The sequence below is a fragment of the Anoplopoma fimbria genome, unplaced genomic scaffold (genome assembly GCF_027596085.1).
Source record: "Anoplopoma fimbria isolate UVic2021 breed Golden Eagle Sablefish unplaced genomic scaffold, Afim_UVic_2022 Un_contig_9269_pilon_pilon, whole genome shotgun sequence".
In the NCBI taxonomy this organism is placed as follows: domain Eukaryota; kingdom Metazoa; phylum Chordata; class Actinopteri; order Perciformes; family Anoplopomatidae; genus Anoplopoma; species Anoplopoma fimbria.
The window spans coordinates 1-64,844 of NW_026553892.1; the positions used below are offsets into that span (position 1 = coordinate 1).

At 40.3% G+C, this 64,844-nt stretch overlaps 2 protein-coding genes and 3 long non-coding RNA genes across 5 annotated transcripts; 1 reads left to right on the top strand and 4 right to left on the bottom strand.

Moving 5' to 3' along the window:
• The first annotated feature begins 2,458 nt into the window (after window positions 1-2,458).
• LOC129116890 (uncharacterized) lies at window positions 2,459-4,812 on the top strand. Its single transcript, XR_008533729.1, has 3 exons — window positions 2,459-2,516; window positions 2,622-2,681; window positions 4,753-4,812. It is a non-coding gene; the product is annotated as an uncharacterized LOC129116890 (long non-coding RNA).
• Window positions 4,813-8,866: 4,054 nt separating this feature from the next.
• Window positions 8,867-14,454, bottom strand: LOC129116891 (nuclear GTPase SLIP-GC-like). Its single transcript, XM_054627554.1, is given in 14 exon segments — window positions 8,867-9,144; window positions 9,275-9,356; window positions 9,587-9,720; window positions 9,847-9,955; window positions 10,470-10,575; window positions 10,777-10,916; window positions 11,002-11,054; window positions 11,057-11,174; window positions 11,492-11,613; window positions 11,700-11,784; window positions 11,873-11,966; window positions 12,419-12,594; window positions 12,713-12,919; window positions 14,320-14,454. Coding segments are annotated over 14 exon segments (1,638 nt in total). The 3' UTR covers window positions 8,867-9,067.
• A 233-nt stretch (window positions 14,455-14,687) lies between these two features.
• LOC129116893 (uncharacterized) lies at window positions 14,688-16,101 on the bottom strand. Its single transcript, XR_008533730.1, has 3 exons — window positions 16,014-16,101; window positions 15,503-15,593; window positions 14,688-14,899 (listed from the first exon to the last, which is right to left on the bottom strand). It is a non-coding gene; the product is annotated as an uncharacterized LOC129116893 (long non-coding RNA).
• Window positions 16,102-36,029: 19,928 nt separating this feature from the next.
• LOC129116892 (nuclear GTPase SLIP-GC-like) lies at window positions 36,030-41,931 on the bottom strand. The gene is made up of 15 exons (XM_054627555.1): window positions 41,926-41,931; window positions 41,585-41,812; window positions 40,730-40,927; window positions 40,436-40,611; window positions 39,840-39,933; window positions 39,664-39,751; window positions 39,455-39,576; window positions 38,964-39,137; window positions 38,727-38,860; window positions 38,408-38,525; window positions 37,803-37,911; window positions 37,545-37,678; window positions 37,227-37,308; window positions 36,771-36,850; window positions 36,030-36,685 (listed from the first exon to the last, which is right to left on the bottom strand). The coding sequence occupies exons 1-15, from the start codon at window positions 41,929-41,931 to the stop codon at window positions 36,614-36,616; spliced, it is 1,815 nt and encodes a 604-aa protein (XP_054483530.1). The 3' UTR covers window positions 36,030-36,613.
• A 16,204-nt stretch (window positions 41,932-58,135) lies between these two features.
• LOC129116894 (uncharacterized) lies at window positions 58,136-59,562 on the bottom strand. The gene is made up of 3 exons (XR_008533731.1): window positions 59,480-59,562; window positions 59,272-59,350; window positions 58,136-59,186 (listed from the first exon to the last, which is right to left on the bottom strand). It is a non-coding gene; the product is annotated as an uncharacterized LOC129116894 (long non-coding RNA).
• Window positions 59,563-64,844: the final 5,282 nt, after the last annotated feature.

Below are 64,844 nucleotides of genomic sequence, written 5' to 3' on the forward strand. Positions count from 1 at the left end.
CAGTGCTTGTGAAAAACAGTCAGGCAAGTATTTTGGAACTGAAAAAGTTTAAAGGTCTAGGTAAAGTCGAATGTCAAATTAGTTTTTAGTGATGAACTAAAACTTAAAATAAAGGATTTTTCTGCAGACTATTTTTTGACTATTCAAATTTTATCCTGGTAGTTTTTATATTGTTTTCCCTTCTTTTAGATTCTAAAATATGTATTACTCTCCTGCCCTCTGCAGCCCTTTAAATTATTACAGTGCCCAAACTAAAACTTAAAGTATCCACTAAAGTTAAGCAATTATATTTTGTAACATTAACATAATCAAAAAATAACGTTTCAAGAGACAGGTTTCTTCACAAAGTAGCCTTCCTAATGACCCGTCTACAGGCTGCAAGTCATTTACACAATGGAGGAGTGTTCAAAAAACGACATGTGTGAATGGGTTGTTAAAATACCTGCTCCAGCCTACAGGATCAGTGCTGAGTATGGAATTAAACACTCACACACCTTCAAGTCCCCACTTGGCTAAAATTATAAAGAATATACCAGAGGGTTTTAGACATGATTTTAGCTTGATTTAAGGCATGACTATCAGGGGAATTTCCCCTGTGCAGGTCATTCCCCTGTTAGTAACTGGTTTACGACGCCCAAGTCCACTGTCCAAGTGTTATTGTACTATTCCACATTTATCAAAAACAACAAAAACACACTATGACCTATCTCTCCCCCGACAATAGCCTCTTAGTTGAGATCGCTTCATAGCAATCCTCTCTCGGCGTGTGTTCATCCGTCTTACGTTCGGCAGAGTTATCAACCAATGACAGGGGACTGTTACACGAACTGTCGGCAGGTTAAGCAGCTGATCCTCGTATGGCAGCAGGTGTACCTGAAAAATCTTCAGGTGATTTAAGAGAGCTTGGGGCAAAGAGGTTATCATTTGCACTTTAATGATCCAAGTGTCTGTTGCTCACCCAGCAAAGTAAGGACTTTTACCGAGGTTTTTTCTGGTTCCAAAGTTTTGACCTGCTTAAGCAACGCGAGTCGCAGTGGAGGGAGTGTGCCTATGTTTGTAGCCATAGTGACGACCTGGTCATGTCACAGGGACTCCCTGGGGTTCCCGTGGGACTCATCCAATAAGTTGTGCACCACACTAGGATGGATATATCTTTCTCAAACCCTCTCCGTGTTTCTATCTTCACCTTCCATTCTACTTGTATCTTCTTGTTGACCAGGTGATGACAGCAGAGCAGCAGAGTGCCTTCTGTCGAATTGGCGCCATCATTCGTGGCTTCCTCACTCGCAGACTGCTGAAAACAGAGAAGGTCAAACACCTGCGGCAGACCATCATGGTGAGATTACACATTTAACACAAACAACACACGCTGATAATGTGCACTACCGATAGGAAAAAACAATGTGAATTTCATAAGAGTTCATTAATAAATGAATCATTGTGTTAGTGAGTGGGAAGAACTCTATGTTTAGGAGTGTGTTCTGTATATATGTGTGCTTAGGATACACAGGAGTTCATCCGTTCGTTCCAGACAGAAGCTCCACAGAAGAGAAGCCCCTGCTCAGCACAAGATCGCTCCCTCCAAGAGAGAGTTAGAGCCCAGGTATGATGGTAGTTACTGACTATAGACAGCAGAGGTCCATCTTACCTTGTGCTTATGTGTGCATCTTTTGTCCCTCAGTTACGTGCAGCCCTTTATGACATCCATGATATCTTCTTTGAAATGCCTCTCTGGGACCGATTAGCATTGCTGCAGCAGGACAGGGAGCTCCAAGCAGAGAGGAAGCTGTGAGACATGGTAACCTGTCAACCAATCAATCACATATCCATATTTGATCAGAAGAAGGTGACATTTGCAGTCCTCTTTTAAAGGGAGTAGTGAAAGTTCAGAAATCTTTTCACTCTCAATATGAACTTGAAAACTAACTTGAGTTTGTCCTCATGCTCGTCGAGCAGTTAACCATTTGTCTGGACAATTTGTGTAATGTTGCAAAGCATAAATCAAGACAGTCATGGCTTATTATTGTAGCTACATCTGTTAAGATCATTTATAATTGGTCTATCTGCTGAAAGCTGGTAGTACTAGTGGTAAGATAATCATGATGAGCTGTATTTATATTGCACCTTGATTACCACACTTACAAAGTGACTTACAGGGAAGAAACAGTATAGTGGCAACCTGCCTTGTCTTATACAGTCAGAGTCAGTGCTTTAATCAGAAACCATGTTCCTTACTGACTCTGTCAAAAGGAGAAAGCCAAGGGCCCCAAGGAGAGAGTGGTTCTGTCTGCTGCCACACAGAGGTCTCTGGACAGGAAAAAGAGGTACAATGGGAAAGAGGAACACAGCCTTACATTGCAGATGAGATCTGGTTTTAAATGTTTATGTTTTTGATGATGCGATCCAGAGATCAGCAGTGGTTTTATTGTACGTGTTTGGTACTCCTCCAGGGTCGGTGAATCCCCAGCAATGCCTAGAAAGAAGCAGCAGAAGCCAAAGAGCCCCACTACTAACAGGTGCTCCATACTATCTGGTTTTGAACATTATAGTGTACTACAATTTCCTCTGTTTAATGTCCCCAGAAAATGTGTTCCCTAAATACATCCTTTCTTCATTCCCAGAGTCCTGAAGCCAAGCCAAGGCCAAAATTCTCCCGTGTCAGGCCAGCTAAACCGCCAGGGGTGAGACTTGTTTCACCATTCTGGCAAAGTGCCTTATCTCGCTATTATAAATCACATAAACTGCCAAATGTAATTTCTTTAGAGATATGTCACTCCGCCTCATTCCACTGCTGAAATTTTTTGTTGATTGTCTTTTTGGGTTGCTAGTGTCCTTATTAACAATTCAATTCAATTCAGTCTATTTTGTATAGCCCAAAATCACAAATTACAAATTTGCCTCAGAGGGCTTTACAATCTGTACACATGCGACATCATCTGTCCCAGAACCCTCACATCGGCATCGGAAAAACTCTCCTTAAAAAAACCTTTAACGGGGAGAAAAAAGGAAGAAACCTATGGGAGAGCGACAGAGGAGGGATCCTTCTCCCAGGATGGACAGAACGCAATAGATATCATGTGTACAGAATTAACAACATGACAGAGTTACAACACATTCAATGTATATGACATAAATTATTCATATAATCACAGTAGTTAGCAGAGTAATGAAGGAGAAAATTAAGATTACTTATAATAACAATAATAAAAGCAGCAATGACTAGTATAATTAAAATAATGATATAGGGAATAGTATTAGTAATGTGACTAATAATAATAATAATCGAAGTAACAGTGGGTGTCAGCCAGGTCCCAGCAGGAGGCACAACCACGGTCCAGGTACTACTATGATTCATGGAAACCTGCGAGGCAAGAAAGCACAAAGACTCCGGGGAAGAAGCAAAGTCAGTAATATGCATTAATAGGAGATTAATACATAAAGATGGAGGGAGAGAACAGGAGAGAGGAGCTCAGTGTATCCTAGGTAGTCCCCCGGCTGTCTAGGCATATAGCAGCATATCTAGGGCTGGACCAAGGTGAACCTGAACCAGCCCTAACTATAAGCGCTATCAAAAAGGAAGGTCTTAAGCCTGCTCTTAAAAGTGGTGAGTGTGTCTCCCCCCGGACTGAAACTGGAACCTGGTACCACAGAAGAGGAGCCTGATAACTGAAGGCTCTGGCTCCCATCCTACTTTTATAAACTCTAGGAACCACAAGTAACCCTGCATTGATGGAGCTCAGCTCTCTAGTTGGGTAATATGGAACTATAAGTTCCTTAAGATAAGACGGTGCCTGGCCAGTTAGAGCTTTGTAGGTGAGTAGAAGAATTTTAAATTCTATTCTTGATTTAACTGGGAGCCAGTGCAGAGAAGCTAATACCGGAGTAATATGATCTCTTTTCTTAGTTTTTGTTAGAACACGTGCTGCAGCATTCTGGATCAACTGTAGAGATTTAACCCTCCTGTTATGTTCATTTGTCAGGAACAGCAATGATGTACATAATTACCAACTCCATAACTAACAATTCAATCACTATTTATTGGAATGGAGTTATCCATCCCCCACAGATCATAGTTCCATTAGGATAACTCACTCGTTTTCATGAAAAATACATGTTCAAACAATTTTTAGGTACTTGGAGGAATAGGAATAAAAATGCAATTTAAAAAAAAAAGTTGCAAATATATGTTATGAACCATTTTTATTTTTAATGTTGATTACACTAATTAAGGCAAGTAGAAGAAGTTTCATAATGAAAAAGTACTTTAAAATATTTTTTCTAGATTTTCAAACTTTGAAACAGGTCAATTTGACTGGCAATATAACAGGAGGGTTAAGAGACTTATTAGAGCAGCCTGATAATAACGAATTGCAGTTTTTGTGCATCGCTTTGAGACAAACATTACACTTTTGACTTTTTCTGTCTCTGATGAAGACACACTTGGCTTCAGAACGTTAGTCTTCTGATAAAGTTTATTGCCTTAAATCCGTTTGCTGAAGTATACTTTTGACCTAAAGTCTCTCCTGATTGCACTTTTCATATTTCATATGCTGACCTAATGTATTTCCCCTATCAGCAAATAATCCAGAAGTGGATGTCATGCTTTGCTAAGCAGTGTTGTTAGCAAACTGTTATTCCAATACTTTATTTTCTTAAGTTGCAAAAGGCAACAGTGTACATAAATATATCAATGTAATATTTTCCAGAATACTTTAAACTTAGCATAGTATGAAAGTGGCTTTTTCTTCTCAGGAGCTGGTACAGAAAGACACCAGAGGAGAGAGTGAGGCGCTCAGACAGCCTGAAGAAGCAGCACTCTCTGGGTTAACAGCTGACTCAACTTCCCCGACCTGTGAACTTGAATTTGTAGTCTTTGAATACAAACCTTTGCTCCACTGAAAGTTTGGTCTGTGCTGCTAATATGATTGTACCTTCTGAAACTCAAGTGATTGTATTCACTACCATACTTGAGCTCATTGGTATACATCATCACAATGTCATTGTTTTTTTACTGTTGTAGTTTGCTGAAGAAGTTTTAATTGACAACAACTGAACTGAACACAACACTCACATGGAGCTTAATAATGTCTAGTAGGCACATTTTACACTTTAAAGAAGAAAAAATACAAAAGTAAGTCTATTTAAATGTAAGCTAGAAGAAGGTAAGAGATAATGGGGAAATAATTTGTATCTTGCTGAAGAGCATTGCCTTTGCGTCACATGTTATCATGCATATCTTTACCAGGTGCATTCATAAACGTCTAGTGCTTATAGCTGTAAGAGACATTTTAAAATCGCTTTTATGCTGACAGTCGTGTGAAAGTATTTAAGTGAGTATAATACATTAATTACAAGTGTTTTGTTCAAGGGCTTTGAGTACCTGTTTGTGCTTTGTTTCTTTATTAAATGGTGCTGAGTTTACATTACCACTGAGGCATTTCAGCGTGTTTCAACATTTGTGATATATTTGTTAACACACTGGAGCACTGTTACATTAATGTAGCTTCACATAATAGGAGATGTACAGCAGACACTGAGAAAAACTGAATTATTGAGACCATGTCAAATGCATGCCAAATTCTCTGTACCACTGCCCAAGTCAACACTAAGGGTCAGACTCTAAATAAAAGAATATTCATGTGAATATATTATTGTTAAGGAATTGGTACACCCACTATAGTTCACTGTGATACATAATTCCTGCGTCATTAGTATTCAGTGTCTTGATGTTGTTTGCTGACATTGCTGTACTCTCTTTACTCTTTTTTGCTTTTTTAAAAATGCCAAATCGTCATGTTTTTTATGACCACAATACATTTTGAAATTGTTTGAATTTTCTGGACTCTGATTCCTAAAATAAAAATGTAATAAAAAAATATTTACAGTGAATTTGGCTTGAACCAACAAGCAACGCTGGGGAGTTAATGACAGTTACATATCTCATGATGCAGTGCTGTCGATAGTTTAATGTAATTTAATCTCAGTTTTGGGACTTTATAGAACATTAACCAGCTAATATTCTGCTATATGCTTACAATTGATTTCATGATAATAGAACCCCATTTCTGGCCATGTGGTTTCAAATAGGGATTCTGTTTAAGATATTTGGACCATGACTGGAATCCATTGTAACCACCATGGATTAAAGGAGGACTTCATGTGGTGCCCATGTGACAAAGCACCCTAAAAGCTTTTTGCAACCACATTTCAATCAGAGAGACTTTAATCACAATGTTGTATATGCAACAGGATACCTACTGCAATTACAAGAAGAATTTGCACGGTAGGCCCTTTTTTTTACTAGCTCATATCTTTCTGTTTTATAACCATTCTCAGTGTATTTAAACTCCAAAAGACTGGCACACATTTGAGGATCATAAAGGGAAGGCCACCTCAGCCCATTAGGAAATTAATTTTGTGTAAGTGGACTTACTAGATCAGTAGCTTCCTCAGATGAAGGAATGTAAGATTGTGTTTGACCAAGGTGACTAAATATCTTTCACAGCTACGTATACATTGTATGCTTCTTTCACTTTTGTTTCACAATAGACTCGTAATCGTCAAGTGTCACGTATCTGGTTATTTTTAATTGCGGCCTTAGGCGTAGAAGGCAGGATTCCATTTGTGAAATCTCTTTGTCCTACATACCAATGTATCATTGAGTTGACTGGGTCCACCCACAGAGACATAACTAGCTGGGACACACCCAGTAGAACAGAGTGCATGTACTTGGATACAAATAAATAAAAAAGTCAAACAGGGGAAGTATGTAAAGCAACTTATTTCTCTTCAGCAATGCTGTTTGTGTGTTGACATTTAAATTTGTATTACTTGTTGGTGCATGATACAAACAGCACAAAAACGGACAGAGCATGATAAATGCAAACCATTTATCCCAAAGAGAAACTGACATTAAGGCATACAAGTAGCTCCAAGTAGACCTGAATGCAAGTTCTCTTGACAAAAGAGCACTTGCAAATTACATTAAAACACTAACGTTAGAGAATAGTATATAATATAATGTGTAAGCATGTATGTGGCAGAATTGAGGTTTTTCTTCTATTGTATTTCATTAATCATCCCACAACCTAAAACTGTATAAAACATGTAACAAATAATGAACGGTAAATATATACATCAAATTCTCAATAAATAAAAAAAGGAGATTAATACACTAATGTGGTTCTACCCATTTTAATAATGAACTTGGTTATCATATATCCATATAAATAACCACCCTAATGTTTATACAGTATAGCTAAAGAAGTAAAGCTGTTTTAGTGCTGAAATTGTTACTATCACATGTACACATCTTTTATAACTCCCTGGTATCAAGAGCAGCTTACTCACCAATACACACACCCAAAACAAACAAACAAACTCATGCAGACCGTTTATTGTTGAGATAAACTAACTTAGGGCATACAAGGTCAGCCACTTGTTAAAAGAACAAGGTTTACTTGTGGCCTGATATTATGCCACTGATGTTATTGTCTCTGTGATCCCTCTTTTATTTCCATTATTTCAAGTTCACATAGTGAGTTTTCTTGGTCAGTAATAAGAAAAGAAGTGACAATAGTGTTGATAAACCCTGGACCAAAAAGCAGTATTAAACATAGTGCAAATGGTGCCTGTCCCTTTTTATGGCCCATCTGTGTGTCCGCATGTTCCATTTTCTTGCATCACTAAGTGGCACTTTGAAGCCACAACAATCATGACACATGCCATTAACATGAATCCTAAATGAATAACAACACACCTTTACTAAACCTGTTCAAGAAAAACCTGTACTAGACGAGCAATCATCATCAGGACAAACTGACAAATGGTTGGGAAATTAACAGAATCTAGATCGTGTGGATCTTTTTTTTTCTACATCTAAAATTATGTCTTAAATTTGGTCCAAAAATAACATGGCTTTTATATGACAATATTAATGTCATATCAGTTCATAGACATAAACCTCATAGATGCTGAGTAAATGCAACAAACATGCATATCCACAAATCTTTACACATTGACACGTTGAACACACCGACTAACAGGTCTGACCTACTATGTTAAAATGCATCATACATTTATAATATGTATAGTATTTGTGGTGTGTTACTAAAAGTGTTTGGGAACTGTAATGTAGATTGGTGTCAGGAAATTTAATTTAAGACAAGGTTCATGAGAGGTTTTAAAAATAAATTGACAAGAAAAAAGTTGGAAAATCATTTGCTTATATATCAATAGAAACTGATGTTTAGACAAAGAAGACAAAGTATTTTGAACATGATCTTTATTGGACAATATACCATGACAAAACATGTGAAGATTAAAACAAAATAATTGTTCAGTAAATAATGAGAAACCAGATGGGCTGGTTTATTAATATCATCTAGTTCTATTTCTCCCTGTGTCAGCGTGGGTTCTCTCCGGGTTCTCCAAATATTTTCTCCCACAGTCCAAAGACATGCACCTTAGGTTAATGATGACTCTAAATTGCCCATAGGTGTGGATGTGAACGTGAATGGTTGTTTGTCTATATATGTCGGCCCTGTGATAGACTGGCAAACCTACAGTATGTCCAGGTTCAGGTGTTTAACACCATAAAATCATTGCCATTAGCCCAATGACAGCTTAAAAATATATTAAAGAAGAAGAAAAAAAAGAGTTCATTAAATCATTAAAAACAAAATGTATCTGAGATATCATTAACTGTGATAAGAAGCGGTTATGGGAACTGGGGATGAATGAATGAATTTTCTGTCTGCATCTTTTATCAATTAAAAGCAAAAATTCAAATATAGAAAAATTTTAAATCTCTATGCATTTAATTCACTACAAGCTAATTCAAACAACATATCAAAACAAATCTCAAAAAGAACATGGATTAAATGGCCTGACAAAAATGGTTGAGATCAATCCAGAGGCCTCCCGGCTCTAATCAGCGAGCCCTCGGGACTCTTCAGTTGGTAATCAGCTGTGCAGCACTAGTGTAATTAAAAACATTGTTAGCATTATTCAGAACAGCTCCATCCTGAGGAATTATGTAGATATTTTAACAACAGTTTTTACCAGATTAGTGGTTTTCTTCATCTGGGCTTCCCATCAGTTCTTTATGGTGGTTCCTCACCATCTCAAGCTCCACTGTAACGTCTAATAAAACCAAAAACATGATGTTCGCTATTAATTACACTATCGGAAATAAGTTGACTTAATCAGTTGAATCAGATATTTCAAGTATTTTAAGTGATTATCATGGTTTTTTTTGCTAAATTGCCTTCACCTGGGATTGAGACACCATCAGTCTTGAGTGACAGCTCGATTGATTCCAGCATTGTTTTTTCCAGGTCCTTCAGGATGTCATCCTAAATGAACATAAAAATCTTTATCACTCACAGCCAGAATATACCTAAAACTAATAACAAAAGCTGAATGTGTGTGAAAGTGCCTGCAGTGTTTTAGTAGAAAAAGCAGCAATCAAAAAGAAAATTCCACTTGATTATATATACGATGACTGAAATTGTAGATAAAGATAAGCACCAACACATGTTTTACTATATCCTCATTGTACAACGTATTATAAAATGTTACAAACCATCAAGTGAGTCAGCTGGTTTAACATAACATCTTTAGCTTCCTGAAACATGACGTCCTTTGACTCATCTACGTGCTTCATAATAGTGTCCCTCATCTTTTTCAGCATCCCTGTTCCACTAATTTGTTTTGCATCTGCAACAAAAGAGAAAACTTTAGTCAGTTAAATTTTTTATCATAATTACATTCTGCACGATCAAAATGAATAATGTGCATTTTTATAGTATCAGGTTTTATATATATCATGATCTTTTATCATACCATTGTAGCATTTCTGCATGGCTGTCTGAATCGTTTCCGTCAGACTGCTGTAAATCGTTTTCTTACGATCGCGGATGATTTTGTTGAGTTTCGTCTTCATCTTTTCTTCCTACGAGAGGGAATATGAAGCATGTATCAACATATTTTAAATAAAATCAAGGTAATATAGAAATAAGGTTGATCTTTTCTCTTTCTTCCTCCAGATTTCACCTGATTATCACCTGAATAAATACAATATTTAAACAGATTTTCGCACCCAAGACCTGCTTTCCACCAGGTGAGGGTGCACATATATTTTTTTCCCCACTGATGTCAGACTACCTCAAAAACTTCAGTTTCTTGTCATGAATATGGGCAGGATCAGCAGCTTTGCAGAAGCATTTCATTTTTTAAAGGGCATCTCCAGTTTTAACTGACAACATTTACTGTATTGATATACTTCTTCATATACAGAGTATATGTGTTAACAGCTCAAAACATCTATATTTAATTTATTGTCTCAGGTTTAGTCTTCATTTCAGTCCTCAGTCAAAAACTTTTTTTTGCTCACCCTTCTGCTTAAGCTCCTCTGACCTGGCATTATTGCTTGATAATGAACTAATAACACTATTCTCATCTCTTACCTCTGTATGGAGAAATATCAGTTGCAGCTCGACATCTTTGTTCACTGTCTTCTCTCTCCTCTGTGAAAACGAATTCAGGACGCCATTGAATGGTTTTCCTTCATTTCTGAAACATGTTATCAAGTTGAAATGTTTAATGAACGCAGAATTGTCAAGTTCGTATTTTAATAATACAATTTCTATGTATGTATTACATTGCATAGTTTGTATTACTGTATAATGTAGAATTAGTTAATTCTACACATTGTCCATAGTTTGTAAAATTAGCCAGCACAGGGTTTTATGTCTTTATTAAGTCATTTCTTACGGGAAGGTCTTCTTGAATTTCTCATCAATGCTCTCAGTCAGGCATGCAGATAACTTCATATTGAGGTTTGTGTCTTTGAAGATGCCATCGTGCTGTACTATACACTTCAGGGTACTGTGGAAACCACTGCCTGACTTTCTCTAAAAAAAAAAAAAAACATTTTTAAGACATTCATATGAAGTGCAAAATCTGTTGTAATGAAGTAGTTATAATTCAAATACGTACAGGATGTATGACCGACTTCAAGACTTTTTCACATGAACTTTTTGATTTTTCAACCCCTCACTGAGGCATTTTTCGAAAGCCTGATAAGTCTCTTCCATGGGTTTCCTGATTTTATCAAGTTCATGCCTCATCTTTTGTTTAAGGTCTGTGCAAACAGCTGCCTTTATGTCAGCCTGAAATCAACAACAACACATTCAGTGTTTAAAGCAATGAAACTATACTGCTATTTGACTGGGCTTTTTTAATTTATTCACATATAAACAAAATTCAGTAGATTTTGGGTTAGACCACCCTTTAATTAAGGTCATTATGCAGCCTCTCTGAAGAAAAAGAAATTCAGGAAAACAACTAAATTGATTGCTCAAACGTATGTATGGGTGACATTACATGTAAGAAGTGTGTCTTTGACTTTAGCATGTTTTCACATTATTTTCTGTTAATATAAATGATGATTTAAGACAAAGAAAGAGATTTTATTACTTGATCTTACCCCTTCTCTACGGCTGGCCCCTTGAATCAGAGAGAGAATCCCAAGAGCTCCAGACACATAGTTTAACGTCTCTGAGTGACTGTCATTGAGATTCTGCAGAAATTCCTGAAGTTTGGGTATTTCTGTAAAAAATGCATCTCTTACATAGCATCTTACATAGTTACACAACATATTTAATAATGTGCTCTCATATTGAGACTTCACCTACCAGTGTCATCTTGATCTAGAAGTCCATTTTTAGAAACTTTGGAGCTCACTGTGAACACTTTGAAACTTTCATCACTGAAATGTTTCTGAAAAGAAAAACGTTTTGATTTTAAGGCATGCTTGCATTTGTAGACAATCTTTGTGTTAAACTTTCTGTCAGTCTCTAAAACTCACCTTAACTGTGTGTAGTTTGCTGAATTCTTTTCTCACTTCTTTCTTTGCTTGATCGTTTGTTTTCAATATGACAGCACGAACATCATCTGCTGAACTTTTTTTTTGCATCCAGAATTTTTTTTTTGAAAAAGATCTTTGTTAGACTTATACCTTTAACTATTGAATCCACCATTTATATTGAAACATACAACACTTTATTTTACAGGTCCGTGATCTGCTAGGAAGTTTTCTGGAAAGAACTTTGTCATTTTGAAACCTTAGAGACAAAGTTACAGACTACTATTTTAATTTAGTTAGTTGTGTAGAGTTTATAAGCAGTTATTGAGTTCTAAAGTAAATTCCTTGAATAGAACTGACTAAAGCCAATGACAGCATTTAAAATGACTTTAAAAATAGACAATCTACTCGCTGGTGGTCTTATTTTCTTATGTACGTCATGTAGAGGAATCAGTATTGTTATTGAGACTGTTTCATAACCACTTAAAAGTTCCTCACAGTAACTTTAATGTATAGGTATTTTTACTTTTGGCATCTTAAATCACTTACCGATCTTCTGAATCTTCAATATGATCAGACTTGGTGCAGATAAAGTGAATATGCCGACACTCGCCAGCATTTCCCATGAAGCTACTGGCACTTTCCAGGATCTCCCAGGCTTCTGGCTCTGACGCAGCTCGATTTATGTCAGTCACGATCCACACAGTGGAACAACTTCCAACGACCTGAAGGGACGAGACAGCAAGTTATTATGATGATTATCCGTACTTTGTAATAACATGATGTCACAGTTTGCAGATATCACAGAATAAACAATAAACAGCATTGCATGTGATAAATTACCTGTTGCCACATCTTGTCTCTGCTCTTGTTACGGTCCCCATTTCCAGGAAGATCAACAATTGTGACATGCTTAAGAAGATCATTATTTGGCACCCTGATAGTGACACACTTCACTAGTGGCCAATACCACCTCTTCACTTCTTGACCTTCTCCATCTTTTTGGCCGCTTGTTGTGTATTTGACTAATTTCGCAGATAGCTCTTCAGCCTGCAACAAATAATTAAATGAGATTAAACTAGGGTGGGCGATTTTGGAGAAAACAGACGTTGAGATTCCGTCGCGTGCTCTCTGGCCTCTCCCTGCCACGCTACCTGCTGTAGCTCCTCCCACCGAACGTCAGTTATCCCTGAAACAACAAAAGCGCCATGTGAATTCAGTTACATTGATAGGAAGACGAAACACGCAGGGACGCACCAACGTCGTTGCCAAGGTGACCGGACAGTCCCACAGCCAAAAGAACGGAGAATCGGAGCCTCGTCTGATTGGTCAAAGTGTACATGAGCGGTGGCTGTTTTTTTGTTGGTGCGGCCCACAGAGGCAGTGGGAGAGCAAAGTTATGAGCAGATATTCTCAGAGCACTTCACCTACATATAGCTGACTGGCTATTAGGACAGTTTTGCCAAATATTACAGTAAAGAAATTACCCACCCTAGCTTTAATACAACAGATGGGGATTTCATTTATATGCACAGACTGCTTATTCGAACTGCTTTACAAATTGCACAAACAATTTCAAACAGGAAAATATAAAAAAGAAGAGCGATTAAGAAACCCTATCACTGAAAAAACAAAAGCAAAAAGCTTAATTTGGATAAACAAATTTTAAATACTAAACCGGAAGTGTATACAAGACTGTTTAAGTTGATCATGATCAGATTTTGACAGCCTAAAATGATCTAGGTCATAGCATGTATGTTTATCATCGAAGGCCTGATGCATCTTCCCTGTTTTTCATGTTGACCCTTGACAGTCAGCAGACCCCAGTACCACAGCGTACCAGTGAAAGAGAAATGTAGATTTGAGCATTGTCAGCATTGAGTGTCCCTTTTTAGTTTCATGAATAAACTGAATAGAACGGGGGTCAAGTTCTAATCCTTGTGGTACTCCATGGTAAGGCTTACCTGCTGGGAAGTAATGATGCCCATTGAGATAAAATAATGACTTTTATTTAACCAGGGAGCTGAACACAGCTTTCTAGTGTAAACAAAAGCAGTATTGAGATTTAATAAACCATGATGTCATTTAATCTAAAAGCAAACTGTTTAAGCACAAAGATTGAGGAGAAAATCCTGGTTGGATTTTGTTAAAACAGTTATATACATTTATTTAGTTACTGGTATACAAACTTCTTTAACATTATTCTACAAAGGGTACATTTGATATGGGTTTGCAGTTATCGAAGACAGGTGGATCAAGGTCAATCTTTTTTCAATTAGAAAATTTCACATAGTGATTTTAATTTTACATTTGTTGATCTACCGTTGAACTAAACCAACCTGGAATGGCTAGACAGTATGCACATTACAAAAACTTCAATAACATTTCACTCTGTCAGACAGACAAGAGGGCTTCTTATTAAGTGATATAAGATTTTTACTCTCACTTACTGTTTCGCATGTCAAAATCTTTTTCTTGTGAAGTCGAAATTCTGGGATCTCTTTGAAATATTTGCCATCCATGAGGTCTTCACAAGAGTTTTTTTCCCAGTCTTCTCCATACAGTGCTGACAGCTTTTCAACCATGCCCGGACGATCATCGTCATCTTTCTGATTACTTTCCTGATCTGCATTATCCCGGAGGAAGTTTTTCAAGAACAACACCTCATTGGTCCACTCCTAAATAAAATAAAATAAATACCTTTAACTCCGTTAAATTAAATGGCATGCTATGTAATCAACAATGTATTTTTTCAGCCACATCAAACATTTTAAAACAGCTTAAAATAAACAAACATATTCAGCTCATTTTACCTCTACTGTAATGAACTCAATGTCTGCCTCATACTTTGAGTTCTGCATGTTAGCCTCCACTTTAATCATGACTGAGGTACATGCTCTGACTCTTCCAGAGGGCAAGAGATTCTTCACTCCAATGACGGCATTTATCAAAGAGCTCTTTCCAGCCCCGGTTTTGCCAAAGACACCGACCATCTCCCTCTTGTCTGTCTCCAAACCACTGATTTCTTTCCTGTTGTACAAAAGTTTAAGTATGGGTTAGTTTGTTAATTTCAAAAACATAAAACACCTAAAGAATGTGTCAAAATCAGAAAGAGATCTGTCTATAAATAGCCCTCTTCAGCATATTGTACTCCTCAGTAGAAGTAATTTGCTGTAACTTTTGGTTAAATTACTAACTATTTTTAAACAAAACAAGAATTTCCGCCTCACGACTGTATGCCTCAGACAAAGAGTCAAGTCATGGTTTACATCCATGTCTGTCCAAAATGACATCACGTCTTTATTTTATCGTATAAGACATTTGTGTGAAATTGTCATTATTAGCATAATTCTTGATTTATGATCAAAAACGTATTTTGTCACATCACAGTTGATCTGTGACCACCAAATCATAATCAGTTCATCTTTGAGTTCAAACGAATGTTTGTGCCGAAATTGAAGAAATTCCTTCAAGTTGTTGTTGAGAAATGGATATACATACGGACGGCGGGACGAACCCATGATGGCTGGCTAAACACTACCAGTCTTAATCTGTTAATGAAACTGGCCCCTGGTCAGGAACCAGGCCTGTATAACATATTAATATGGAAAATGTAATAAAAGTAATACTTACCTCAGGAAATTGTTTAGCTTGTTGTCTTGGCTAGGTATTTTCTTTTTGACACCTTCCATGATCTTTTTCACATCAGACAGTATGATTTCTTCTGCCATAGTGAAAGTAAAGAGCTATTCAGCAAGAACCATGAACCAGTGTATCAAGTAATGCACAATAAGGGGACAAATAATCAGAGGAGAAGAAGGTAAAGCCTGAGAGGAACTTTCTCTGCCAGGTCCATTTAGGATGCTTCAGAGTGTATCATCAGGCTTATACTAGCAAAGGATACATCATACAGTTAAAGGCCACAGTGAAGTTATTTACTTTGAAGCATACCCATTGTTGCTATGGATACTTGAATGTATGCCGTTGACTGTCTGGGGTTGTCTGATAAGACTACAAATGGCAGCAAACGAGAAAGTATTTTCTGTGGCCAAAATATAGAAACAGACATTTGCTATGTAAGTAAGCTAAGTAACAATGTTATTATATAAAAATGTTGCCATTGTTTGGAAAGTATTATAAGTACCTGAGTATGATCCTGGTTTTGTGTGAAGTCGTTGTTTTTTAGTTGGTGATTGGCTAGACTCGCCCTGAAGATCCAACCTTCTCTTTCCTTATTGGACATGTTTTGTTAAAAAAAAGAAGCAAAAAGAAATGTTTGTTGCATTTGCCTTTCACAAAACTAAAACATGGTCTCGAAATATAGTCGGTTAGTAAAAGCAAGATATTAAGGCCTTAAAAACTTAAATGAACACTACATGTAATCAATAAGAAAGTGTATCTCACCTTTATCACTTGTGCCGCTGGTGGACGGACAAACCTGAGGGTGAACATGAACATCTGTGTCTTAAATCAATACTAAGTGGCCATGTAGAAGTTTGAGCAGAGATTGGAAATATGATCTGTATGAATATAATAAATGCCTTATGATACCTGAGTGCTTGCAACTTTATTCAACTTACTTGAGTAGACGAATCAACTGTTTCTGGCTTTACTGTGTTTTGTTCCTTGTAGTGACGAAAGAAATTAGATGCAAATCCATAATATTAAATGCATGTTAATATTCTATCACATGCTATTAATAGATATGAGATAGTATTATCAATAATGTGTCATGTAAACAGAAGTCTGTGCTCCTGTAAATCATAAATACAGTATTTGTGTAAATTGTGTTCACAGTACACAACATTACCTTTAACAACTTGAGTCTCATCTTGAACTTTGACCTTGGTCCCACTATTGGGATCAAGGCGTCGATATCGTGTTCATTGAGACAATAAAGACTCTCCTTGTCAACATCTTGGTCTGCAATAAAAAAAATACGGAGTTGAATCTCAGTCATGCAAGAATTAATTTCAAACTGCTGCAGAAATCTATCATAAAATGACTGAAATAGGTGTTGGTTCAGCTGCTAAATTTTAAGTATTGAGTATTACAGCCTGAACACAGCGTTAATGTATATTGATTGTATTTTAATTATTTGTCAATCTTTAGTCTTGATCTCTCTCATGTATTTCAAACATATGTCAGCATTGTACTTCAGTATCAGTAGATCATATAAACAATGTATAACATCTGTGCCCAAAAAAGAGGCACGTTAATACTTTACCTTTAAATCTTTCTATCCACTCGCTGAGACCCCATTCATTTAATTTGTTAAGGACAAAATCATCCATGACCACGAACGGCAACTGGAAAGTAAACAAATTAACATGTTTTAAATTAAACACCAAGATGTTGTAATACTTATTTAAAAAAAGAAAGAATACAAAGTAGCCATTGGTTACAGAAACTTTGGGCTTACAGGCTATGCGAAACAGAGGAGGGACTCATTACCGTAAAAAAAGAAAAAAGAGCTAAAAAAAACACCGTGATACCGCAGGTGAAAATAGAGGCGTCTAATGACATGTTCGGCTTTCCATACCTATAACACTGTTATAAACAGAACTAACTTTTCATCAAGTCGAGACAAGAGCACTTCATCAATCATTTTCTTAATTCCAGCCTGTGATCTTGCAGCCTATCGTTTGCTCCTTATTCTTCGTGACGGTCTTCATGCTTTCAAACGGGGAATAAGAGTCCCTCACAATATCAATACATCATTCCAACGGTTACCTGCAGCGTGTAGGTTATAGATCAATGCCGGTCCTCAGCTTTAAAGCGGGCGTAGTCCCTTGTTTCAATAGTTGTCTGATCCCACACAATAAACGAAACCGAAAGAGTGTTTGCTTACTGGTTCTGATACTTGTCTGACAAAGGTGCACGAAACTCCTCCCTTCCTAAACCTCCCTTTTTCATTTTTTATTTATCTTATTCATACTTTTATAAATTGTCTAAAATGATATGAAGAGATTATTCTTCACAAATTGCACACATGTATTTGTATGTACTGTTCTCTTATCATGCTGGTGTCTATATTTTAACTTGTTGGGCCTCAAATTGTGTTAAAGAAAATATATTTAGAATTGAAATGTCTCTGTGGTTGTAGCAACAACTCCTAGAAATCTGAAACCTTTCAAGGGAGGAACTGTTTTGTGAGGGGGCACAAGCCCAACATTGAAACCACTGGTTTAATCTCGAACAACACATTTAAGAGTTGATTATATTTTATAATATATAATCTCAAAGTCTGAAAAGTGATTAACAGCAGCTGTCAGTGGGCTGGAGTAAGAAGTATAGTATTCCCCTATGAAATGTAGAGGAGATGAAGTAAAAATTATCCTAAGAAGGAAGTAGTGCCTCAAATCTAAAACTAAATCTAAACAGGTTAGACATGGTTCATATGAGGTTAAATGGTAAATAGAATTTTATTTGTATTGTTGCCACCTGCCCATAATCGATCACACCCATTCATCACATTAATTTGTTTACTGTTAGGTGTCTTGCCCAAGGACACAACGACAACCTCTAATCTTCTGATTGAAAGACAACCTGCTCTTCCCCTGAGCCACAGGGTTAGAAATGGTTAAAAGTAAAAGTCAGCACTTAATACAAAATTTGCAAGCACATAATCCACATCTATGATTACAGTTTTTTCTAAACACACTAAAATGACACATAAAGCACAATTACCGAGACCAACACTCGGAGAGCAAAACCTAAGCTCACTTTCTGCTTTGCATCTCATTTGCAATTCAACCTGATACTTTTTGCAACACTCTGCACATTGTTCTCTATATGAGACACAGGACTCTGACATGAAGTCACTTGTCATTTCAATAGGCTGCCAATCAAAATGCCACAGCCATGGACCAACTGGCCAATACATGTGCCCATAATTCGAGGTGACAGTCTTCATGCTTTCAAACGGGGAATAAGAGTCCCTCACAATATCAATACATAATTCCAACGGTTACCTGCAGCGTGTAGGTTATAGATCAATGCCGGTCCTCCAGGTTTCAAGCGTGAGCAGGAGTTTCTTGTTCTCAATAACTGTCTGATCCCACACAATAAACAAATCCTAACAGGTGTTTGCTTCCTGGTACTGATACTTGTCTGACAATGGTGCACGAAACTCCTCCCTTCCTAAACCTCCCTTTTTAATTTTTAATTTATCTTATTCATACTTTTATAAATTGTCTACAAATGATATGAAGAGATTCTTCTTCACAAATTGCACACATGTATTTGTATGTACTGTGTTCTTATCATTCTGGTGTGTATATTTTACCTTGTTGGGCCTCAAATTGTGTTAAACAAAATATGTTTAGAATTGAAATGTCTCTTTGGTTGTAACAACAACTCCTAGTAATCTGAAACCTTACAAGGGAGGAACTGTTTTGTGAGGGGGCACAAACCCAACATGCTGGAAACTACTGGTTTAATCTTGAACATCACATTTAAGAGTTGATTATATTTTATAATATATAATCTCAAAGTCTGAAAAGTGATTAACTGCAGCTGTCAGTGTGCTGGTGTAAGAAGTATAGTATTCCCCTATGAAATGTAGAGGAGATGAAGTAAAAAGTACTGTAAGAAGGAAGTAGTGCCTCAAATCTAAAACTAAATCTAAACAGGTTAGACATGGTTCATATGAGGTTAAATGGTAAATGGAATTTTATTTGTATTGTTGCCACCTGCCCATAATCGTTCACACCCATTCATCACATTAATTTGTTTAGTGTTAGGTGTCTTGCCCAAGTACACATCGACAACCTCAAATCTTCTGATTGAAAGACAACCTGCTCTTCCCCTGAGCCACAGGGTTAGAAATGGTTAAAAGTAAAAGTCAGTGCTTAAATTCAAAATGTGCAAGCGCATAATCCACATCTGTGATTACAGTTTTTTCTAAACACACTAAAATGACACATAAAGCACAATTACCGAGACTAATAGTCGGAGAGCAAAACCTAAGTTCTAGTCTCCAAAACTGAAAACACATTTTCTGCTTTGCATTCAATATGCAAGTCAACGTGACACTTTTTGCAACACTCTGCACATTGTTCTCTATATGAGACACAGGACTCTGACACAAAATCACGTGTCATTTAAAAACTGTGCGAATCAAAATGCCACAGCCATGGACCAACTGGCCCATACATGTGCCCGTCATTTGTGGTGACGGTCTTCTGGCTTTCAAACAGGGAATAAGAGTCCCTCACAATATCAATACATCATTCCAACGGTTACCTGCAGCGTGTAGGTTATAGATCAATGCCGCTCCTCAGGTTTAAAGCGGGCGTAGGAGTCCCTTGTTGTCAATAGTTGTCCGATCCCACACAATAAACGAAACCTAAAGGGTTTTTGCTTCCTGGTTCTGATACTTATCTGACAAAGGTGCACGAAACTCCTCCCTTCCTAAACCTCCCTTTTTTATTTTTTATTTATCTTATTCATACTTTTATAAATTGTCTACAAGTGTTGGAAGAGATTATTCTACACAAATTGCACACATGTATTTGTATGTACTGTTCTCTTATCATTCTGGTGTGTATATTTTACCTTGTTGGGCCTCAAATTGTGTTAAAGAAAATATATTTCGAATTGAAATGTCTCTGTGGTTGTAGCAACAACTCCTAGAAATCTGAAACCACTGGTTTAATCTTGAATTTGAAATTTTATGAGTTTATTATATTTTAAAATATATAATCTCAAAGTCTGAAAAGTGATTAACTGCAGCTGTCAGTGTGCTGGTGTAAGAAGTATAGTATTCCCCTATGAAATGTAGTGGAGGTGAAGTAAAAAGTACCGTAAGAAGGAAGTAGTGCCTCAAATCTAAAACTAAATCTAAACAGGTTAGACATGGTTCATATGAGGTTAAATGGTAAATGGAATTTTATTTGTATTGTTGCCACCTGCCCATAATCGATCACACCCATTCATCACATTAATTTGTTTAGTGTTAGGTGTCTTGCCCAAGTACACATCGACAACCTCTAATCTTCTGATTGAAAGACAACCCGCTCTTCCCCTGAGCCACAGGGTTAGAAATGGTTAAAAGTAAAAGTCAGCACTTAATACAAAATTTGCAAGCGCATAATCCACATCTGTGATTACAGTTTTTTCTAAACACACTAAAATGACACATAATGCACAATTAACGAGACTAACACTCGGAGAGCAAAACCTAAGCTCACTTTCTGCTTTGCATCTCATTTGCAATTCAACCTGAACCTTTTTGCAACACTCTGCACATTGTTCTCTATATGAGACACAGGACTCTGACATGAAGTCACCTGTCATTTCAATACGCTGCCAATCAAAATGCCACAGCCATGGACCAACTGGCCAATACATGTGCCCATAATTCGAGGTGACAGTCTTCATGCTTTCAAACGGGGAATAAGAGTCCCTCACAATATCAATACATAATTCCAACGGTTACCTGCAGCGTGTAGGTTATAGATCAATGCCGGTCCTCCAGGTTTCAAGCGTGAGCAGGAGTTTCTTGTTCTCAATAACTGTCTGATCCCACACAATAAACAAACCCTAACAGGTGTTTGCTTCCTGGTACTGATACTTGTCTGACAATGGTGCACGAAACTCCTCCCTTCCTAAACCTCCCTTTTTAATTTTTAATTTATCTTATTCATACTTTTATAAATTGTCTACAAATGATATGAAGAGATTCTTCTCCACAAATTGCACACATGTATTTGTATGTACTGTGTTCTTATCATTCTGGTGTGTATATTTTACCTTGTTGGTTCTCAAATTGTGTTAAACAAAATATGTTTAGAATTGAAATGTCTCTGTGGTTGTAGCAACAACTCCTAGAAATCTGAAACCTTTCAAGGGAGGAACTGTTTTGTGAGGGAGCACAAGCCCAACATGCTGGAAACCACTGGTTTAATCTCGAACATCACATTTTATGAGTTGATTATATTTATAATATATAATCTCAAAGTCTGAAAAGTGATTAACTGCAGTTGTCAGTGTGCTGGTGTAAGAAGTATAGTATTCACCTATGAAATGTAGAGGAGATGAAGTAAAAGTACCGTAAGAAAGAAGAAGTGCCTCAAATCCACATCTGTGATTACAGTTTCTTCTAAACACACTAAAATGACACATACAGCACAATTAACGAGACCAACACTCGGAGAGCAAATCCTAAACTTAAGTCTCCAAAACTGTAAACACATTTATTGCTTTACATCCAATTTGCAATTCAACCTGAAACTTTTTACAACACACTGCACATTGTTCTCTATATAAGACACAGGACTCTGACATAAAGTCACTTGACAATTGTTATTGTCCCTTACAATATCAATACATAATTCCAACTGTTACCTGCAGCGTGTAGGCTAAAGATCAGTGCCGGTCCTCCAGGTTTCAAGCGTGAGCAGGAGTTTCTTGTTCTCAATAACTGTCTGATCCCACACAATAAACAAACCCTAACAGGTGTTTGCTTCCTGGTTCTGATACTTGTCTGACAATGGTGCGCGAAACTCCTCCCTTCCTAAACCTCCCTTTTAAATTTTTTATTGATCTAATTCATACTTTTATAAATTGTCTACAAATGATAGAAAAGATTCTTCTACACATATTGCACACATGTATTTGTATGTACTGTTCTCTTATCATGCTGGTGTGTATATTTTAACTTGTTGGGCCTCAAATTGTGTTAAACAAAATATGTTTAGAATTGAAATGTCTCTTTGGTTGTAGAAACAACTCCTAGAAATCTGAAACCTTTCAAGGGAGGAACTGTTTTGTGAGGGGGCACAAGCCCAACATGCAGGAAACCACTGGTTTAATCTTGAACATCACATGTTATGAGTTTATTATATTTTATAATATATAATCTCAAAGTCTAAAAAGTGATTAACTGCAGCTGTCAGTGTGCTGTAAGAAGTATAATAAAGTGTTTTCTAATGGTAACACACTAAAATGACACATAAAGCACAATTACCGAGACTTACACTCGGAGAGAAAAACCTAAGCTCTTGTCTCCAAAACTGTGAACACATTTTCTGCTTTGCATCCAATTTGCAATTCAACGTGATACTTTTTGCAACACTCTGCACATTGTTCTCTCTATGAGACACAGGACTCTGACATAAAGTCACTTGTTCTTTCAAAACTCTGCCATTCAAAATGCCACAGCCATGGACCAACTGGCCAATACATGTACCACCTGGCCAAGCACCTAATTGCTTTATTGCTAAGTAATCAATCAAGATGTAAGGGCTATACAGTTTTTAAACTCGGTTTTGAAAAACGGGGCTCATTTAGTCAAAACACTACACACAATTCACACAAGCACACATACAGGAAGCGGAACACCTCAGATCAAACACTGTATTCAAGATTATACAGTCATTTATAAAAACACGATTTTGTCACCCTATGGCAGACACATGGTTCATGCGTTTCTATTCTCTTTGAACCAGTTACACACGTTTGCTGTTATCTAAGAAAATTTCAACTTTTCCAATGATATAGTCTGATTTTTCAGAGACGCTGTTAGAGTCAAGGACATGAATATTGACCAAACGTAACACACAAAAGCAGAGGCCTGTTTCAGGAAGCAGGATTTGGGGTTATCAAGGTACTTCAGGGTTTTCTGTTCCACGACGGAGGTTCACTTCTTACCGGGATAAATCACCATGGTTACTTATGCTGAACACTCAACCTGCTGAGCAGGTTATGTTGGAGATAAGAGGTCAACTCGTACAAAAGCACCGCCTGCTGACCAATCAAAGCTCATAAATGAATATTATACAAATATGAAGAGTTCAAGGTCATAATTCTGAGTAAAAGCAACACAGTGTCATCCGACACTTTCAAAAAAGACAGCTGGCAATAAATAAACCAATGTGTGAATGTGTAAATTAACAGATTTTATTTCCCCAGCTTCATCTAGGGCATGATAGATCATGATAGATCAAACTATATTTACATGTGTGTATTATGTTCAGTCAATGTTTTGCTTGGATGTATTCTTAATATTGCCATACACACAGTATGGCAATATTTATGTGGGGATAAATCGCACACACAAACACACACACACACACACACACACACACACACACACACACACACACACACACACACACACACACACACACACACACACACATATATATACGTACATATATATATTATTAACATAGATTAATAATAATAGGGCACCTCTCTGGGATCAGGGACCAATAACCTCAAAATGTCAATAGTTAATGTACTATTCCACATTTATAGAGTGAACAGTGAAGGGTTGAATCCAAGCACGGACCATAACAACCAGCTATTATCGCAACACATATGCACAAAATAATCTCAGAAATTGCCTTTTTAACCTATAACAGAGTTTATTTATCTTAACATCACTTATCAAAAATCAATAATATTATAAATCATCAAACATCATGTGTGGTCTGTTAAATACACAATAACAGGGTAACAGTGACTTTAAACTTAACTAACAAACAAGGTTACGAAAACACACTATGACCTATCTCTGCCCAGACAATAGCCTCTTGCTTGAGATCGCTTCGTAGCAATCCACTCTCGGCGTGTGTTCATCCGTCTTTCGTTCGGCAGAGTTATCCAACCAATGACAGGGGACTGTTACGCGAACTGTCGGCAGGTTAAGCAGCTGATCCTCATATGGCAGCAGGTGTACCTGAAAAATCTGGGATTACGTAATCTTCCTTCTTCAGGTGATTTAAGAGATCTTGGTGCACAGAGGTTATCATTCACACTTTAATGATCCAAGTGTGTAAACACAAAAACAGTCTGTTGCTCACCCAGCAAAGTAAGGACTTTTACCTAGGTTTCTTTCTGGTTTCAAAGTTTTGACCTGCTTAAGCAACGCGAGTCGCAGTGGAGGGAGTGTGACTATGTTTGTAGCCATAGTGACGACCTGGCCATGTCACAGGGACTCCCTGGGTTCCGTGGGACTCTTCCAATAAGGCACCAGTGTTGTGCATTAAACCAAATCTCACATTAAGATGGACATTTATCTCTCAAACCCTCTCCGTGTTTCTATCTTCACCTTCCATTCTACTTGTATCTTTTCGTTGACCAAGTTATGACAGCAGATCAGCAGAGAGCCTTCTGTCGAATTGGCGCCATCATTCGTGGCTTCCTCACTTGCAGACTGCTGAAAACAGAGAAGGTCAAACACCTGTGGCAGACCATCATGGTGAGATTACACATTTAACACAAACAACACACGCTGAAAATGTGCACTACCAATAGGAAAAAACAATGTGAATTTTATAAAAGTTAATTAATAAATGAATCATTGTGTTAGTGAGTGGGAAGAACTCTATGTTTAGGAGTGTGTTCTGTATATATGTGTGCTTAGGATACACAGGAGTTCATCCGTTCGTTCCAGAAAGAAGCTCCACAGAAGAGAAGCCCCTGCTCAGCACAAGATCGCTCCCTCCAAGAGAGAGTTAGAGCCCAGGTATGATGGGTAGTTACTGACTATAGACAGCAGAGGTCCATCTTACCTTGTGCTTATGTGTGCATCTTTTGTCCCTCAGCCCCACTACTAACAGGTGCTCCATACTATCTGGTTTTGATCATTATAGTGTACTACAATTTCCTCTGTTTAATGTCCCCAGAAAATGTGTTCCCTAAATACATCCTTTCTTCATTCCCAGAGTCCTGAAGCCAAGCCAAGGCCAAAATTCTCCCGTGTCAGGCCAACTAAACCGCCAGGGGTGAGACTTGTTTCACCATACTGGCAAAGTGCCTTATCTCGCTATTATAAATCACATAAACTGCCAAATGTCATTTCTTTAGAGATATGTCACTCCACCTCATTCTACTGCTGAAAGGGCGGCTGTGGCATAGTGGTGAGCAAGGTAGTTCGACACAGCTGGATTCAGAAGGTTCGCAGTGAGAGTCAGAGCTCGTCGGAATGTTGGAACAACTCGGTGAAGATGGGCGCATAGAGCTGCAATGTGGGTCTCATGTTGCGCGGCTGTCGAGTAAGCTGCCCCAGGCCACCTTCCACCGTTACCTATACCCTCGGAGGGACAGAGTCCCATCATTGATGGACTTTGCTGAGTGGCTCGAGTATGAGTTGGTAATCCAAGAAGGCGGAGACAGGCCCCAGAAGGAGTGGCCAAGAGACGGGCCGAAGAAGGAGTGGGAAAGAGACAAGAAAGCCGTAAGGAAGACTATGACTGTGCTGCACGGTACGACCCATGACACAGCCTCCCGGGCATGTCCGACTGAGATCCCAGCCCCCCAAGAGGCCCCGGATAAGCCCAAAGCATACTGCCCATACTGCCTCAATACTCAACACTTCCTGGATCATTGCTTAAACTTCAGGCAACTGACCAAGGAGCAGAAGACTGCCTGGGTGAAGTCCAACAACCGCTGCTGGCGCTGCGGACGGCACCATCAGGCCGCCCAGTGTCGGTTGAAAGTCCTATGCAAGATGTGCCAGGGAAAACACCTCGAGGCCTTACATGAAGTGAATCTTCGGACTGCAGACCACAAGACCACAGCAGTGCACGTCACCGGTGCAAAGGGGAAGTCATCAACGGATGTACTGTACCTGGACCGGCGTGCCGGCTGTAATCAGGTGCTCTTGAAGGTCATCAAGGTGCTACTGCGAAACGGTGAACACACCTTGGAAACGTACGCCATATTGGACGACGGCTCGGAGAGGACAATCCTCCTTCAGGATGCCACCCAGAAGCTGCAACTTCAGGGAACTGCAGAAAGTCTGACCCTAAGGACAGTACGTCAAGGCCTAAGGACACTACATGGCTCAGCAGTGACGTTCAAGATCTCCCCAGCGGGTCAGCCAACAAAGACATTCACCATCGAGAGGGCCTTCACTGCAGGTGAGCTAGGCTTAGCTGAACATTCCTACCCAGTGAAGGGACTTCAGCATAGATACAAGCACTTAAAAGGGGTCCCCCTGCAGCCGTTCATGAACGCACAGCCACTCCTCCTGATAGGGTCAGACTGTCCACACCTAGTCACGCCTACTGAACCCGTTCGTCTCGGCCCATCCGGGGGCCCAGCTGCAGTAAAGACCAGGCTCGGCTGGACACTGCAAGGACCAGTTAAGTCTTTCCAACAATGCAGCCGCCAACAGGAGTGCCTGTTCCTGGCCACCATCTCCCGGCTACTGAACTCTTCAATCAGGTCGAGAAGCTTTGGCAACTGGACACCTTACCATACAGAAGTGAGAAGCTGGTAACGAGGTCCCGGAGAGATGAAGAGGCCATTAAGCTTCTCGAGGTGAAGTCAATGAGAGTGGAGGTAGAGGGAGTATCTAGATATGCCACACCGCTGCTGCGTGTGTACAACAGGCCCACGCTCACGGCAGGGCCTGAAGCTGTCCTACCCAGTCTGCGCGGCACCGAGAAGTGCCTCAGCAGAGACCCAGTAAAGGCAGAGGCTTACCGAGCTGAGATCACAAAGCTGGAGAAGGCAGGCTATATCAGCAGAACTAATCTGGAGCAGGCGAAGGAGTCTTGGTTCATTCCCCACCACATGGTGACACACAACGGGAAGAACCGAGTTGTGTTCAACTGTTCTTTCACCTATAGGGACCAGAACCTGAACGAGCTACTATTGTCAGGCCCCAACCTAGGTGCCTCCCTTCTGGGTGTCCTGTTGCAGTTTAGAGAACACACCATTGCTGTCAGCAGTGACATAAAGGGAATGTTCCACCAGGTCAGACTGCTGCCTGAAGACCGGCCTCTGTTGCACTTTCTCTGGCGGGATCTGTAAAGGGACTCCCAACCCAGTGTGTACGAGTGGCAGGTCCTTCCCTTTGGGACTACTTGTTCACCATGCTGTGCAATATATGCTCTGCAGAGGCATGTGCACGATCACAGCTACCATGGGGACAAAGTCCGTGAGTCCATCGAGAAGCACTTCTACGTGGACAACTGGCTACAGAGTTTCCCTTCTCCGGACATGGCCAAGGAAGTCATCGACAAGCTAAGAGGTCTATTGTTGGAGGGAGGGTTCGAACTGCGCCAGTGGGCAAGCAGCGCACCAGATGTCATCAGCCACCTGCCTCAGAATATAAAGTCAGAGAGCACTGAACAGTTGCTAAACCACACAGATATGGACCCACAAGAACCTGCCCTGGGGCTACGATGGTTATGCCACTCAGACATGCTGCGCTACAAGTCAAGGATACTTAAGTGCTCCCCTCCCACCATGAGGAACATTTATAGTTAAGAGTACTGGCAAGTCAGTACGACCCCATAGGATTCCTCACGCCATTCACTACAAGGGCCAAAGTGATCGTTCAGCAGCTATGGGAGAAGAAGCGGGAGTGGGACGACCCCCTACTGCCGGGAGACCTGCAAGTTTGGGAAGATGAGCTGCAGCACCTGGACAACATCAGACTGCATCGCTGCTATGTGAGCTCGGCCCTGGACCACATAGCCAGTAAGCGGGAGGTGCACATCTTCTGCGACGCATCACAACATGCATATGGTAGTGTGGGATACCTGCGCACAGAAGATGCAGAAGGACACGTTGAAGTGGCCTTCCTGACAGCCCGGTCTAGAGTGGCTCCCAAGCGTCAGCTTTCCATTCCTCGGCTGGAGTTGTGCGCTGCCCTCACTGGCGCTCAGCTTGCGAACCTGCTGAGTAGAGAGCTCACGTTGGAGGTATCCAGAGTGGTCATGTGGACTGACTCCACTACTGTCCTTGCCTGGATCAAGTCTGAGTCCTGCCACTTTAAGGTGTTTGTGGGGACCCGCATCGCTGAAATTCAGGAGTTGACGGACAGCCAGGCTTGGCACTATGTGGAAACGTCAGAGAACCCAGCGGATGATCTTACTTGGGGGGAAAAACTGCAGGACCTTACTAGTGAGAATCATTGGGCCAATGGACCCCTGTTCCTGAAGCTGCCACCTGACCAATGGCCTGCTCATCCAGTCACGGAAAGTGAAGACATCGCTGAAGAGAGGCGCAAGCCCACAACCTGTCTCGCTGCTATGGTAACCGCCATAAACCACTCCCTACCTGATGCTCAGCAGTTTAACAGCTTCAGCGAACTTGTGAAAGCGACCGCAAAGTATCTTCTGGGGGCGCCTGTTAATGCTGGTAAGAGTCCAACAGCAGAGGACTTCAAGGAGGCGGAACTCACAGTCCTGAGGTCCGCCCAACAAGACAGCTTTCCCGACGAAGTCCAGTGCCTAGCATCTGGGAAAGCAGTCCCTTCAAACAGCTGCTTGATCACACTGGCTCCAGAGTATGATGCAACGCTTCAATTGATACGTGTGGGTGTGGGTGGCTGTCAGGATTTGGAGAACGATATGATCCACCCCATAGTCTTGGATCCACGTCATACTGTGACCAAGTTACTCATCCAACAGGTTGATAGTGACCTGAAACACCCAGGTGCAGAGCGGCTCTTTGCTGAGCTGAGAAGGAAATTCTGGATTCTCCGTGGATGTGAGGCTATAAGGAGAGAGCAGCGCTCATGCCCTGAATGTCAATGATGGAGAGCCCAACCAGTCAATCCCAAGATGGCGGACCTGCCCCCTGCTCGGCTCAGGCTTCAACAGCCAGCCTTTTACTCGACAGGGATTGATTGCTTCGGCCCTCTGCAGGTCAAAGTAGGACGTCGGAGTGAGAAACGCTGGGGCCTGCTCTTCAAATGTCTAACGACAAGAGCGGTCCACATTGAAGTGCTGTGTAGCATCAGCACAGACGCCTTCCTGATGGCGCTGAGGAGATTCATCTCCCGTCGTGGGAAACCGGCGGAGTTGCTTTCGGACCAAGGCACCAATTTCCGAGGTGGGGACAGGGAACTGCAAGAAGCTTTCAAAGCCCTGCATCCTTCACTACAAACTCAGCTGGCAGAGCACCAGATAAAGTTCTGCTTCAACCCACCAAGTGCTCCCCACTTCGGAGGCTCCTGGGAGCGTGAGATCAGGTCTATCAAGATTGCCCTGTCAGCCACCCTGGGCTCACAGGTCGTCAGTGGAGAAGTGCTGAACACTGTCCTGATTGAGATTGAGGGTATTCTCAACTCCAAGCCCTTAAGCTACGTGTCATCCGATGTAGCAGACCCAGATCCAGTAACCCCAATCTGTTGCTGATGGGGCGGCCAGACCCCTCGCTACCTCAGGCCGTGTACCATGACTCGGAGCTGCTTGGCCGTCGCCACTGGAGGGCCTGTCAAGTGCTGTCTGACCGCTTTTGGGCACAGTTCCTGCGTCACTACTTGCCAACACTGCAAACCCGGTCCAAGTGGCAGTCAGATACAGCCCCTCTTCAGCTGGGCACCGTGATGATGATCGTTGATCCTCAACTGCCTAGAGCATCGTGGCCCATTGGGAAAATTAGCAAGGTGTTCCCTGGGGCCGACGGCCTGATTCGCACAGTGGAGATTAAAGTCAGGGACCGTTCCTACATCCGACCTGTGAGTCGTCTCAACAGACTCCCAGCCGTTCCTGAAGAGGATACACAACGAAAGACTTGATACTGCAAATTTGCTTGGGGCAAATTTGGGGGCGGCTGTTTTAAAGGACACTATAGAACTGGCTATTTTAGGGCCCAGCCACTAGGGGCGCTGTCGCAGACTCGGCCGCTTAGGGTCTACTGTTCTCTATGGTAGTGAGTGAGAGCAGTATGAGTCAGACATAATTTCATCTGTTCAGGTTAGATGTTCCACACAGAGAGACAGTTTGCCCAAAGTTTACATTCCTGTGTGTGCGTCCAGAGAAATGTAAGACACGATGTTTATTTACCGGATGTATTGTTCTCTTTATGTTTCTGTTGTTATGGTGTTTATAAATAGCAGTAGAAGACGTAGTTTACCAGCGATTACCATATATGCCGGACAGTCTGTTACTTTCACTTTCGTTAGCTTGTAAATTTAGTTGCTAAAGCTAAATTGTAATCCACAGGATATGCAGCTATTTAATAGCATGATAAGTGAACTATTGTTAACACTGTATTGTTTGCCTTTCAGAACCACACACACACCCCAAACATACACACACACCCCAAACATACACACACACCCCAAACATACACACACACCCCAAACATACTAACACACATACACACATGCAAGTGTGTCTTGGATTAAAGAGCAGCAAACTGAACTTCTGTCTCCAGCATCATCATTCAGACCAAGAGTTGGGGGAAATAGGGAGAGCATTCTAACAGATGCACACTCCGCGATTGCAACCTTGAGTAACCAGCCTGTTATCATAGAGCCTCTGCAACAGCGACAGAGGAGGGATCCTTCTCCCAGGATGGACAGAATGCAATAGATATCATGTGTACAGAATGAACAACATGACAGAGTTATAACACATTCAATGTATATGACATAAATGATTAATATAATCACAGTAGTAAGCAGAGTAACGATGGAGAAAATTAAGATTACTTATAATAATAATAATAAAAGCAGCAATGACTAGTAGAATTAAAATAAGTCACAGCAGGAGGCACGACCATGGTCCAGGTACCACTACGATTCATGGAAACCTGCGAAGCGAGAAAGCAAAAAGGGCTTCAGGGTAGAAGCAAAGCCAATAAGCGTAATGGTACAGGGAATAGTAATAGTAATGTGACTAGTAGTAATAATGGTAGTAGCAGTGGGTGTCAGCAGGGCCACAGCAGGAGGCACGACCACAGTCCAGATATAACCCAGATTCATGGAAACCTACGAGGCGAGAAAGCACAAGGACTCCGGGGAAGAAGCAAAGTCAGTAATGTGCATTAATAAGAGATTAATACATAAAGATGGAGGGAGAGAAGAGGAGAGAGGAGCTCAATGTATCCTAGGTAGTCCCCCGGCTGTCTAGGCATACAGCAGCATATCTAGGGGCTGGACCAAGGCGAACCTGAACCAGCCCTAACTATAAGCGCTATCAAAAAGGAAGGTCTGAAGCCTACTCTTAAAGTGGTGAGTGTGTCTGCCCCCAGACTGAAACTGGAACCTGGTTCCACAGAAGAGGAGCCTGATAACTCAAGGCTCTGGCTCCCATCCTACTTTTATATACTCTAGGAACCACAAGTAACCCCGCATTGATGGAGCGAAGCTCTCTAGTTGGGTAATATGGTTAGAGCTTTGTAGGTGAGTAGAAGAATTTTAAATTCTATTCTTGATTTAACTGGGAGACAGTGCAGAGAAGCTAATACCGGAGTAATATGATCTATTTTCTTAGTTTTTGTTAGAACACGTGCTGCAGCATTCTGGATCAACTGTAGAGATTTAACCCTCCTGTTAAGTTCATTTGTCAGGAACAGCAATGATGTTCCCGGGTCAATGTGACCCGGTGCATGTTTATTCATCCAAAAGTTGTCAGAAACCAAAAAATCCTAATAAACATAGTTTGTACATCAATACCAACTTCATAACTAACAATTCAATCACTATTTAGTGGAATGGAGTTATCCACCCCTCACAGATCATAGTTCCATTAGGATAATTCACTCTTTTTCATGAAAAATACATGTTCAAACTATTTTTAGGTACATTGGACAAACCTAGATACAAATTGCATTAGTCTTCCATAATAGGTTTTTTTTATTTTTTAAATTGTACATTTCGAAACTTTCTTTTTTTCATGGGGTGATGTAGATAAATAGAGACCACAATGAACGAGGTGTGTGTATGTGTGTGTGTGTGTATCTGTGTCTACACAGCACACGAGTGACCTGTCGTCACGGTGTGCTTTGTGCAAATACATTTTGCACATGTTGCACATGTTGTGCTCGTCTTGATGCTCAGATCTGTTTTTTGAGTCACTGCCATCCTGGTGGGGCCTGGCAATGTCTTTATAATGTTTTCGGCAGACAGTCTTAACTGACGTATATATGGTGAGGATGACCACTGTATTTCACCTTTTTTGAATAGAAATATAAATGCAATATAAAAATAAAAGTTGCAAATATATGATATGAACCATTTTTATTTTTAACGTTGATTACACTAATTAAGGCAAGTAGAAGAAATTTCATACTGAAAAAGTACTTTAAAATATTTTTTTCTAGATTTTCAAACTTTGAAACGGGTCAATTTGACCGGCAACATAACAGGAGGGTTAAGAGACTTATTAGAGCAGCCTGATAATAACGAATTGCAGTAATCTAGTTTAGAGGTAACAAATGCATGAACTAGTTTTTCTGCATCGATTTGAGACAATCAATACTTTGAGACAAACATTATACTTTTTACTTTTTCTGACTCTGATGAAGACACACTTGGCTTCAGAACGTTAGTCTTCTGATAAAGTTTATTGCCTTAAATCCATTTGCTCAAGTATACTTTTGACCAAAGTGCTGAAGTCTCTCCTGATTGCACTTTTCATATTTCATATGCTGACCTAATGTATTTACCCGATCAGCAAATAATCCAGAAGTGGATGTCATGCTTTGCTAACCAGTGAACTGTTATTCCAATACTTTATTTTCTTAAGTTGCAGAAGGCAATAGTGTACATAAATATATGAATGTAAGATTTTACAGATTACTTTAAACTTAGCATAGTATGACAGTGGCTTTTTCTTCTCAGAGGAGAGAGTGAGGCTCTCAGACAGCCTGAAGAAGCAGCACTCTCTGGGTTAACAGTTGACTCAACTTCCCCGACCTGTGAACTTGAATTTGTAGTCTTTGAATACAAACCTTTGCTCCACTGAAAGTTTGGTCTGTGCTGCTAATATGATTGTACCTTCTGAAACTCAAGTGATTGTATTCACTACCATACTTGAGCTCATTGGTCATCACAATGTCATTGTGTTTTTACTGTTGTAGTTTGCTGAAGAAGTTTTAATTGACAACATCTGAACTGAACATAAAACTCACATGGAGCTTGATAATGTTTAGTAGGCACATTTTACACTTTAAAGAAGAAAAAATACTAAAGTAAGTCTATTTAAATGCAAGCTAGAAGAAGGTAAGAGATAATGGGGAAATAATTTGTATCTTGCTGAAGAGCATTGCCTTTGCGTCACATGTTACCATGCATATCTTTACCAGGTGCATTCATAAACGTCTAGTGCTTATAGCTGTAAGAGACATTTTAAAATCGCTTTCATGCTGACAGTCGTGTGAAAGTATTTAAGTGAGTATAATACATTAATTACAAGTGTTTTGTTCAAGGGCTTTGAGTACCTGTTTGTGCTTTGTTTCTTTATTAAATGGTGCTGAGTTTACATTACCACTGAGGCATTTCAGCGTGTTTCAACATTTGTGATATATTTGTTAACACACTGGAGCACTGTTACATTAATGTAGCTTCACATAATAGGAGATGTACAGCAGACACTGAGAAAAACTGAATTATTGAGACCATGTCGAATGCATGCCAAATTCTCATCCACTATAGTTCACTGTGATACATAATTTCTGCGTCAATAGTATTCAGTGTCTTGATGTTGTTTGCTAACATTGCTGTAACATTGTATTCTTTTTTGAAAATGCCAAATCGTCACTTTTTTATGACCAGAATACATTTGGATTCCTAAAAATATATTTAATAGAAAAAATATTTACAGTGAATTCGGCTTGAACCTACAAGCAACGCTAGGGAGTTAATGACAGTTACATATCTCATGATGCAGTGCATAACTAATTGGGACACAGCCAGTAGAACAGTCGGCATGTGCTTGGGTACACATCCAAAAACAATGTCAAACAAGGGAAGCAAACAAAGCAAGGACAACTCTTTCACTCCATATTATGACGTTACAGCCTGCGTTGCATTATGCTTAAGTATTTAATTTGATCTATAACTGCTTCATAGTTTTCTCCTCAACAATGCTGTTTGCATTGTAAATTTGTATTACTTGCTGGTGCATGGTACAAACAGCAGCTTACTCACCAATGCAGACACACAAAACGGACAGACTTGTGCCAAAAGAGCACTTGCAAATTGCATTAAAGAACTAACGTTAGATAATAGTCTAAATATGTGTAAAAAGTTATTTGTGGCAGATTTGAGGTTTTTCTTCTTTTGTATTTCATTAATCACCCCACAACCCAAAACTGTATAAAACATGTAACAAATAATGAATAGTTAACATATACAGCAAATTCTCAATAAATAAAAAAAGGAGATTAATTCTACCCATTTTAATAGTGAACTTGGTTATCATATATCCATATAAATAATCACCCTAATGTTTATACAGTATAGCTAAAGAAGTAAAGCTGTTTGTGTGCTGAAATTGTTACATGTACACATCTTTTATAACTCCCTGGTATCAAGAGCAGCTTCCTCACCAATGCACAAACCCAAAACAAACAAACAAACAAACTCATGCAGACCGTTTATTGTTGAGATAAACTAACTTAGGGCATACAAGGTCAGCCACTTGTTAAAAGAAGGTTTACTTGTGGCCTGATATTATGCCACTGATGTTATTGTCTCTGTGATCCCTCTTTTATTTCCATTATTTCAAGTTCACATAGTGAGTTTTCTTGGTCAGTAATAAGAAAGGAAGTGACAATAGTGTTGATAAACCCCTGGACCAAAAAGCAGTATTAAACATAGTGCAAATGGTGCCTGTCCCTATTTATGGCCCATCTGTGTGTCCGCATGTTCCATTTTCTTGAATCACTAAGTGGCATTTTGAAGCCGGAACAATCATGACACATTACATTACCATGAATCCTAAATGAATAACAACACACCTTTACTGAATCTGGTAGAACAAGACGTGCAATAAATATCAGGACAAACTGACAAATGGTTGGGAAATTAACAGAATCTAGATCGTGTGGATGTCTTAAATTTGGTGCAAAAACAACATGGCTTTTATATGACAATATTAATGTCATATCAGTTGAAAGACATAAACCTCATAGATGCTGAGTAAATGAGCAACAAAGACGCATATTTACAAATCATTACACATTGACACGTTGAACACACCGACTAACAGGTCTAACCTACTATGTTAGAATGTATCACACATTTATAATATGTATAGTATTTGTGGTGTGGGTTACTAAAAGTGTTTGGGAACTGTAATGTAGATTGGTGTCAGGAAACTTAATTTAAGGTAAGGTCTTTGAGAGGTTTTAAGAAGAAATTGACAAGAACAAAGTTGGAAAATAATTTGCTTATCTATCAATAGAAACTGATGTTTAGACAAAGAAGCCAAAGTACATGTGGAACTTTGAAAGTGATCTTTATTGGACTGTATACCATGACAAAACCTGTGAAGATTAAAACAAAACAATTGTTCAAATAATGAGAAACCAGATAGGCTGGTTTATTAATATCATCTAGTTCTATCAAATGTTTCATGAATGAATGAACACACTGCGAAAACACTAGCAAAAAACACACCAAGCTTATTTTAAACACCCGTAAAATCATTGGAATTTCAATTCCCGTCAACCAATATTAAACTAAGATAAAACAATTGACAGAAAACTTTAAGATATATTAAAGAAGAAGAAGAAAAAAAGTAATCATTAAAAATAAAATGTATCTGAGATATCATAGTGGACTGGTGACTAAAACCAGTACCGTGGAAACCCTAGCGTCCCTGGTTTGAATCCAACTAGGGACTTTCTTGCATGACAGCCCGCTCTAACCCCCCACACATTTTCTGTCTGCATCTTTTATCAATTAAAAGCAAAAATGCGCAACCAAATATTGAAAAACCTAAAATCTCTATGCATTGAATTCACAACAAGCTAATTCAAAGAACATATCAAAACAACACAGAGAACATGGATTAAATGGCCTGACAAAAATGGTTGAGATCAATCCAGAGGCCTACTGGCTCTAATCAGTGAGCCCGCGGGACTCTTCAGTTGGTAATCAGCTGTGCAGCACTAATGTAATTAAAAACATTGTTAGCATTATTCAGAACAGCTCCATCCTGAGGAATTATGTAGATATTTTAACAACAGTTTTTACCAGATTAGTGGTTTTCTTCATCTGGGCTTCCTTCAATCCTTTGAGGTGGTTCCTCACCATCTCAAGCTCCTTTGTAACGTCTAATAAAACCAAAAACATAATGTTTACATCAAGTTCGCTTTTAATTACACTATTACTATTATAATAATAATAATCAATCCTTTATTAGTCCCACAATGGGGAAATTATTTCTCTGCATTTAACCCATCCCGGAGGAGCAGTGGGCTGCAATGAAGCGCCCGGGGAGCAACTTGGGGTTAGGTGTCTGGCTCAAGGACACCTCGGCATGTTGCCGGTAGAGGGGTTTGAACCACCAACCTTGATGGTTACGGGACAAGCGCTCTACCTCATGTGCCACAGCCGCCCCATCGGAAATAAGTTGGCTTATTCAGTTGAATCAAATATTTTGAGTATTTTTTTGATTATCATGTTTTTATCCTGCTATGTTGCCTTCACCTGGGATTGAGACACCATCATTCTTGAGCGACAGCTCGATTGACTCCTGCATTGTTTTTTCCAGATCCTTCAAGATGTAGCTCTAAATTAACATAAAAATCTTTATCACTCACAGCCAAAATATGCCTAAAACTAATAACAAAAGCTGAATGTTTGTGAAAGTGCCTGCAGTGTTTTAGTAGAAAAAGCAGCATTCAAAAAGATGAAAATTCCACTTGATTATATATACGATGACTGAAATTGCAGATAAAGATAAGCAGCACCAACACATGTTTTACTATATCCTCATTGTACAACGTATTATAAAATGTTACAAACCATCAAGTCCCTCAGCTGGTTCAACATAACAACTTTAGCTTTCTGAAACATGACGTCCTTTGACCCATGTACGTGCTTCACAATAGTGGCCCTCATGTTTTGCAGCATCCCTGTTCCTCTAATTTGTTTTGCATCTACAAAAAAAGAGAAAACTTTAGTCAATTACATTTGATCATAATTACATTCTGCAGTATCACAATGAATAATGTGCATTTTTATAGTGTCAGGTTATATATATATCATGATCTTATATCATACCATTGTAGCATTCCTGCATGGCTGTCTGAATCGTTTCCGTCAGACTGCTGTAAATCGTTTTCTTACGATCGCGGATGATTTTGTTGAGTTTCGTTTTCATCTTTTCTTCCTATGAGAGAGAATATGAAGCATAAAGCAACATATTTTAACTAAAATCAAGGTAATACAGAAATAAGGTTCATCTTTTCCTTTTCTTCCCCCAGTTTTCACCTGATTATCACCTGAATAAATACAATATTTAAACAGATTTACACACCCAAGACCTGCTTTCCACCAGGTGAGGGGGCACATATATATTTTTTTCCACTGATGTCAGACTACCTCAAAAACTTCAGTATGTTGTCATGAATATGGGCAGGGTCATCAACTTTGACTGAACATGAGACAATAAATGAAATATATACATATTTATATAACATATATATAATATATCTTTATTATATATTTAGAGATATATTTCATTTATTGTCTCATGTTTAGTCTTCATTTCAGTCCTCAATCACAAACTTGATGTTTGGGTTGATTTGCTCACCCTTCTGCTTAAGCCCCTCTGACCTGGCATTATTGCTTGATAATGAACTAATTGCACTATTCTCATCTCTTACCTCTGTAATGAGAAATTTCAGTTGCAGCTCGACATCTTTGTACTCTGCCTTCTCGATCATCTTCTTCGTGCCAAGTGAAAACGAATTCAGGACGCCATTGAATGGTTTTCCTTCATTTCTGAAACATGTTATCAAGTTGAAATGTTTCATAAACGCAGAATTGTCAAGGTTCTATTTTAATAATTGAATTTCTATGTATGTATTACATTGCATAATTTGTATTACTGTATAATGTAGAATTTGTTAATTCTACACATTGTCCATAGTTTGTAAAATTAGCCAACACAGGTTTTTATGTCTTTATTAAGTCATTTCTTACGGGAAGGTCTTCTTGAATTTTTCATCAATGCTCTCAGTCAGGCATGCAGATAACTTCATATTGAGGTTTGTTTTTTTGTAGATCCCATTGTGCTGTACTATAGCCTTCAGGGTCCTGTGGAAACCAATATCTGACTTATTCTGAAAAAAGACACAAAAAAACGCCAACACATTTTTAAGACATTTATATGAAGTGCAAAATCTGTTGTAATGAAGTAGTTATAATTCAAATACGTACAGGATGTATGACCGACTTCAAGACTTTTTCCCATGAACTTTTTGATTTTTCAACCCCCTCACTGAGGCTTTTTTCGAAAGCCTGATAGGTCTCTTCCATGGGTTCCCTGATTTTACCAAGTTCATCCTTCATCTTTTGTTTAAGGACTGTGCAAACAGCTGTCTTTATGTCAGCCTGAAATCAACAACAACACATTCAGTATTTAAAGCAATGAAACTATACTGCTATTTGACTGGGCCTTCTTAATTTATTCATATATAAACAAAATTCAGTAGATTTTGGGTTAGACCACCCTTTAATTAAGGTCGTTATGCAGCCTCTCTGAAGAAAAAGAAATTCAGGAAAACAACTAAATTGATTGCTCAAACGTATGTATGGGTGACATTACATGTAAGAAGTGTGTCTTTGACTTTCGCATGTTTTCACATTATTTTCTGTCAATATAAATGATGATTTAAGACAAAGAAAGAGAATTTATTACTTGATCTTACCCCTTCTCTACGGCTGGCCCCTTGAATCAGAGAGAGAATCCCAAGAGCTCCAGACACATAGTTTAACGTCTCTGAGTGACTGTCATTGAGATTCTGCAGAAATTTCTGAAGTTTGGGTATTTCTGTAAAAAAATGCATCTCTTACATAGCATCTTACATAGTTACACAACATATTTAATAATGTGCTCTCATATTGAGACTTCACCTACCAGTGTCATCTTTATGTAGAAGTTTCTTTTTTAGAAACTCTTTGGAGCTCACTGTGAACACTTTGAAACTTTCATCACTGAAATGTTTCTGAAAAGAAAAACGTTCTGATATTAAGGCATGCTTACATTTGTAGACAATCTTTGTGTTAAACTTTCTGTCAGTCTATAAAACTCACCTTAACCGTGTGTAGTTTGCTGAATTCTTTTCTCACTTCTTTCTTTGCTTGATCGTTTGTTTTCAATATGACATCACGAACATCAGCTGGTGAACTAAATGTAAATATTTGCATTAATTGGCACCTCATACAGTATTTGGCGAACTGAAACCTCAGATTCAAATTTTTTTGCATCCAGAATAAAATGACAAATTATCTTTGTTAAAAAATGTAATCCACCATTTATATTGAAACATGCAAAACTTTATTTTACAGGTCCATGATCTGCTATGAAGTTTTCTGGAAAGAACGATGTAATTTTGAAACCTTAGAGACAAAGTTATAGACTACTATTTCAATTTAGTTAGTTGTGTTGAGTGTATAAGCAGTTATTGAGTTCTAAAGTAAATTCCTTGATCATAACTGACTAAAACCAATGACAGCATTTAAAATGACTATAAAATTAGATAATCTACTCGCTGGTGGTCTTATTTTCTTATGTACGTCATGTAGAGGAATCAGTATTGTTATTGAGACTGTTTCATAACCACTTAAAAGTTCCTCACAGTAACTTTAATGTATAGGTATTTTTACTTTTGGCATCTTAAATCACTTACCGATCTTCTGAATCTTCAATATGATCAGACTTGGTGCAGATAAAGTGAATATGCCGACACTCGCCAGCATTTCCCATGAAGCTACTGGCACTTTTCAGGATCTCCCAGGCTTCTTTATCTGACGCAGCTCGATTTATGTCAGTCACAATCCACACAGTGGAACAACTTCCAACGACCTGAAGGGTCAAGACAGCAAGTTATTATGATGATTATTTGTACTTTGTAATAACATGATGTCACAGTTTGCAGATATCACAGAATAAACAATAAACAGCATTGCATGTGATAAATTACCTGTTGCCACATCTTGTCTCTGCCCTTGTTACGGTCCCCATTTCCAGGAAGGTCAACAATTGTGACATGCTTAAGAAGATCATTATTTGGCACCCTGATAGTGACACACTTCACTAGTGGCCAATACCACCTCTTCACTTCTCCATCTTTTGGGTCGCTTCTTGTGTATTTGACTAATTTCGCAGATAGCTCTTTAGCCTGCAGTAAATAATGAAATGAGATTAAGACAACATGAGGGGATTTAATTTATATGTACATACTGCAAATTCAAACTGCTTTACAAATTGCACAAACAATTTCAAACAGGAAAATATAAAAAAGAAGAGCGATTAAGAAACCCTATCACTGAAACAACAAAAGCAAAAAGCTTAATTTGGATAAACAAATATTAAATACTAAACCGGAAGTGTATACAAGACTGTTTAAGTTGATCAATATCAGATTTTGACAGCCTAAAATGATCTAGGTCATAACAAGTAAGTTTATCATCGAAGGCCTAATGCAGCTTCCCTGTGTTTCATGTTGACTCTTGAACCCAGTCTGATGATTTAGTTTACATGAAGATTCATATGGATAGAACATGTAAGAAACATAATTTTATTTAGTTACTGGTATACAAACTTCTTTAACATTATTCTACAAAGGGTACATTTGATATAGGTTTGTAGTTATCGAAGACGGGTGGATCAAGGTCAATCTTTGTTTGTTGATCTACCGTTGAACTAAACCAACCTGGAAAGGTTAGACAGTATGCATGTTACATAAACTTCAATAACATTTCACTCTGTCAGACAGACAAAAGGGCTTCTTATTAAGTGATTAAGATTTTCTATTACGATTTTTACTCTCACTTACTGTTTCGCCTGTCAATTTCTTCCTCTTGGAACGTTGAAATTCTGGGATCTCTTCGAAATATTTGCCATCCATGAGGTCTTCACGAGATTCTTTTCTCCAGTCTTCTCCATACAGTGCTGACAGCTTTTCAACAATATCCCGACAATCATCGTCATCTTCTGGGTCACTTTCCTGATCTGAATTATCCCCAAGGAAGTTTAACAGGAACCACACCTCATCGGTCCACTCCTAAATAAAATTTGAAAATAACTTTTAACTCCGTTAAATTAAATGGTATGCTATGTAATCAACAATGTATTTTTTCAGCCACATCAAACATTTTTAAACAGCTTAAAATAAACAAACATATTAAGCTGATTTTACCTCTTCTGTAATGAACTCAATGTATGCCTCATACTTTGAGTTCTGCATGCTATCCTCCACTTTAATCATGACTGAGGTACATGCACTGACTCTTCCAGAGGGCAAGAGATTCTTCACTCCAATGACGGCATTTATCAAAGAGCTCTTTCCAGCCCCGCTTTTGCCAAAGACACCGACCATCTCCCTCTTGTCTGTCTCCAAACCACTGATTTCTTTCCTGTTGTATAAAAGTTTAAGTATGGGTTAATTTATTCATTTCAAAAACATAAAACTCTTAAAGAATGTGTTAAAATCAGGAATACATCTGTCTATGAATAGCCCTCTTCAGCATATTGTACTCTTCTTAGTAGAAGTAATTTGCTGTAACTTTTGGGTGAATTACTACCTATTTTTAAACAATACAATAAAATGTCCACCAAATGACCTCATGCCTGAGACAAATAGTCATAGTCACACAAAGTCATGGTTTACATCCATGTCCGTCCAAAATGACATCATGTCTTTATTTTATCCTATTAGACATTTGTGTGAAATTGTCATTATTAGTATAATTCTTGAGTTATGATCAAAAACGTATTTTGTCACATCACAGTTGATCTGTGACCACCAAATCATAATCAGTTCATCTTTGAGTCCAAACGAATGTTTGTGCCGAAATTGAAGAAATTCCTTCAAGTTGTTGTTGAGAAATGGATATACATACGGACGGCGGGACGAACCCATGATGGCTGGCTAAACACTACCAGTCTTAATCTGTCAATGAAACTGGCCCCTGGTCAGGAACCAGGCCTGTATAACGTATTCATTTGGAAAATATAATAAACTTAATACTTACCTCAGGAAATTGTTTAGCTTGTTGTCTTGGCTAGGTATTTTCTGATGGACACATCTCATGATGGTTTTCACATCAGACAGTATGATTTCTTCTGCCATAGTGAAAGTAAAGAGCTATTCAGCAGGAACCATGAACCAGTGTATCAAGTAATGTAGAATAAGGGGACAAATAATCAGAGGAGAAGAAGGTAAAGCCTGAGAGGAACTTTCTCTGCCAGGTCCATTTAGAATGCTTCAGAGTGTATCATTAGCCTTATACTAGCAAAGGATAAACTATGGTCTTGGTTTAAAACATCATTCAGTTAAAGGCCGTAGTTTAGTTATTTACTTTGAAGCATACCCATTGTTGCTATGGATATTTGAATGTATGCCATTGACTGTTTGGGGTTGTCTGATAAGACTACAAATGGCAGAAAACGAGAAAGTATTTTCTGTGGCCAATATGTAGAAACAGACATTTGCTATGTAAGTAAGCTAAGTAACAATGTTATTGTATAAAAATGTTGCCATTGTTTGGAAAGTATTACAAGTATCTGAGTTTGATCCTGGTTTTGTGTGAAGTAGTTGTTTTGTAGTTGGTGATTGGCTAGACTCGCCCTGAAGATCCAACCTTCTCTTTCCTTATTGGACATGTTTTGTTAAAAAAAAAAGAAGCAAAAATAAATGTTTGTTGCATCTGCCTTTCACAAAATTAAAACATGGTCTCGAAATATAGTCGGTTAGTAAAAGCAAGATATTAAGGCCTTAAAAACTTAAATGAACACTAATCAATAAGATAAAGTGTATCTCACCTTCATCACTTGTGCCGCTGGTGGACAGACAAACCTGAGGGTGAACATGAACATCTGTGTCATAAATCAATACTAAGTGGCCATGTAGAAGTTTGAGCAGAGATTGGAAATATGATCTGTATGAATATAATAAATGCCTTATGATACCTGAGTGCTTGCAACTTTATTCAACTTACTTGAGTAGACGAATCAACTGTTTCTGTATTTGCTGTGTTTTGTACCTTGTAGTGACGAAAGAAATTAGTTGCAAATCCATAATAGAAAATACATGTTAATATTATAGCACATGCTATAAATAATAATGAGATATTATTATCAATAATGTGTCATGAAAACAGAAGTCTGTGCTCCTGTAAATCATAAATACAGTATTTGTGTAAATTGTGTTCACAGTACACAACATTACCTTTAACAACTTGAGTCTCTTCTTGAACTTTAACCTTGGTCCCACTTTTGGGATCAAGTCATTGATATAGTCTTCAAGACAATAAAAACTCTCCTCGTCAATTTCTTGATCTGCAATAAAAAAAATACGGAGTTGAATCTCAGTCATGCAAGAATTAATTTCAAACTGCTGCAGAAATCTATCATAAAATGACTGAAATAGGTGTTGGTTAAACTGTTAAATTTTAAGTATTGAGTATTACAGCCTGAACACAGCGTTAATGTATATTGATTGTATTTTAATTATTTGTCAATCTTTAGTCTTGATCTCTCTTATTTTCTTAAAACTATGTCTGTCAAGCATATGTCAGCATTGTACTTCAGTATCAGTAGCTCATATAAACAATGTATAACATCTGTGCCCAAAAAAGAGGCACGTTAATACTTTACCTTCAAATCTTTCTATCCACTCGCTGAGACCCCATTCAATTAATTTGTTACGGACAAAATCATCCATGACCACGAACGGCAACTGGAAGGTAAACAAATTAACATGTTTTAAATTAACCACCAAGTTCTTCTAAGACTTATTTAAATCCACAATAAACGAAACCTAAAGGGTTTTTGCTTGCTGGTACTGATACTTGTCTGACAAAGGTGCGCGAAACTCCTCCCTTCCTAAACCTCTGTTTTTAATATTTAATTTATCTTATTCATACTTTTATAAATTGTCTACAAATGATAGAAGAGATTCTTCTACACAAATTGCACACATGTATTTGTATGTACTGTTCTCTTATCATGCTGGTGTCTATATTTTACCTTCTTGGGCCTCAAATTGTGTTAAACAAAATATGTTTAGAATTGAAATGTCTCTTTGGTTGTAACAACAACTCCTAGTAATCTGAAACCTTACAAGGGAGGAACTGTTTTGTGAGGGGGCACAAACCCAACATGCTGGAAACTACTGGTTTAATCTTGAACATCACATTTTATGAGTTGATTATATTTATAATATATAATCTCAAAGTCTGAAAAGTGATTAACTGCAGCTGTCAGTGGGCTGGTGTAAGAAGTATAGCATTCACCTATGAAATGTAGAGGAGATGAAGTAAAAAGTACTGTAAGAAGGAAGTGGTGCCTCAAATCTAAAACTTAATCTAAACAGGTTAGACATGGTTCATATGAGGTTAAATGGTAAATGGAATTTTATTTGTATTGTTGCCACCTGCCCATAATCGTTCACACCCATTCATCACATTAATTTGTTTAGTGTTAGGTGTCTTGCCCAAGGACACATCGACAACCTCTAATCTTCTGATTGAAAGACAAACTGCTCTTCCCCTGAGCCACAGGGTTAGAAATGTTTAAAAGTAAAAGTCAGTGCTTAAATTCAAAATGTGCAAGCGCATAATCCACATCTGTGATTACAGTTTTTTCTAAACACACTAAAATGACACATAAAGCACAATTACCGAGACTAATAGTCGGAGAGCAAAACCTAAGTTCTAGTCTCCAAAACTGAAAACACATTTTCTGCTTTGCATTCAATATGCAAGTCAACGTGACACTTTTTGCAACACTCTGCACATTGTTCTCTATATGAGACACAGGACTCTGACACAAAATCACGTGTCATTTAAAAACTGTGCGAATCAAAATGCCACAGCCATGGACCAACTGGCCAATACATGTGCCCGTTATTTGTGGTGACGGTCTTCTGGCTTTCAAACGGGAATAAGAGTCCCTCACAATATCAATACATCATTCCAACGGTTACCTGCAGCGTGTAGGTTATAGATCAATGCCGGTCCTCAGGCTTTAAAGCGGGCGTAGGAGTCCCTTGTTGTCAATAGTTGTCCGATCCCACACAATAAACGAAACCTAAAGGGTTTTTGCTTCCTGGTTCTGATACTTATCTGACAAATGTGCACGAAACTCCTCCTTCCTAAACCTCCCTTTTTGATTTTTTATTTATCTTATTCATACTTTTATAAATTGTCTACAAGTGTTGGAAGAGATTATTCTACACAAATTGCACACATGTATTTGTATGTACTGTTCTCTTATCATGCTGGTGTCTATATTTTAACTTGTTGGGCCTCAAATTGTGTTAAACAAAATATGTTTAGAATTGAAATGTCTCTTTGGTTGTAGCAACAACTCCTAGAAATCTGAAACCTTTCAAGGGAGGAACTGTTTTGTGAGGGGGCACAAGCCCAACATGCTGGAAACCACTGGTTTAATCTTGAACATCACATTTTATGAGTTGATTATATTTATAATATATAATCTCAAAGTCTGAAAAGTGATTAACTGCAGCTGTCAGTGTGCTGGAGTAAGGCGTATAGCATTCCCCTATGAAATGTAGAGGAGATGAAGTAAAAAGTATGGTAAGAAGGAAGAGGTGCCTCAAATCTAAAACTTAATCTAAACAGGTTAGACATGGTTCATATGAGGTTAAATGGTAAATGGAATTGTATTTGTATCGTTGCCACCTGCCCATAATCGTTCACGTCCATTCATCACATTTATTTGTTTAGTGTTAGGTGTCTTGCCCAAGTACACATCGACAACCTCAAATCTTCTGATTGAAAGACAACCTGCTCTTCCCCTGAGCCACAGGGTTAGAAATGGTTAAAAGTAAAAGTCAGTGCTTAAATTCAAAATGTGCAAGCGCATAATCCACATCTGTGATTACAGTTTTTTCTAAACACACTAAAATGACACATAAAGCACAATTACCGAGACTAATAGTCGGAGAGCAAAACCTAAGTTCTAGTCTCCAAAACTGAAAACACATTTTCTGCTTTGCATTCAATATGCAAGTCAACGTGACACTTTTTGCAACACTCTGCACATTGTTCTCTATATGAGACACAGGACTCTGACATGAAGTCACTTGTCATTTAAAAACTGTGCGAATCAAAATGCCACAGCCATGGACCAACTGGCCCATACATGTGCCCGTCATTTGTGGTGACGGTCTTCATGCTTTCAAACGGGGAATAAGAGTCCCTCACAATATCAATACATCATTCCAACGGTTACCTGCAGCGTGTAGGTTATAGATCAATGCCGGTCCTCAGCTTTAAAGCGGGCGTAGGAGTCCCTTGTTTATATAGGTGTCCATCCCACACAATAAACGAAACCGAAAGAGTGTTTGCTTACTGGTTCTGATACTTGTCTGACAAAGGTGCACGAAACTGCTCCCTTCCTAAACCTCCCTTTTTCATTTTTTATTTATCTTATTCATACTTTTATAAATTGTCTACAAGTGTTGGAAGAGATTATTCTACACAAATTGCACACATGTATTTGTATGTACTGTTCTCTTATCATGCTGGTGTGTATATTTTAACATGCTGGAAACCACTGGTTTAATCTTGAACATCACGTTTTATGAGTTGATTATATTTATAATATATAATCTCAAAGTCTGAAAAGTGATTAACTGCAGCTGTCAGTGTGCTGGTGTAAGAAGTATAGCATTCCCCTATGAAATGTAGTGGAGGTGAAGTAAAAAGTACCGTAAGAAGGAAGTAGTGCCTCAAATCTAAAACTAAATCTAAACAGGTTAGACATGGTTCATATGAGGTTAAATGGTAAATGGAATTTTATTTGTATTGTTGCCACCTGCCCATAATCGTTCACACCCATTCATCGCATTCATTTGTTTAGTGTCTGGCCCAAGGACACAACGACAACCTCTAATCTTCTGATTGAAAGACAACCTGCTCTTCCCCTGAGCCGCAGGGTTAGAAATGGTTAAAAGTAAAAGTCAGCGCTTAATACAAAATTTGCAAGCGCATAATCCACATCTGTGATTACAGTTTTTTCTAAACACACTAAAATGACACATAAAGCACAATTAACGAGACTAACACTCGGAGAGCAAAACCTAAGCTCACTTTCTGCTTTGCATCTCATTTGCAATTCAACCTGATACAAAACTGTAAACACATTGCAACACACTGGACATGGTTCTATATACGAGACACAGGACTCTGACATAAAGTCACTTGTCTTTTCAAAACTCTGCCAAGCAAAATTTGGGGTTATCAAGGTACTTCAGGGTTTTCTGTTCCACAACGGAGGTTCACTGATTACTTATCATGCCCTAGCTTCATCTAGGGCATGATAGATCATGATACACCTAACTATAATTTATTTAGAGATACGTCACTCCACCTCATTCCACTGCTGAAAAAAAATATGGTGATTGTCTTTTTGGGTTGCTAGTGTCCTAATTAACAAGCATTACACTTTTGACTTTTTCTGACTCTGATGAAGACACACATGGCTTCAGGATGTTATTCTTCTGATACAGTTTATTGCCTTAAATTCGTTCGCTCCAGTATACTTTTGACCTAAGCTCAAGTAAAGTAGAGATCCCAGAAGAGCTGCCCTCAGTAAAAAATGCATAAAGGCTGCGATATAAACACCAGGCCGACGAACACAGAGCTTATATGATTAAAAAATGCTGCTTATTGCATTTTATATGATTAGATAGAGCGGCTTATTGAATTAATGTATTGTGAATTAATATGAAGGGATTTATGTAATTGTAATCATGATTCACTTAACAAAAAGCACTGAAGATGCAACAACTGGTGCAGGTCTCCTAATCTAGAGATAACAATAGTTGAGTATGCACTCATGTAACCCCGAGGGTACAAGAGTAAAGCAATCGCGTTCCTATGTGGCCAAATAAGGAAGTGTATCCTGTCAGGGGAATAAATGTGTGTGTGTTAAATCAAAATGAATGTTATCATGAGAAACTGGGTGAGAAGAGTGAGAAAAGAGGGATGGTTCAACTGGACAATAAAAAGATAAGGCTTGGAGCATCGGAGGGAATTCGGCATTGGGACATCATCCGGCACTCAGCTGAGGACATCGTCCGGGACAAGCATCAGAGGACTCCGTCTCTGCTCATGGCAAAGAAGACACCGATCGGACTGTAATGAAATTAAGTAAATAAGTATTTGAGCTGTTGCTTCGCCCCTGCTAAATATCCTGCAATAAATATCTAATCTGCAATTTAAAGTACAAAGTCTTGAGAGTTCATTGAAGAGCAAGTAAAGAGTACTCGTGGTAGTAAAAGGTTAAGTATTGTGTGCCTGACAACAATAGAGTTCTTAATGGTTCTGGCTCTAAGTCCACTGAAACAGACCCTCAGGGCTAATTCCTAGCCTTTAAAGCCTATCCTTGCACCTACCAAGAGCCTAGGTCCATTAGAGGAAAGCTGACATTAACTGATGCGACTGATAGCTGTACACGGCCAGGGGGGCCTCTCTGTTTTGTGCGGTTGTCGGAGGAAGCAAAGAGCGAAGGCAGTTAGCAAGCCAGGCGAGTTTCCTCAACCACCAGCTTAAACAAGTCTCCAAGTGTCCTATTACGGGCTTGGAGCTTCGGACCCTTTATACGGAGAGCTGGTTCAGTATAAAGTCCTGTATTGGGGCTTATATCACTTGGATCTAACACTCTGAAGTCTCTCCTGATTGCACTTTTCATATTCTGACCTAATGTATTTCCCTTATCAGCAAATAATCCAGAAGTGGATGTCATGCTTTGCTAACCAGTGAACTGTTATTCCAATACTTTATTTGCTTTAGTTGCTAAAGGCAACAGTGTACATAAATATATGAATGTCAGTATATTTACAGATTACTTTAAATTTATTGTAGTGGACCCGTTGCCTATCAAAAAAGGCCATTACAGTTGCTGATTGCTTTTTTTAGATGTGTGCCAATAACTGAAGAAATGTCCAGCTTCCAAAATAAATCCAATTTATTATTTACAAACACGAGTACAAGTTATGTTTTAAGAAAGAGAAGTTATGGACCAGTCATCTAGTAGTTTGCACTAGGTTCGTCTAGGGAGCCCAATGTGTATGAAAAAACCACTGAGAACAAAAAGTAAGTTTTAACCAAGCATTTGTATTTGATATTTCATCCAAACAACATTAAATCATAACATACATTTGTCTTTCGAACATATAATATAATGGGGTTCTTAGACGTCAGCAGGGGGAATAAATAAAGGATTCAGTTCATTCCAGTGATCAGTTCATTTCCTACCACACTACTCGTGGGAAGGGGAGGGGAATTGTTTTTTCCAAATCCATTGGGTAGCTCGCCATCAAACACTTTGTCTGGATGATTCGGAATCCACCGAAGAGGGTAGACACAAAAACCTGACCGCTGCCTGCAGAGGATCAAACACATGTAACATGAAGAGCTTCAGCTGCCCTAGCCTTGCCGTCCATCAGAATGGTACGCAATGAAAACAGGAAGTTACCCGACATGACCTGGATATTTATTACACAACGGCCATCAGGGATTGGCTGGACACTTTACTGCTTAATGTTATTTTATTAAGCAAATCTTAAACCAGGAAAAAATATTTTAAAGAGCTAAACTTCCCTGGGTTACACTTTCCGTGACATGGAACTGGTTGGGTTTTAATTGTCCGCTTTGGTGTAACAAAGGAGGGATCTGTTAGAGCGTCTGCTAGGGCAGTAGTTAACCCCTGAAACAGTGACTGAATAGTATTCAATACTGGGTGTCCAGGTTTCGTATACTGAAGTCGCTCTGGTGGTTTCCTGGTTCTCGGCAAACGTCTTAAAGGAAGCTGATCATCTTCCATATTTGGGGATCCAAAAGAAATATTTACATCATGACCTATAGGAGAATAGGCCGTTTCCTCTGCTGCATCATCAGGTAGTAGGTTTAAACCAGGCTCTGCATTTCCTGACGAGACTGAACCCTCAGGGCTTTTGGCTGTATCAAGTCGGATAGATTCTGAGTAGCATCCGCTGCTGCTTCTTGGTTTATATTATCAGAGGCTGTGTGATGTGTGATATCTGAGGTTGTAGGGACTGTGTTGGAAGGTGCCACGATAGAGTCTGTTGGGATATCAACTATGGTTGTGAATCTGGCAAGTTCTGACCTGGGTGGTCCACTGTACCAGTGGCTTGGAATTACTTCATCGTCATCTGAGAGTGTGTTCATGTCAATATGATTAACAGGAGGGTCAAGATTAGAGCGAAGTTTTAATCTGGGAGTTAGTTTCACAGAGGGAATACTTTTTGGTGAAGGCAAGTATCCACACGGTAGCAAAAGATCCCTGTGTAGGGTTCGTAGGGGACCGTCTTTAGTCTCAGGTCTCACTGTGTAGGCCGGAAGAGTTCCAGCTCTCTTTACGACAATATAAGCCTCAGATTCCCATTTGTCCGCAAGTTTGCATTTGCCTCTGAGACGAACATTTCTGACCAACACACGATCTCCCACAGCTAATTCAGAGGCAGTGACATGCCTGTCGAATCTGGCCTTGTTTCTTTTCATGACTTTTTCAGCATTTCCTGTTGCCAATTCGTAGCTCTCCTTCAGATGAGACTTAAGATCTTGAACATACTGAGAATGGGATACACGTGGTTTCTCTGTAACAGGAAGTCCAAAAGCTAGGTCAACTGGAAGTCGTGGTTGGCGTCCGAACATGAGTTCGTAAGGAGAAAATCCAGTGACATCATTCTTGGTGCAATTGTATGCATGTACAAGTGGTTTCACAAAATCCTTCCAGTGAGTTTTGTCCTGGTCCGCCAGAGTTCCAAGCATGTCCAACAGTGTATGATTGAACCGCTCAACTGGGTTTCCTCTCGGATGGTATGGTGTAGTCCTTATTTTATGAATTCCAGCCATTTCACATAGTTCCTTTATTGTCCGTGACTCGAAGTCTGGTCCTTGATCGCTGTGAAGTTTTTCTGGGATTCCATAGTGAATGAGGAAGTTGTCCCATAGACATTTTGCGACTGTCCTGGCCTTTTGATTGGGTGTGGGAATGGCCACTGCATATTTTGTGAAATGGTCTGTGATTACAAGAATGTCTTTTATCCTGCTTCTGTCTGGTTCCAGTGACAAGAAATCCATGCACACAAGTTCCAGAGGTCTTGTTGTTTTTATGTTGACAAGGGGTGCAGCTTTCTCAGGTTTCCTTTTGACACACCTTTCACAAGTTTTTATTTTTTTGCAAACTTCAGCAGACATTCTTGGCCAATAGAATCTGGCTCGGACCAGATCAAGCGTTCTTTCAATTCCCATGTGACCCATGTGATCATGTAAACTGGTCAGAACTTGGTGTCGCAATTCCTGTGGCAGAACAAGCTGATAAGATTGTTGAAGTCCTAGTTGCTTTCTCCTTACAAGAATGTTGTTCTGGAGCTCCAATCGATTTAATTCTCGAAGGAGGAGGGGCAGATCAGGGAGCTCATTTCTCAAGGTAGGGGGTGGTGTCTTTCCATGTTCCAATTGATATATGACGTGTCTAATGGTTTGGTCTGCCCGTTGTCGTACAGCCAGTTCAGCTTCTGTAAGCGGGGGAATGATGGAAGTTCCAAACTGACTGTCATTTACAAAACTGTCAGGAAGTGAATCAATGGAAGTCAAGAGTGATTGAATAAGGGCAAAATTGTGATGAGGATCTGCGTTGTCTGAACTATAAATGAGATGTCGGTTGCAGATGGCCTGAAGGGTCTGTTGATCAATAGAACCGAATGCTGGGTCAGTGAGAGATGATGTTGGGCGAATTTCCTTATTCGCTCCCTCTCTTTTCTTGACTTGAAGTCATCTGCCAGATCATCATGAGGTCTGCGTGAAAGTCCATCGGCATCAGCACTTTGCTTGCCAGCACGATACAAAATTTTGAAGGAAAAAGTGGACAGTGCAGCAAGTCATCTGTAACTTGTTGCATCCAGTTTTGCGGATGTCAGGAGGTAAGTAAGTGGGTTGTTGTCAGTTACTACTGTGAAATGATTTCCATACAAATAGTCACTGAACTTTTCTGTCACTGACCATTTCAGAGCAAGGAATTCAAGCTTATGAGCAGGATAACGGGATTCGCTACGAGATAGCCCTCTGCTGGCATAAGCAATGACTCGGTCTTTTCCTTCTTGTTCTTGATACAACACAGCTCCAAGACCAGTGGAGCTGGCATCCGTATGCAGAAGGTAAGGCTTTTGAGGATCAGCAAAAGCAAGAACTGGAGCAGTAGTGAGTTTCTGAATTATTGCTTCAAAAGCCTGCTGACAAGAAGACGTCCAGCGTTCACCAAACAGCTCCTTGGGTTTTAAGTATTTTCCTGGTTTTAATGTTGGGTTCAATTTCTTCTGTGTCGGTGGATAACCGGAGGTAAGGTTATGAAGAGGTTTGACAATACTAGAATAGTCCTTTACAAACCTTCTATAGTACCCAGCAAAGCCAAGGAACGACCTTAGTTCTTTCAAAGTTTTGGGCACTGGCCATGTTGTGAGGGTGCAATCTTTTCTGGGTCCGTTTCAACACCATTTCGAGAAACCACATGTCCAAGGTAACGGACAGATGGTTGGAAGAATATGCACTTCTCCAAAGACAGTTTTAGGCCAAACTCCTTCAACCGATCAAGCACTTTCATTAGCCTTGCTTCATGTTCTTCTAAAGTGGGTGCAAAAACAATCAAGTCATCAATGAAGACAAGGACTTCCTTCAGGTTAATTTCTCCCATGCATTTCTCCATTAGACGTTGAAAAGTGCTCGGTGCATTTGTCACCCCTTGTGGCATGCGATTAAACTCCCAGAATCCTAAAGGACATACAAAGGCAGTTTTAGGTTTATCTGCTTCCTCCATTTCGATTTGATAGTAACCAGATTTTAAATCGAGCACTGAGAACCACTTAGATCCAGAGAGTGCTGTGAAAGTGTCCTCAAGCTTAGGTAGAGCATACGCATCTTTGATAATTTGTAGATTCAGTTTCCGGTAATCTATACAAAGTCGCACACTGCCGTTCTTTTTCCTTACCACCACAATAGGTGATGAAAAGGGAGACTCGGATTCACGGATCACTCCGGATTCAAAGAGTTCTTGAAGATGTTTACGGACAGCGTCGATATCTTGGGGATGAATAGGTCTTGGTCTGTGCTTGAAAGATGTTTCATCTGTAAGTTTAATGTGGTGAGTAACTTTATCAGTTCTGCCGAAGTCAAGATCATGTTTTGCAAAAACTTCTGGAAGACCGCTGAGTTTTGTTAATCCGATCCTTCCATTCAGGTGAGAGTGGTGAGTTGCCGAAGTTGAAACTCAGCTGTTGTTTTGGGGATGTATGATCTGACTTGACTGGGTCAGAAGCAATTTGTTTCTTTGCAATTATGGTCTGAATTGCACTCATCTCTGCAATCACAGATCTAGCAGGGATGAAGATATCATGATCAGATTCATTGGTTATGACATGTCATAGTCTGCTTCATTACTGGGTTTCGGACTTCTTCCAGAAAAAGCACGGAGTCGGAGTGGAGACAGTGAGTGAGAGCTTATATCTTCCTTTCTCACAATATGTTCAACCACAACTCTTTGTATTTCAAGTGGGTTAAATTCATTCTCTGAGAGGGAAAGCGTTCTTCTGGTACTCTGCACTAAAGGCGTTTCATAAACAAACAGAGCAGACAGTTTCTCTGTCATAAGTTTCGTTACTAAATAACAATCAAAAGAAATCCCGTTCATCTTCGTTCACTATTGCGCGGCTGTCAAAAACTATTTGCCTCCCATTTCAGCAGCACCTGCATCAGGTAACACTCACTGATTATATTGACCTCTTGCCTAATTGAGAGTGGCACTATCCCCCCAAGTGGTGGGAGGTTTTACAAAACAAAACAATGACCAAATGGCTCTTACACTTAGCACAGTATCCATCCATCCATCCATCTCCTTCCGCTTATCCGGGGCCGGGTCGCGGGGGCAGCAAGCTAAGGAGGGTCCTCCAGACGTCCTTCTCCCCAGCAACACTTTCCAGCTCCTCCTGGGGAACCCCGAGGCGTTCCCAGGCCAGACGAGATATATAATCTCTCCAGCGTGTTCTGGGTCTACCCCGGGGCCTCTTACCAGTTGGACGTGCCTGGAAAACCTCTAAAGGGAGGCGTCCAGGAGGCATCCTGATCAGATGCCCGAGCCACCTCAGCTGGCCCCTTTCGACGCGAAGGAGCAGCGGCTCTACTCCGAGCTCCCTCCGGATGTCTGAGCTCCTCACCCTATCTCTAAGGCTGAGCCCAGCCACCCTACGAAGGAAGCTTAGCACACTTAGCACAGTATGACAGTGGCTTTTTTTTTTTGTGGAACTTAGCACAGTATGACAGTGGCTTTTTCTTCTCAGGAGCTGGTACAGAAAGACACCAGAGGAGAGAGTGAGGCGCTCAGACAGCCTGAAGAAGCAGCACTCTCTGGGTTAACAGCTGACTCAACTTCCCCGACCTGTGAACTTGAATTTGTAGTCTTTGAATACAAACCTTTGCTCCACTGAAAGTTTGGTCTGTGCTGCTAATATGATTTTACCTTCTGAAACTCAAGTGATTGTATCCCCTACCATACTTGAGCTCATTGGTATACATCATCACAATCTCATTGTGTTTTTACTGTTGTAGTTTGCTGAAAAAGTTTTAATTGACAACAACTGAACTGAACACAAAACTCACATGGAGCTTGATAATGTTTAGAAGGCACATTTTACACTTTAAAGAAGAAAAAAACGAAAGTAAGTCTATTTAAATGCAAGCTAGAAGAAGGTAAGAGATAGTGGGGAAATAATTTGTATCTTGCTGAAGAGCATTGCCTTTGCGTCACATGGTAGCATGCATATCTTTAGCAGGTGCATTCATAAACGTCTAGTGCTTATAGCTGTAAGAGACATTTTAAAATCGCGTTCATGCTGACAGTCACATGAAAGCATTTAAGTGAGTATAATACATTAATTACAAGAGTTTTGTTCAAGGGCTTTGAGTACCTGTTTGTGCTTTGTTTCTTTATTAAATGGTGCTGAGTTTACATTACCACTGAGGCATTTCAGCGTGTTTCAACATTTGTGATATATTTGTTAACACACTGGAGCACTGTTACATTAATGTAGCTTCACATAACAGGAGATGTACAGCAGACACTGAGAAAAACTGAATTATTGAGACCATGTCAAATGCATGCCAAATTATCTGTACCACTGCCCAAGTCAACACTAAGGGTCAGACTCTAAATAAAATAATATTCATGTGAATATATTATTGTTAAGGAATTGGTACACCCACTATAGTTCACTGTGATACATAATTTCTGTGTCAATAGTATTCAGTGTATTGATGTTGTTTGCTGACATTGCTGTACTCTCTTTACTCTTTTTTGCTTTTTTAAAAATGCCAAATCGTCATGTTTTTTATGACCACAATACATTTTGAAATTGTTTGAATTTTCTGGACACTGATTCCTAAAATAAGAATGTAATAAAAAAATATTTACAGTGAATTTGGCTTGAACCAACAAGCACACATTTGAGGATCATAAAGGGAAGGCCTCCTCAGCCCATTAGGCAATTCATTTTGTGTAAGTGGACTTACTAGATCAGTAGCTTCCTCAGATGAAGGAATGTAAGATTGTGTTTGACCAAGGTGACTAAATATCTTTCACAGCTACGTATACATTGTACGCTTCTTTCACTTTTGTTTCACAATAGACTCGTAATTGTCAAGTGTCACGTATCTGGTTATTTTTAATTGCGGCCTTAGGCGTAGAAGGCAGGATTCCATTTGTGAAATCTCTTCGTCCTTCATACCAATGTATCATTGAGTTAACTGGGTCCACCCACAGAGACATAACTAGCTGGGACACACCCAGTAGAACAGAATGCATGTTCTTCGGTACACATCCAAAAACAATGTCAAACAAGGGAAGTTTGTAAAGCGGCTTGTTTCTCTTCAACAATGCTGTTTGCGTGTTGAAATTTAAATTTGTATTACTTGCTGGTGCATGGTACAAACAGCAGCTTACTCACCAATGCACACACACAAAACGGACAGAGCATGATAAATGCAAACCATTTATCCCAAAGAGAAACTGACATTAAGGCATACAAGTAGCTCCAAGTAGACCTGAATGCAAGTTCTCTTGACAAAAGAGCACTTGCAAATTACATTAAAACACTAACGTTAGAGAATGGTATATAATATAATGTGTAAGCATGTATGTGGCAGAATTGAGGTTTTTCTTCTATTGTATTTCATTAATCATCCCACAACCTAAAACCCATTTTAATAATGAACTTGGTTATCATATATCCATATAAATAATCACCCTAATGTTTATACAGTATAGCTAAAGAAGTAAAGCTGTTTGTGTGCTGAAATTGTTACTATCACATGTACACATCTTTTATAACTCCCTGGTATCAAGAGCAGCTTACTCACCAATGCACACACCCAAAACAAACAAACAAACTCATGCAGACCGTTTATTGTTGAGATAAACTAACTTAGGGCATACAAGGTCAGCCACTTGTTAAAAGAAGAAGGTTTACTTGTGGCCTGCTATTATGCCACTGATGTTATTGTCTCTGTGATCCCTCTTTTATTTCCATTATTTCAAGTTCACATAGTGAGTTTTCTTGGTCAGTAATAAGAAAGGAAGTGACAATAGTGTTGATAAACCCCTGGACCAAAAAGCAGTATTAAACATAGTGCAAATGGTGCCTGTCCCTTTTTATGGCCCATCTGTGTGTCCGCATGTTCCATTTTCTTGCATCACTAAGTGGCACTTTGAAGCCACAACAATCATGACACATTCCATTAACATGAATCCTAAATGAATAACAACACACCTTTACTAAACCTGTTCAAGAAAAACTTGTACAAGACGAGCAATCATCATCAGGACAAACTGACAAATGGTTGGGAAATTAACAGAATCTAGATCGTGTGGATCTTTTTTTTTCTACATCTAAAATGATGTCTTAAATTTGGTCCAAAAATAACATGGCTTTTATATGACAATATTAATGTCATATCAGTTCATAGACATAAACCTCATAGATGCTGAGTAAATGAGCAACAAACATGCATATCCACAAATCTTTACACATTGACACGTTGAACACACCGACTAACAGGTCTGACCTACTATGTTAAAATGCATCATACATTTATAATATGTATAGTATTTGTGGTGTGTGTTACTAAAAGTGTTTGAAAACTGTAATGTAGATTGGTGTCAGGAAATTTAATTTAAGACAAGGTTCATGAGAGGTTTTAAAAATAAATTGACAAGAAAAAAGTTGGAAAATCATTTGCTTATATATCAATAGAAACTGATGTTTAGACAAAGAAGCCAAAGTACTTTGAACGTGATCTTTATTGGACAATATACCATGACAAAACATGTGAAGATTAAAACAAAATAATTGTTCAGTAAATAATGAGAAACCAGATGGGCTGGTTTATTAATATCATCTAGTTCTATTTCTCCCCGTGTCAGCGTGGGTTCTCTCCGGGTTCTCCGGCTTTCTCCCACAGTCCAAAGACATGCACCTTAGGTTAATGATGACTCTAAATTGCCCATAGGTGTGGATGTGAACGTGAATGGTTATTTGTCTATATATGTCGGCCCTGTGATAGACTGGCGACCTGTCCAGGGTGTACCCTGCCTTAGCCCAATGACAGCTGAGATCGGCTCCAACACCCCCGCGACCCTTAACTGGATAAGCGGTTATGGAAGATGAATGAATGAATGAATCTAGTTCTATCAAATATTTTAATGAACACATTTAAAAAACACCAGCAAAAAACACAGCAAGCTAATTTTGTCCTTGAACATTAAAGAAGAAAGGTTTTTCATTCTTTGAAAAGCCTAAAGTATTTGTCAAATCAAACCTACAGTATGTACTGTGATCAAGGTTCAGGATCTTTGTTTAACACCCATAAAATCATTGGAATTTCAATTCCCATCAACCAATACTAAACTAAGAATAACAAAAAACTTAAAAATATATTAAAGAAGAAGAAAAAAAGAGTTCATTAAATCATTAAAAACAAAATGTGTCTGAGATATCATAGTGGACTGGTGACTAAGACCAGTACCGTGAAAACCCTAGCGTCCCTGGTTTGAATCCACTGGGGACCTTTGCTGCATGACAGCCCGCTCTCACCCCCCACACATTTTCTGTCTGCATCTTTTATCAATTAAAACTAAAAATGCGCTACCAAATATAGAAAAATCTTAAATCTCTATGCATTTAATTCACTACAAGCTAATTCAAACAACATATCAAAACAAATCTCAAAAAGAACATGGATTAAATGGCCTGACAAAAATGGTTGAGATCAATCCAGAGGCCTCCCGGCTCTAATCAGCGAGCCCTCGGGACTCTTCAGTTGGTAATCAGCTGTGCAGCACTAGTGTAATTAAAAACATTGTTAGCATTATTCAGAACAGCTCCATCCTGAGGAATTATGTAGATATTTTAACAACAGTTTTTACCAGATTAGTGGTTCTTCATCTGGGCTTCCCATCAGTTTATTGTAGTGGTTCCTCACATCCTCAAGTTCCACTGTAACGTCTAATAAAACCAAAAACATGATGTTCGCTATTAATTACACTATCGGAAATAAGTTGACTTAATCAGTTGAATCAGATATTTCAAGTATTTTAAGTGATTATCATGTTTTTTTTGCTAAATTGCCTTCACCTGGGATTGAGACACCATCAGTCTTGAGTAACAGCTCGATTGATTCCAGCATTGTTTTTTCCAGGTTCTTCAGGATGTCAGCCTAAATTAACATAAAAATCTTTATCACTCACAGCCAAAATATGCCTAAAACTAATAACAAAAGCTGAATGTTTGTGAAAGTGCCTGCAGTGTTTTAGTAGAAAAAGCAGCAATCAAAAAGAAAATTCCACTTGATTATATATATTGTGGCAGACGCCAGGGAGGGGTGGTGATTGAGGGGAGGTATGTGGCAGCATGCTGGCTCCACCCCAAGCTTTACAGGGACTGCCTCCCTTAACGATGCAAGCCTGAGGTGCATTAGGCAGGAGTGCTTGGGGATAAAAGGGAGCATGCAACCACATGGAGGGAAGCCTACTATGGAGTGCCTCTGCGTGAGCCTCTGCGAACTGTGTGTGGCCAAAGAGTGCAGGAAACCTGAACATTGACGGATTATTTGTGTACCGACCGCTTTGTGTGAGAACCCTCCCGGTGATGACCCCTGGACTACGGACTACGGACTACGGACTCTGGATTACCCTTTTCCCCACCCTGGTGACATTTATTCGTCTATCTTGAATAAAGCACCTTATTGAACTGCTCTCGGTGTGTGTATCATTTGACTTGGTGGCGTGGAAACCCCACACCCACTGGCCCGCTACAAGTGGTGGAGAATGTGTGCTTGTAGCCAAAACCAAGTCAAATAGATAGACCAACACAGGGACAACAATGGAAGCGTTGATGAAACAGCTAGTGGAAGTGAGCATGGCGCATCAGGCTACGACCCGGGAGCTGGTGGGAGCGCTAGCAGCCGGACATGGTGGCGTGGCTGCAGGCGCTACAGCTTCCCGTCCTGCCCCCAGCAGGTTTCTTTTAAAGCAGACAGAGACTGATGATATAGAGGCATACCTCAATACCTTCGAGAGGACGGCGGTTCGGGAGAAGTGGGATCCAGCACAATGGGCCAGCCTACTCGCACCGTTCCTGTCAGGCACAGCACAGAAGGCGTATCAGGACCTGACGGACGATCAGGCGTCTAACTACGAAGGGCTGAAGAAGGAAATACTACGCCGGTATGGATACACGTTGATAAGTAGGTCACAGAGGTTTCATGATTGGACTTATGATGCAACGGCGTCGCCGCGCTCACAAATGCACGATCTAATTAGGTTGGCCAAAGGCTGGCTGACGGCTGCCCCACTGACGCTTACGGCCACAGAGAAGGTGGTCATGGACAAATTCTTGCGGTCCCTCCCATACGAGGCTAAAAAGTTAGCCAGCCAAGCTAACCCGCAGAGCGCAGATCAGTTGGTGGAGTTGGTGGAAGGTCACCAGGCGGCTGTGGAAGTCCTACGCAGTGGACGTCCACTGAGGGGGGAACCCAACCCTCGCCCAAAGGAGCAGGAGCGGGAGCGGATAAGGACGGAGGACCACGGCAGGATCCCGGCCAGGGAGACGCCAAGAGCCAGCCCCCCGAGACGTCGGCCCTTCCTGAACCCAGACAGCAGAAAGTGCTACGAGTGTGGCGAGCCGGGACACATCTCATGGACCTGTCCGAGTCGTGATGTCTCGATGCCGTCGGCATCAGCTGGTGAGTTAACAACCGGGCGTCCCTGCAGATTGCTGACGGTTTGCTGGGGGAGGAAAGTGGTCCTTCCCCAGTCACTCCGGTGAAGGCCAACAGAAGGGACACGACAGCTATGTTGGATTCCGGGAGTATGGTGACCCTGATCCGACCGGACTTCGCCCGGTCCACGAGCTTGAGGGACACTGTGGCAGTAACATGCATACACGGGGAGACTAAGAACTACCCCACTACCCTCCTTCACCTACAGACCACAAAGGGGCAATACACAGGACCAGTGGGAGTCGTCCCAAACCTGCCAGTGCCGGTTCTTATTGGGAGGGACTCCCCACTGTTCAGCAACTGTGGGCCAGTTTGGCCGGAGAGGGGGGAGAGCGGGGGAACCTAAAGGAAAGAGGACACCGGAGAAGGGCGAGGGCCGATAAGAGGGAGGTCCGGATGTGTGGCCTACACGAGGTGGACCCACAGGGGTCAACTGAACCTCTATCGGGAAGTGACGCAGGGGACACAGGACAGGAGGCAGGGGAGGCGAGTATGGACAATCTGTTCCCGATGGACCATGAGGCAACGCCAGAGCCTGCCTCATTATCGGGACGGTTCGGAACAGCCCAACTGGAGGATCCCAACCTGACGAGTGCTCTCCAGCAGGTGACCGTGGTGGACGGGAAGGCCATCGAGGGGGTAGGTCTGATCACATACCCTCATTTTGCCATCAAGAACAAGTTGTTGTATCAGGTCGTAAAGAGGAATGATGAATGTGTGGAGTTGTTGTTGGTGCCCCGTCCCTTTGTTCAATCAGTCCTGCAGCTGGCACACTCCCACCTTCTTGGGGCTCATCTAGGGGTGGAGAAGACCCTGGACCGGATCAAGGCAAGATTCCACTGGCCGGGGTAAAGAGGGCAGTGGAAGATTACTGCCGCAGTTGCCCGGAGTGCCAACAGGTGGCACCAAAACCACATTTCCGTGGCCCATTAATTCCCCTACCCATTATTTCAGTTCCTTTCAGCAGGATTGCCATGGACCTGGTGGGACCACTACCCAAGAGCAGCCGGGGGCACCAGTACATCCTGGTGATACTGGATTATGCCACTAGGTACCCTGAAGCCATTCCACTGCGCACCATGGCCTCAAAAGGAATTGCACGTGAGTTGGTCCTGATGTTCTCCCGGGTGGGCATTCCCGAGGAGATCTTGACAGACCAGGGAACCCCGTTCATGTCACGAATCATGAAAGACCTCTGCAAATTAATGCAAATAAAACAGTTGCGCACCTCAGTATATCACCCGCAGACCGATGGACTAGTGGAAAGGTTCAACCGGACCCTGAAGCAGATGCTGAAGAAGGTGATGGAGGCGGACGGAAAGAATTGGGACCAGCTGCTTCCCTATCTCATGTTCTCGATCAGAGAAGTGCCCCAATCGTCGACCGGCCACTCTCCATTTGAACTCCTCTATGGGAGACGACCCCGGGGCTGCTGGACATAGCGAAGGAAGCCTGGGAACAGCAACCGTCGCCCCATCGAACCATGGGGAACACGTGGGAGACATGAGGGACCGGATGGCCACCCTGTGGCCCCTGGTGCGGGAACACATGCAGGAGGCCCAGGTTGCCCAAGCACGGGTCTACAACAGAGGGGCCCAACAGCGAGACTTCCAGCCCGGAGATAAAGTGCTGGTACTTGTCCCCACAACAGAGTGTAAGTTTCTGGCCCGGTGGAACGGGCCATACGAAGTACTTGAAAAGGTAGGGGAGGTGAATTATAGAGTCCGACAGCCGGGACGAAGGAGGCCGACTCAAATTTACCATGTAAACCTGTTAAAGAAATGGAATGCCCGGGATGTACTCTGCTCTATTCCTCCAAAGGCTACCAGTGAAACCGGGCCTGCCAAGGTGCCCCTAGGGGAACAGCTGAGCCCAGCACAGAGGCAGGAGCTCATGGAGTTGGTCGACCAGAACCAGGATGTGTTCTCCAGTGAACCGGGCCACACCAATCTGGTACAGCACCACATCATCACTGAGCCCGGGAAAAAGGTGAAATTGAGACCCTACCGCATACCGGAGGCCAGGAGAGAGGCCGTCAGGACCGAGGTAAAGACTATGTTGGAAGCGGGAGTCATTGAGGTGTCAAACAGTGAGTGGTGCAGCCCCATAGTGTTGGTGCCGAAACCCGATGGCACCATACGCTTCTGCAACGACTTTAGGAAGCTAAATGAGATATCTAAATTTGACGCCTACCCCATGCCCCGAATAGATGAACTCATAGAACGGCTAGGGACAGCCCGGTATATCAGCACGCTCGACCTGACAAAGGGTTATTGGCAGGTACCCTTAGCTCCCGAGGCGCGGGAGAAAACCGCTTTTGCCACTCCTGACGGGCTGTTCCACTACAGGAAGCTACCCTTCGGATTGCACGGGGCCCCGCCCACCTTCCAGAGGTTGATGGACCGGGTACTCCGTCCCCATCGGGGTACGAGGCCGCCTATATTGACGATATAGGCATCCATGGGAGTGAGTGGGACACTCATGTGAAGCAGGTGAGCGCAGTGTTGCAGGCCTTACGGGAGGCGGGGCTAACGGCTAACCCAAAGAAGTGCCAGCTCGGTCTGCAGGAGGCGGAGTACCTGGGCTACACCATTGGGAGGGGATGTGTGAAACCCCAGATGAAGAAGGTGGAGGCGATACAGGACTGGCCACGGCCCCTGACCAAGAAACAGGTACGCACGTTTGTGGGGCTTACCAGCTACTACCGGAGGTTTATTCCCCACTTTGCATCCGTAGCCAGCCCCTGACAGATCTGACCAGGGACCGGCTGCCCGCCCAAGTCACATGGACCGAGGAGACGGAGAAAGCCTTTCAGGACCTAAAGACCGCACTGTGTTCAGGACCCGTGCTGGTAACCCCGGACTTCACCAAGCCAATGGTGGTGCAGACGGATGCGTCGGAAACAGGGGTGGGGGCAGTGTTGTCACAACTACATGAAGGTGAGGAACACCCGATTATTTATATCAGCCGGAAGTTGTTGCCGAGGGAACAAAAATACTCCACGGTGGAGAAGGAATGTCTTGCCATCAAGTGGGCCCTGGAAACCCTGAAGTACTACCTGTTGGGGCGCCACTTCACCCTGGTCACAGATCATGCACCACTGGTTTGGATGTCAAGGAATAAGGACAGTAACGCCAGGGTCACCCGCTGGTTCCTATCATTACAACCTTTTGCCTTCTCGGTTGTTCACAGGTCCGGGGCAGCCCATGGGAATGCGGATGCCCTATCCAGGAGGGATGCTCTGGGGAGCTGGACCGCCCCTCCCTCCCGGTCGGAGCTGAGGGGGAGGGTGTGTGGCAGACGCCAGGGAGGGGTGGTGATTGAGGGGAGGTATGTGGCAGCATGCTGGCTCCACCCCCAAGCTTTACAGGGACTGCCTCCTTAACGATGCAAGCCTGAGGTGCATTAGGCAGGAGTGCTTGGGGATAAAAGGGAGCATGCAACCACATGGAGGGAAGCCTACTATGGAGTGCCTCTGCGTGAGCCTCTGCGAACTGTGTGTGGCCAAAGAGTGCAGGAAACCTGAACATTGACAGATTATTTGTGTACCGACCGCTTTGTGTGAGAACCCTCCCGGTGACGACCCCTGGACTACGGACTACGGACTCTGGATTACCCTTTTCCCCACCCTGGTGACATTTATTCGTCTATCTTGAATAAACCACCTTATTGAACTGCTCTCGGTGGGTGTATCATTTGACTTGGTGGCGTGGAAACCCC

Bases quoted from the DNA above. Each gene is read 5' to 3' on its own strand.
- LOC129116892 (XM_054627555.1), bottom strand. The intron at 38,526-38,726 runs GTAAGAAATGAC...AACATGTTTCAG, and splicing joins AAATTCAAGAAGACCTTCCC to AAATGAAGGAAAACCATTCA. The intron at 37,679-37,802 runs GTATGATATAAG...CTTTTTTTGTAG, and splicing joins CATGCAGGAATGCTACAATG to ATGCAAAACAAATTAGAGGA.